At 34.6% G+C, this 72,089-nt stretch overlaps 5 protein-coding genes across 5 annotated transcripts in view; 1 reads left to right on the top strand and 4 right to left on the bottom strand.

The window, feature by feature from the left end:
• Window positions 1-3,445, bottom strand: part of LOC122581670 (transcription factor VOZ1-like) — a 7,838-nt gene extending 4,393 nt beyond the window's left edge. The window contains exons 1-3 of the mRNA XM_043753917.1: window positions 3,349-3,445; window positions 2,677-2,932; window positions 2,273-2,410 (exon numbers count right to left, since the gene is read on the bottom strand). Of these exons, the coding sequence (XP_043609852.1) occupies window positions 2,273-2,410; window positions 2,677-2,892 (354 nt within the window). The 5' untranslated portion in view covers window positions 2,893-2,932; window positions 3,349-3,445. The remainder of the gene's footprint in view (window positions 1-2,272; window positions 2,411-2,676; window positions 2,933-3,348) is intronic.
• Window positions 3,446-8,896: 5,451 nt separating this feature from the next.
• LOC122580988 (prohibitin-1, mitochondrial-like) lies at window positions 8,897-12,887 on the bottom strand. The gene is made up of 6 exons (XM_043753132.1): window positions 12,779-12,887; window positions 12,380-12,542; window positions 11,600-11,716; window positions 11,061-11,231; window positions 9,934-10,146; window positions 8,897-9,216 (listed from the first exon to the last, which is right to left on the bottom strand). The coding sequence occupies exons 2-6, from the start codon at window positions 12,536-12,538 to the stop codon at window positions 9,031-9,033; spliced, it is 846 nt and encodes a 281-aa protein (XP_043609067.1). The 5' UTR covers window positions 12,539-12,542; window positions 12,779-12,887; the 3' UTR covers window positions 8,897-9,030.
• Window positions 12,888-46,305: 33,418 nt separating this feature from the next.
• Window positions 46,306-47,537, top strand: LOC122581659 (squamosa promoter-binding protein 1). The gene is made up of 2 exons (XM_043753905.1): window positions 46,306-46,613; window positions 47,080-47,537. Exons 1-2 carry the CDS (start codon window positions 46,321-46,323, stop codon window positions 47,195-47,197), a joined length of 411 nt encoding a protein of 136 aa, XP_043609840.1. The 5' UTR covers window positions 46,306-46,320; the 3' UTR covers window positions 47,198-47,537.
• A 1,379-nt stretch (window positions 47,538-48,916) lies between these two features.
• LOC122582458 (mitochondrial arginine transporter BAC1) lies at window positions 48,917-52,685 on the bottom strand. Its single transcript, XM_043754849.1, has 8 exons — window positions 52,460-52,685; window positions 52,265-52,354; window positions 51,796-51,897; window positions 51,610-51,714; window positions 51,443-51,541; window positions 50,821-51,009; window positions 50,613-50,711; window positions 48,917-49,388 (listed from the first exon to the last, which is right to left on the bottom strand). The coding sequence occupies exons 1-8, from the start codon at window positions 52,547-52,549 to the stop codon at window positions 49,254-49,256; spliced, it is 909 nt and encodes a 302-aa protein (XP_043610784.1). The 5' UTR covers window positions 52,550-52,685; the 3' UTR covers window positions 48,917-49,253.
• Window positions 52,686-54,743: 2,058 nt separating this feature from the next.
• LOC122583245 lies at window positions 54,744-68,544 on the bottom strand. The gene is made up of 3 exons (XM_043755669.1): window positions 68,416-68,544; window positions 67,906-68,103; window positions 54,744-55,067 (listed from the first exon to the last, which is right to left on the bottom strand). The coding sequence occupies exons 1-3, from the start codon at window positions 68,542-68,544 to the stop codon at window positions 54,744-54,746; spliced, it is 651 nt and encodes a 216-aa protein (XP_043611604.1).
• Window positions 68,545-72,089: the final 3,545 nt, after the last annotated feature.

The raw sequence follows: 72,089 nt of genomic DNA, 5'->3' as shown, positions 1-72,089 counted from the left end.
AGTTGGCGAGATGTGGAGCAACTAGATTTGCAACCACTTTTCTCACCTTAAAAGTCTTCATACTCATAAAAATGCTGTGAGAATGATGTTTGGTGATGAGAGATGGACCAAAAGTAAATGGTGTAAAGATCGTAAGGGGAAACGAGAAAATGAAATTGTTTTCACCCCTTCCTTTTGGTCGAATATCATTTTACTATCAAAGTGATGAGTCCTCTGGTCAAAGTTCTTCGCCTGGTTGATAATGAGAAAAAATCCGCAATGGGTTATATATACAGTAAAACCTCTATAAATTAATAATGTCGGGACTAGGATATTTAATCAAGTTATCGAGATATTATTATATCGATAAATTAATATTTTATTAACTTAAAGAGGTTTTACGATGTAAGTTGTGGAGAATACATTTGTGAGCCTAAGAATTTGTACGAGTATGCATTATAAACACAAAATGGTTGTGAATGACTTGTTAATTTATCATGATGTAACCAATGAAGGTTATGAGGTAAAAAGTATTACAAAATATATGGCGAAATCATTCAAAATCTAGTTGATGACAAAGTTGAGGATGTCCAATAGCTTTAAAAAGAAGCATTGTAAAGAGCAACAACTCTTCTCAACTTTTTGTTTCAATACGAAAAAAACAATGTTGCAACTCTTGAGTAAAATGAGAAGATTTAAAGATAAACTCAATATAGATTTGAAGTTCAAACAAAAAAACAAGCGGCTTTTCACTATGCAATCTTAAAATTTGGAAGTTCTTAATAGTTATTAATTTATAGTTTCGTTGGGACCATTAAAAATACACTGGGATTTCAAAAGAATTATTATCTTATTATTTTATTGATTGGGATTCAATTTTGTACTGGTCCCAAGTTGGGACCGGACAAATTATTAGTTTTATCGAGGTTATTAATTTATCGAGTATCAATTTATAGAGGTTCGATTGTATGAAGCAATGGACAGGGCTAAGGATGCAATAAAAAGGGCTTTGGGCAACGAGAAAGATGAGTATAAGATCGTATCTGATATAATAGACAACCGGTGGAACTCCCAGCTGCACCATCCTTTACATGCGGCTGGTTAAAACCCGGAGTTCTATTGTTACAATCCAAACATTGAAAATGACAGAGAAGTATCAGAAGGTTTACATGAGTGCATCAAGAGGCTGGTCCCGGATAAAGACATGCAAGATTTGATCATGACAGAGATGATTCAGTGGGTCAACCAAAAAGGGTTTTTCCGATTAGAAGTACATGGCACACAGGAAAGTAGCTCCCGGTAAAGCAACTTATTTGTCATTTTCTGTATTATGTTAATATATGATACTATTCTACCTTCATGTTCTGTACCAGCTGAGTGGTGGAAGCTATATGGGAAAGGTACACCAAATCTTCAGCAATTTGCAGTTAAGGTGTTAAGTTAAACATGTAGTGCATCAGGCTGTGAAAGAAACTGGAACACCTTTGAGCACGTAAGTCATTGAACTTTTACAGTTTCAATTTTAGTGATATATTATGAACTTGGTTTACTATATAATACTTGTATAATTTTGAACAGATTCATTCTAAAAAAAGAAACAGGCTTAAGCATCAGAAGTTGCAAGAATTGGTGTATGTTAAGTACAACAAAATGCTTCAGAATCGTCATGACAAAAATGTTGAATATGATCTAATATCACTAGATGATATTGATGATAGCAATGAGTGGCTAACAGGAATAATGGGGGAAGATCATGTTCATGATGGCGAGGATTTAACATGGACAATGGTTGGAGAGGCGAGTGGGGCAGGAGAGCCCTATATAAGAACCAGGTCTTCTCAACCGTCAACTTCAAGACCGTCAACTTCAAGACCATCAACTTCAAGACCTTCGGCATTTGGAAATTTACTTGATGAGGATTTCATGGAAGAAGATAATACCCCAATTGATGTTGACAGTATCCTAGATGATTCCGATTAGTTTACATTCTTATGTTTTGAACTATTTGGTTTAAATTTTTGTGTTTTCAATCTATGAACACTTTGATTTTGAGCTTTTGGTTGAATTGAATATTGGTTTGTGAAGGTAAAGTTCAATTTGAATGGCATTTTCTTTGTTTTACTTAAAGTGCGTTTTTTTTTCTCAGTCCCACGCTTTTTTTGCACATCTCGCCTAGGCCACATTTAGTACCTTTGCGCATTGAGTGCGCCTCGCACCCTTGACAACTATGCTAGAAACCAGTTCTACCACAATCATAACCGAAGTATATCAAACGGAAAAAAACAACGTTTACCTGAAAATAAGCTACATTTTCAGTAGTTTCATGGCCAACGGGGTCAAGTTTTGTAGGAGTTAGCCCACTGGTTGCATCATCTTCTTCATCACATATTTGTAACAGCTTACTTAAGTCAAACGACCCGCAACCAGCACTCTGCATATAAGTGAACAAAACAAAAAAAAATCATCACCCACACCCACCACCTACATCGATATATACAAGTGATATTCTAAACGAAACTTCCCCCACCATCTACAAATACTACAACGTATACCAAATTCGTAACTTTGAAATAGTTCATAAACTCAGCTTGGCAAATACATATATGAATATATATATGTGTGTGTGTGTGGGTGTGTGTCTAATCTTGTACACGGTTCTTTAAGCAAATATAGGTGGATTTTGACAATATATGACACCTGCTGCAAAGAAGACGCAGGGGAAGGCTCGTTAAGTTCAGCATTCATATCTTCCAGCATCTGAAAAAACTGTGCTTCAAGTTCTGCCACTTCTATACCACGACTTGCTTTTCGTGCGTATTGGAGATTCTTATACATGCTAAGAAGATCTTCCGACCGGTTCTTAGCCCTATCTTTAAACATCTGGTGAAACTCGGACTTGCTAACTTTTGCCATCACAAAAAACTACGAAAAAACCAATCTATCTCCCTTCTTTCTGCCAAAAATCATAACCAAAAACTCGTTTAATCCTCAAAATAAAACGTCATAGAATCACATACAAATCGAGCTTTAAACATATAGTCACGACTACGAACATTAAATATAACAACAATTTATTAACTAATACTCAGTTCAAGCCATCTGTGTCACCGGGTCAAACCGGTTCAACCAGAAACCTGACCGGTTCAACCACCCATGTTTATCAAACATTGATGGTAACCATTGTTATATAATCATCCAAACAAAAGATCACTAACATTATATTAATTGAAAGCAAAAACACAGTAAAGTTCATAGAAATATCTGAATATATAATGACTATATAAAACAATAATAAATAGTCGAATAACTAATAGATATGAAATTAATTAATGAATGAATAATCAAAAGGGGAAATTGAACGAGAATTACCGCTTGTTGGTAATGATCAGCTTAGGGTTTGGATTTTTTTTTTTAAGAGAAAAGGCAAAATAGTAAATAAGAAAAAACCTCTTCTCTATTTAATTTTGGTCTGATCGTGGTATTCTTGATTTTATACCTTTTGATATTTTTATTTTTTTTAAATAACGAAAACAATGCCGACTTGCCGAAAACACATACATAGGCATCAAGCCCCTTATCCATAGTTGTCAAACTCGTACGAGTCACGAGTCGATTCGTACGAGACGAGTCAAAACAAGGTGAAAACGAGGTGAATTGGTGGGTGCCTCGTGTTTACTCCAGACTCATAACATGAATCGTGTTTTGTTGTGCGAATCGGTCCGAGTCATACTCCGAGTCACGAGTCACAAATTTTAACCTTTTCTTTCAAACTTTTTTTTTTTCTAATAAATTAACTCTTTTATTTGCTATTAAATTGACATTATTTTAATAGTGTTTTCTATTTTTAACTGAATATATCAATATAATACTATATTTTACAATAAATATTTATATATAATTATAAAATTGTAAGATATCAAATATTCAGACTCTTACGATTCGAGTCACGTATCGAGTCACGATTCAAAAAATCAGATTTCGGGTCGAGTCGATAACTATGCTCGTACCGCTCATATCTCGGAAAAAAATATACATTCGAGCCTAAAGCCCATTAGACAAAACTAGTTTGGGCTACAATTCTTTTTTTTTTAAGGTGTGGATCATTTACCCGTAACAGGGGATCTAGCTTACGTTGTCTTAACCGGATCCGCACTAGAGAGCCTCCTCACCCTCAATACCTAGTAGGAGGAGATACTCCCAACTAAACCGCCCGAAGGCACGACATTTAATTGGGATAAAACTCAGCCCCCTCTGCAGGACTCAAACCTGCTTCACTGGAGGACTTTATTGTGAAATTCCCTCAAATGTCCTTCCCAGATCTCGAACTCGAGACTTCAAGCATGTAAAACTGGTGCTCAACCACTAAGCTATAATGGGAAGTACGGCTACAGTTCCTCTAAATCGTTAATCGATAAGTTTTTTTTTCTTTTTATCAATGATGTATTTTCATGGGAAACAAATATCGGTAATACTAGCTTTAATACTCGTAGGATATAAAGATTGTCTGTGTGTATCAGGTAAATGTTAACTCTCTTTTCTACATAAATATAAGTTATGCAAAACAAAAATAATCGAAAATATATAATTTCATACCAAATTACTTAAACTAATTTATAATTGATCTTACACATATGTATAACAAATAAAAATATTATTATTAACATCCATGCGTGTATATATTGTACATTTAAAAGACTTTGATAGTGATATTTTAATATTTTCATGCGTACACGGATAAGTAATTTAGTAGAATAATAAAATTAAGTAATCTTAATACATAAAATAGGCAATGAAAACTTTTAAAAAGTGACATATATATAAATATTCTCTAATAAATATCTAATCTAAGTTCTTAATATATCAATAAACAAACAAATTAGAAAAAAAAAAAAAGAAAAAAAGAAACAAACAAAGAAAGGGAATTAGCACATAAGAAAAGGTAAAAAGGAAATTACCACTTGAGGTCATGAAAAACTACTATTGCATTCGGTTGAACAAATCATATAAGAACAAACTTACATGCAGTGATTGTGATTATAGGTTGTTAATCCTATGCGAATGAGTTTTTGTCGTTCAAAAAAATTGATACAAAGGAGTTTTTAGTTTCCGACATATAAAGTTTTAGGCAATTAGAATTTGGGTTGTGTAGATATACACGTATTTTAATATTTATAAACTTTAATAATTTTTCTGTATATAATTAGGATTGAGTTCAACAATTATTTTATGTTTTTAATAAAAAGAATGCAAAAAGTTTTAAAAAATTTCAAAGAAAAAAAAATTACAAAGAAGTCGTAAAAAATATGTTAAAAAAACAAAATGTTACAAAAAAAGAGTACAAAAGTTATATGAATAACCAAAAAACAAAATTGGTACAAAGTATTAAAGAAATTGTAAAAGAAAACCCAATATTAAAAATAAATACAAAAACCTAAAACATAAATGGTATAAACAAAAAATAAATTTTAGAAATTCAAAAACCCAAAAAAAATTTGGGGTTTAATTAATTTGGGGTTTAATTATATAAAACCAAATTTATATACATAATTTGAGGGGATAGAAAAATTCAAAAAGAAAATAAGAGGGGCTGAAAAAAAAAAAGAGAAGGGGGACAAATTACCAAAAAAGCAAAACTAAAGACAAAAAAAAAAAAAAAAAAAAACCATAAAGGGGGGTGGGGAAAGGTTTCGAACCCAACACCTTTTCTTCCAAAAGGCTACTGTTCACACTCAACTCCTTTATTCTAGAAGGTAATAAGTTTATTTCTTAATAAACTTATTAAAATATATTTTAATAATGATTTTTAATAATAATATTACTTAAAAGTACACGTCGTTTCAATATCGTGCCACATGTCGATTAAAGAACTATTCAATCATATTTTAGTTTATTGGTAGATACCACCAAACATGTTTTATATTGATGTACTACACAACACTGTAAAACATGTTTGATAATGTATTGTCAAAATCTAGTAGTGTACAATCACCAAACATGTTTTATTGATGCTACAGGTCTTTGATCAAATGACCACCTGGAGCCTCTTTGGGGGTTATGGGGGAGAAGATGTTGGCTTGGAGACCAGGGATCGAATCTCAATTCTTTATGGTTTTGGACATTTACCTCTTCGAGCGTGTGTGCCGTGTTATCGCACCCTTGGTCTCCTGGGGTGCCTTCGGGTTCCAACCTCTAGTATACTGCCCGCTTGAATGTCACTGCTAGGGTTCAAGTCACTATCCAACTAAAATGCTGTTCTAAAAAAAAAAAGGTTTGATGTTACTGGTCAAAATAATATGAGATACTGGTCGATGTAACAATTTTTAAACTAATTTCCTAGGACTAAAACTTATAGAAACTTATTTGTATAACTAAATGATAAATGAAAATTACCAAAATAACGAAAAACTCTTGAAAACCATTAAATACTGTATAGTAAAAATAGTTGATGAGTTGGTGGCTCATTGGTGAGGTCTTTGACCTTGGGGAAATCCACCAGGGTTCGAATCTCATTGGCTACATTTGTGAGAGTGGATTATTAGTGGGGTTTCGAGAGTCCTGAGTTTCATCCTAGGCATGCGTGTTTCGAGCTCCGCATATTGCCCAATTGGATGTCAGTATGGTGTCTCGAATGTTAACTGCTAACTATTAATTATTAATTCGCTGTTAAAAAAATAGTAAAAATAAAATCATAAAAATGCTAAAAATCATAACAATATAGTCGTTATCGTTATTTTACACAGATATTAGACAAACGGAGTGAAATATATGCTACCGATAACTTTGAATCTTGGTTCGGTCACTAGCTGATTAGTGATAAAACCTAAGTGGCCTTGATCCAATCAGTGGCCGAGACCCCATCGATCTTCGTTTTGTTTTGATGTATTCTTTATGTTTACAACAAATTACAAAAGGGTCCTTATATTCTTTATTTTCATATAAATTATCCCTTTTAACCGATAATAACAACAACAATAGCAATAGGCATCTTTGAAATGACTATCATTGTCCCGAAATCCGTTAGCGGTGTTGAATTTGTTTGTTAAGCAACGTCATGTGCAAGTGGGGGATGATATTTTAGTTGATTAATATTTTCGTGTTTTATTTGGACTTTTATTAGTACGTGATAAATTAGTTGAAATTTTATATAGTTTCACATTGACATTTGATAGAATTGGCTATTAGCGTCCCAAAATCATCTTTTCCCTAGCGTTTGTTGAAATTTGTTTGTTAACCAATGTCACATGCAAGTCACGGAAGAATATTTTTGCTGATTAATTGTCCATGTATTGTTTTTCGATCTTTTAATCAAGACGTGACACTTAATTAGTTGAATGTCACAAATTTTCAATTTTGATAGAAATGGCTATTATCGTCCCAAAATCATCTTTTCGTTAGCGGTGTTGATTTTTGTTTGTTAACCCATGTTACATGCAAGTCACGGGAGAATATTTTAGTTTGATTAATTTTCTTTGTTTTATTTTTCGATTTGCTATTACCACGTGACAAATTAGTTGAATTTTACATATTTTCACTTTTGATCAACTAAATGTAACTAAGTAAGATGGCATCAAAAACCTACCCATGGACAATGGAATTGTGATTTCGTTATTAATATTTGAACACTTTAGTTTAAATATATTAAAAGATGTTTTGTTATTTTTGAAGAAATGGAGTTGGAATTATATGTTTGTGATCGAAAAAGGTTGTGAGAAAGTAAATTTAGAGCAATAAGCCAATAACTTAAATTCCATTGATTCATGAAATCTGAAAAAGATTTTTAAAGTACGAAAGATTTGACTAACAATGTAAAGTAGATAATGTTGTTGGGAAAATTAAATTCCGAACAAGCTCAAAAACTTGCCAACTGTTTCTATCTTCTTCCAAAAAATCGGAACAAATTAAATGAAACCTTTCAAGCTCGTTAATGGTGGCTTTGGTTCATATTTTTCACGATTTTCACCCCTAATTATTCAAATTCACCCCATTCAAGTGTATGAAATTTATTTCTATTAACTCAGCATCTAATAAGCCTAAATGTACTCAAATTGGTCCATGAGAATATGAGATCAGACTAAAATATTTACGAAATAGAAACAACTTGTCTCTTCATGAATTCATTTTAGAAAAACAATGCATTTTGAAAATTGCAGTCGTCTGTTGTAAGATACTCTATGTTGGACTCTAATACCAAAATGCAAAGATCTAATTTCGAGAATAGAATTAGTAGAGCTTTTAGTTTGATTAGCATTGAAGTTTATAAAGTGAGAAAGTGAAAAAGAATTGGAGCGAATAGATGATAAGTTACATGAGATGATAGGTTACATGTACAGTAGAACTAAGGGTAATGTCAATAGATGATCCACCTATTAAAAGAGAATTACATTTTATATTAATATATGATTGTAAGTTTAGGCCATATATACTAGTACGTTACCCGCGCAATGCGACGGTGGTCGTGGTGGAGACGGTGTGGTGGTGGGAGCGACTGTTGGTGGTGGGGCGGCGTTGAGTGATGTAGATAATTGATGTAAAGAGTTAATGTAAATATTTAAAAACATACAGGATTGATAATATAATTTAATTATTAAGGGTATATTAAATAATTATCTCATGTAACTTTTAAAGAGGGGGTTGTTCACTTGTTTGTAATCAAAAAGTTAGATTAAGAGATAAGAGTATTTTGAGTATAAAAAAGTGTTGAATTTTCTAAAATATGATAGGTCAGTGTGCTTTATAAGAGGTTATTAGATAGATACTGTTTTAGGATGACCCAACCTCACTCGTTACGTTCCACATATAGAAAGTACCTGACCCATATCTTTTACATGACCGTCCATTTATTCACCTCTCTACAGAACTGAAAAAGCAGGAAATCTATATCGATATCTAAAAATTTGAATTAATTCACAAGTTCTACTTGAAAAGTGTTTCTATTATTTAAGATAAATCCAGTCAAATTCTAGGAATGAAAGATCATTTCCAACTACATTATCTAACAGACATAGTAGATTGGTGGCATTATGTAGTAGTAGCAAAATCAGACAGCCTACATTACTTGTTCTCAAGGTTAAATGATTGGAGATTCAGCAGAAGTTCATCAGAGTTCAATAGCACACGGTTTTGAGATTTGCCTATTGTTTGAGCTATATCCCTTGCAGCTTCAATTTTTCTAAGTGCCACAAACGACTTGTTGTTAGCAATCGCCTCACCGATCAGCTGAGCACTTTTAGCTTCACCCTAGTGTTGAATAACGAATGTAAACACACAGTCAGTCTAGGCGCACCAACAAATCATAATGATAACATGTGCCATTTTGATATAATAATTTCTTGCAAAATGTCTAATGGTAGCAAAATAGACAGATAGGGTAATGGGTCAAACCGAGCTAGGTTGGATAATGTCTGCATTTTTGTTTTGACATTGATAAATTAGTTAAATATACTACAAGTTGTAGAAAGTGATTTAGGACGTTGTAGTCATACAAGAAACACTACAAGTGGTAGAAAATCAAGTACTCGGATGTCTTTGTAATGATAAATACATGTGAGTATCTATAACTTTTGTACAAACATTGCAGATGATATAGTTGAAATTTTCATGAGGCATTTCAAAGTGAATATCAGGAAAAAAAATCTAGTACGTTGAACTATTAACTCTTGACAAGTTTTTAGTAAATAAAATGCTTCGTTGAAAACACAACACATGAAAATTGGCCCAGACTCTAGTATTAATGGATATATCCCGATTTCTAATAAACTAAGATTAGCGGATTATGTAATCAACCTGGCCTGTTTTCTATGCAAAAAAATTACCCATTTTGGCGCTGCCATTTTACCATCTCTGAGATTTGAACTCTCTTGTGATGCACGTACGAATTTGTTCCTTTTTCTTAAAAAAGATATGAAGTATTTTGTAAAGGATGGAAGTGAAGAGAAATTGAGGATAAGTTTTGACCTGTGCTCTTATAATTGCACTTCGTTTTTCTTGCTCAGCTTTCTCAACTATAAACTTAGCTCTCTCAGCTTCTTGTGCTGCAACTTGCTTAGCTTCAATTGCATGTGTGAACTCTTTTCCAAAGGTTAGAGCTGTGATTGAGACGTCATCGAGGTTAATGTTAAACGAGGCAGCTCTGGAGATCAAAAGTCTCCGTATTTCACGGCTAACAGCCTGAGATTATAATCAAATTTAGTAACCCATATACAAATATAATTCAATTAAGATATGTGCATCATTGCCCATTGGATACCCAGATTTGAAAATTCTACATATACAAATATAATACGAGAGTGTGTTTGCGTATATTTATGAGTGTATTAGTCCAAACTAGAGGCAGAAACTTCAACCAAATTATAAATGAGTCAGTTCACATCATGGACTTATTGTTAATCTATAAAAGATCAAACTCAAACTAGTGAACTTGTTCCATTAGTTTTAGATGAAACCTGTCCAATGGGTCATTTGGGTCGAACGTCTCCAATACATTAAATCTCTTACATCAATATACTCCACAAATTACATTATTATAGAAATAGTAATAACTTTTAATCTTAATTTTAAAATTTATGACAAAAAGTGATCATGTAGACCCAAACAACCGCTTGAACCCAGTACACAGCTCGCCCAACCCACCCATTTTGCTACTTTTAGTCCAAACTATTAAAGACAAACTAGTCCTCTCTATCAATTACATATAGCAAGTTTTACATCACACACTGCCCTGTTTTAATAAACCATCACCATTCATTGTTAACTATTTAGCGATACAGTCAATGTTGCATGGGGTGGGCCGCTGGGAATCCTGCAACCAACCACGTATTTGAGTATGGGATATAGCAAGGATTAGAGCATAGAACCACCCCTGCTTCGAAGATTATGTCTTCCTTTTCAACAAAAAAATTTCATCAGACCTTTTTTGGTGACGAAAAAGTGTAAACACAATAAAATATCATGTCATTATGCTACAAAACAAGACTCTTATTACCAAAAAGTGAGAAAGGAATATTGATATTATCTGTTAAGACGAATAAAGAAGTAAATCAAAACTATAACAAATAACCAAAAGGAAGGTGAAATTTAGGAACCTCTCTCTGAGTGAGGAGCTGGCTAGCATTGTATTGCGCAACAACAGCCTTGAGAGTTTCATGGATAATTGAAGGCAGAACTCTCTCATTATAGTCTTGTCCAAGAGTACGATATATTGTAGGAAGCCGATCTGGCTCAGGCCTTACGAGGACTCGAAGACCAATTTTCACCTGAATACCAAACGAGAATTGGTTGTCAAAACTATAACAAACCAGTAAATACCAAACGAGAATTGGCTGTCAAAAATACAAGGACTTTGGGTCATGTTTTATTCAATTGGAACTAAATATTGAATACAACCTCATGATATACCAAAAAGTAAAAAATGAGAGGGCAACATGTGTGCAGCATATATTATTTCCCTTACTCTTATTGAAATTGATTTTACTCTTTGTCTTACTTCAATTAAGCCTAACATTCAAAGACTAATTTCTCTATAAAAATGTATCCACAATCATATCTCCCCCACCACATAAATAGCAGTATAGCACTATAAAATAATAATGCTAGAAAAAGGAAAATGATCAAACTAGCTTACCATTTGGAGGTCACGACTCCCTGAAGTACTCTCGACAAGATGTGGGCGAGCACGGACATCATAAATAATAGGCCTCTCCAGCCACGGAATAAGGACATGTGTTCCTTCAGGGTAAACCTGGCCATAAAATCAATATAATTGGATCCAATCTTTCATGCTTGCTCACATGATATCCACTTCGTCACATCGAAGATGAAACTATGCAGCTACAGTTTAGCACGCCCATATTCAGATTTGCGTTTATATCGAGAAGAAATAAAGATAAACAATAGATTATCATGATAGCTTTTGTCAATAAGACTAGTCTCTGGCTATGAAAAGAACACTTGGTGCAAGTATAGGATGCTGAAAGAGTGAACTTAGAAGTGAATGGAAGCACATGATTCATGATTTTATTTATAAACTATTTCGCTATAATATATAGGTCGATTCTAAATATTACTGGCCAAAAATGATACCGTGATAATGCAAACTAGGGGCAATAAGTACACGACCATTTCTTGTAAACAAGAAACATGACAAGTCTAAGAACAAACTAAGATAACAAAAATACAAATGAAACAAGAGGAACACCATGTAGCATGTTCAAGGCTAAATCTTTGAAACTTTAAACGAAACATATCGTCTATGTATTATATATGAAGGGTGAAAACCTTGTTCAATCAACATTTTTACCGAATACGATCCAAAATTTCCTCTACAGGCATGAACAATACAATATACAAGGCAAAACTCAAAACTAGATAATCAGGAACACCAAGAAACAGGGACTTTTTATACCTTGTCTTTCACACCAACTAAGCGATTAAAAACGATAGCCCTGTGACCTCCTTCAACGTTGTAAAGGACGTTAGAAGCAGTATAGAGGCCAGCGCCTCCAAGAAGTCCTGCTGTTATAAGAGCTTTAGCTCCTTTGTCCAATTTAGGAAATCTGTGCATCTTTCTATACAATTTGCAAAATATAGAAAGATCAAATTAATCATAATCAGACAAAATATGTATCAAAACACAAAAACATACGCTGATTGTAGGTATGAGCTTAAACGGACGAGTGATCATTTCAAATACAGAAATATATAATTACTATACATAAAAACGACATATCATTGCGCATTGCATCATAAGTAATGATTATTGAATCTAAATCTAAATATTAAATATATTATGAATATACAAAACCTTAAAATTTGTTCCGGCGTTGTCCTTTTTTGTCGGAGATGGTGAACAGAGTTTGAAGAAAAGGGGGGGTTTTGAGGTTTTAAATACGTGATCAAGTTTTTCTTTTCTTTCCTCAACTTTCGGAGTACACCTATTTTTCTTTCGTTTATTATTTATTTATTTTTTTAAGTTATCTGCAGTTGTTTTTTTTTTTTTTAGAAATTATCACAAATCGTCTTTGTGGTTTGCTTAATTCGCCCTTGACTTTTTTTGTATCACTAAGTGTCCCTGAGCTTTTTTATTTCATTATCAGACGTCCCTGCTACAAACATCCATCCATTTTTAGCCATTAAGCCCCTCAAGTGCTTGCTACATGAGGGTAAAATCGTCCATCCACACTTAAAACAAACCACAGGGACCTTTTTTGTATATATATATTTCTAAGAAAACCCTTTTTTTTCGTACGTTTGTTTCAACCCTTCCCTGTATGAATATCTATAACAAAGATCTAACCACCAAGAACCCAATCATTATATTTGAACCCATATCTAATAATCAAATTATATATCTCATCTTTATCCATAAATTCACAATGAAAACATAAACTCAATCCTACAAAAACACATGGCAAAGGAAAAGAGATCTATATATACACAGGCTGCATTCATAATCGAAGCAAAGCCAGATAGATGTATCTAATCTTCCTAAATACCTTTCAAAAATTATTAAAGTTAATTATATATATAATAGTAGTAGATAATAATAATAATAATAAAACAAATCCACCGCCGCCACCGCTAAGTCAATTGTTGGTGACCAAACAACGACTGTCGTCGCCACCGCGAAGTACAATTGCAGGTGAGCAAACAACCACCGCTGTCGCTAAGTACAGTTGCCGGAAATCGGTTTCCATGGCATCTGAAACCATTATCTACGTCGGAATCATTGGATTAAAAAACCCTCCTCATCTTCACACAAATCCATTATTATCAACATCTTTTTTTATATTAACACACGAGGTGAAACGTCATCCTTTCCTTTTTTAGCCAGGACTTTCCGATCGTATTTTTCTTTTAAAAAATATATATGAAGTGAAAGTTGTGTTGCGAAGAGACAAAAGTGACTTAATATTTGATTTATAGCTGTAATCTCGATATCTTTATTATTATTATAATAATTATTATTGTTATTATTATTTTATTATTATTATACATTTCTTTTTCAAAATTTTAGTTCTCTATTTAGATTGGGTTTTATCAAGATTGTTATAAATTTAATAATTTATGGTTTAGGATTTATGAAGATGATGAAAGAAGAAGAAGAAGCAGCAAAGGGAAGTTAGGGTAAAGGACGGTTGGCAATAAAAAATGATACCCTAGGGACACTTAGTGATAAAAAAAAGTCGAGGGACGAAAATGCGAATAGAGCAACCACATGGACGATTTATGATAATTTCTCTTGTTTTTTTTTTCTTAGTGAAAACTAGTTATCTGCAGTTTATCTATAGTCCCGACTAATAACTTTCCTATAATTGTTGGATATTATTTGATAATAGTAATTATTAATAGTAATAATAATTGATTAAATCTTTGTTTACACAAGCATTAATTTTTACTAGCATTAGGTCGGTCATAGCAAGGCATCGATGAGTCCGTCGACATATCTTCCTCGTCGACATTAATGCTAGCGAGACCGTCGATGGCCTTTTTGTCCTCCCATTTTCTAGAATCGAAGAGCGTCTACAACAAATGTGGGGCCAGTCATTCAAAATTTAAAACCAAACGGCTACTTCCGTTTTGTATTTTTTTTTCCTTTTATACATATATATATACCAATACCATTTTATACTAAAAACATGTCAGTCAAACCACATTATATATATATAACAAAACACCTGGTCGGTTATGTGAGGGGCGGTATTGTAGCAAAGTACGTAGCTACCAAATATTATTTTATTAGGGCTCTTACCGACTTTGATGATACTATACACCCTCTTTTCCCTGCCTTCCTTCTTTTCTCTAAATCTTTCTTTAGTCTGTCTTCTTCTTAATCTTCTTTTCATGTTTCCACCATGTAATTAGGGTTTTGAGTATTATACTATACCTATAACAGACACCAGCATTGGGATGCGGTTTCTTCATCCTAATTCCGACTGGGTTCAAGACCTTTGATATTGTGTGAAAATTAAGGTTTTTCTATTTTAGGGGCAATTTGAAGTGATAGTGCCCTAAAGGCTTGCAATATTCTGATTGAAACAAAGTATGTTCTTTCCTATTTTTTCTTCTGTTGTTTTGATAATTTGCCTTTGTGTTGGTTTACGTGTGGCTGCTGAGGTGTTTGACAAATTGCCTAAGAGAAAGTTATACTCCAAAAAGTCGACAATTATTATTCATCGATATAGAATATTGTATGTGTCATTATTGCCAAGATTATAATTTCCCATATTCACTTGTGATACTTTACTTGTAGCAAATACTTTCTTTCTCAAGTAACTCACAATATTAATTTTTTGTTGACATCTTAAGTACTAAGGCTATAAATAGATGGCCACTACCTTGGATACGAGGAGTGTTGAAAAGCAGGAGATGGTTAAGAGTATATTTACTGAGATTTTGCAAACGAGTATTGTGTACTGTGGGAGAGAAGAATGCTTTAAATTAAAAGAGAGAGATAGTTTTAAGTAATGAGCTTATAATGTCATAATTTGTATAAGGTGAATGTCGGCTTTGATACAATCAAGATTGACTTTCACTGATGTTATATATTTGCAGCAAAACTTAAGTTTGTATATGTATCGAATGATAAAGTTGATGAACATATGATTTCATTTGGTATGCAGTTTGTTTCATTCTTCATTTATAATACTAAAATATTCTTTTATTTCCAGTCTTAAGGTCAAATCTGATGTGATATAGCTATATCAGGCGGTGCAGAAAAATAGTTCAGAACCATCTGATTGAGTTACGCATGTCTTAGACCGTCTGCATAATATTCTACGTATATATTCTATACCAAACTTTCTTCGTGTCGTTTTTGCTCTTGAAACAAATAATATTTATTCTCTGAGCTTACAGGAACTTACTATTGTCTGATTTAGTCTTTGGCCATAGTGAATCTTAGAAGTTGGTTTGGTTGATGTAGGATTGTAGGTTGTTATCAAATAAGGCAGCGTGTTTGGTCTGTAGCATTTTATGTAGTTCATATTAGTTTCCTTGTGTGAAACATTAATCGTTTAATCATTTTAAGAGAGGCCACAGGGGCATATGCTGGTGATAAGGCCTATTGTAACTGCTTTGGTGGCATTTGTAGCACCACCAATGTATTTTGATGGTTTGCCAAAAGTCATACTGACAATATTGAGCTTAGCAACAGATTAGCACATCGACCATCATGACTCAATGTTGCCATTTATTATATATGTTTAAATTTCTTATTTTGTTTCTTGCTATCTTAGTAATTTTATTATGAGATAATGATCCGTACTGTAGTAGTACTGTACTGCTCCTCACATCATCTTCTTCATTTTCTCACATGATTAAATAAATAATCACCCCCTGAATTTAAGGGCTTGCAAATTGGAACAGCAACAGTACAGATACTATCCCCTTTTATTATAGGAAGGTCAATTAATTGGTCTTCCATTATGGAACATCATTAAATGTGCTATAGATATGGCTTCCACATTGTTTTACGGACTGCGAAAATCTTAATGCGTTGCCATCCCTGGTTGACGTATATGTGGTCACATATGGTCAGGTAGTTAATTTAGCAAGTATTTTTTTTAATTTGTTACTTAATCGTTATTATACCTTATCGTTGATCGTTTATGGATGCAGTTCTTTGATATTAGTTATCATTATGTAGATTGCCTAATTATCACAAGAGCATTGATGGATATAAGACCCGAAGAACTATCTAAAATGGTTTCTTTTTGTGTTTGGGCACCATCAACACGGTTAATGCAAGTTAAAATCTGCTGTGTGTAGGAGCAACAATCTATACTTGGCCACTTTTATTGAGTTAACTTATAATTTTATCAACAACTTAATATATTTATTGTTACTATTATAATTGCCTTTTGTATAGAAGTGTATGACCAATAGACAAATGTAAACACTTTCTAAATCTATGAAAATATTGACCTTTAAGATGTTGGAAGATCAATGCTACTTTTATTAACAAAAGAACGCTTATCTTTATCAATAGCATCTTCTCAATATTTTCCTTAGAGTAGCCAATGCATGTTTTAATGTCACTCATGTCTTACTGCATTTTCAGTAAACATGGATCCTCAAATTTGTTGATTGCTATGTTTAAGGCGCTGTACATGCGTATGCCGTAACGTGCGGGAGTAATCTTCTAGTTTCACACAAAACACTTTATTTTCTCCATCTCACTATCCAAAAATGGATTCATTGTATCCTCTACGAACACACAGAGACTAGAGATGACGCTTGACGAGGCGAACAATCACATGCAGTTACAGGAGATCGATGCATTACGGCCCGAGTGACACAATACCAACCTCGAGATACTTTACGTGACCTATCTACAAGACAAAATTCGAAAATGAACACCATAATCGAAAACGTGTATGAGGCCCATTCCGACTTGCAAAACGTAGTTTACCATGCCAAAATATGGCAAAAACATATCAACCCATACGATTCGATGTCCAAAGTTGTTTCATGAGATTTTAAGATTGTTTGCTTTACGTTTTGTTTTTAGTATTGTAATCTTTTATTTTAGGAGTTTAATGTTCTTATGTTAACTATTCTAATGTTTTTATTTTTGTAATGTATTGTTTTTCTTCATGTAGTAAAAACTAGTTGCTAAAATTCAGGTTAAAAAAATCCAAATAAAAATTTTTAAGAAAGATTTAGGGAAGAGACCTTAACGTGAGTGATAGTTTTTTGGTATATTTAGGAAAGTGAAAAAACTAATTTCGTAGTGAAAAAGTGGTTAGGAAGTGATTCCTTGCTAACAGAGGCCCTGTACACAACTTTTAGGCAATTTATTCATTTGTATGATGTTACTATAAGTCCCTATATTTATTATATATGTATGGAAAGATAGAAATAAAATGACCACTGTCTTTTTATGTTAGAACTTAGCCTTTTAAAATTAGTTAAAAAAAAGTAAATTATATATAAGGCCCCTCTCTAAGGGCTCGTCGACAGCTTCTTCGACCAGCCGTCGACGACGAAGACATTGAGAGCGGGTCGTCGACATGGGGTGTCGTCCGGTGGCATCGTTCCATCGATGGGGCTTGACGAAGAGAGTGAGGGGAGAGGTGGGTCAGGCTTCAACTATTTTATTGTTTTTTGTTTTGTTTATTTATAGGTATATATATATATATATATATATATGGTGTATCGATATACTGTATATGTATATATATACATAGTTGCAAGGATTATTCAATGAAGAAGACAATGACAAATAAAATATTTAATATAATTTTCATTTTAGCCCCTGGACTTGTAGTGGTTGATAGAAAAGAATTATTCTTTAAATTTATATACTTTTTGTTTAAAATTCATATGATGTTTTGAATTTATAAGGGTTTTTTCCCAAAAACTTCTATGTACTTTTCAGTTTATCCCTTCCAAACCATCATATTTTTTTATTCCCTTTTAGGTCATTAAAAGTTATCTATTTGTCACATCTATGTCATTCACTTCTTAAACCTTGTTGATTAGATGACATAGCCGATGACATGGCAAATGACATTGCTTTATGGCATTTAATATTACACATGGATTTCTTTAAAAAAATCAAAACCAAAATAAATTAAAAACTAATGACGATCGGCTCTTAAAAATTATTGTAGAATATGTAACTTCTTTTTGATGACAATGCATATTTTGGTCTATTACACATTGGAAGATACTTTGTCTTTTATCTTTGTTGGTTTAATCGTAATGCACATATATGAATGGTTGAATTTATGCTTTGCTCTTTATATATACATAATAGCATTAAATATATAATATACTCCTACAAGACTACTAATTGCAAAAAAAATAAAAAAATAATAAAATTAAGTTCATATCATTTGTCATGTCATCAGCCATGTCATCTGGTCAACAAAGTTTAAGAAGTGAATGACTTAAATGGGACAAATAGACAATTTTTAATGACTCAAAAGGGAATAAATAAAATAAGATGACGTGGAAGGGACACACTGAAAAGTACATAAGGGTTTTAGAGAGAGAGTGTGGAAGAGGAGTTACATAAAAGTTGTGGAAAATAGTTTTGGATATTACATAAAAAATAAGATGACTCAAAAGGTTTACTTAATTTTGGAAAATAGTTTTGGATATATAAAATAAAATAAATAAAAGTTGTGGAAGAGGGGTTATAGAGAGTGAATGTGGAAGAGGTGGATGAAGAGAGGGAAAAACTGATGTGGCAGTGTGGAAGAGGTGTGGAAGATGGGTGGATGAGCTCTAGGAATGACAATGGGTCGGGTTCGGGGCAGGTAGTACTAAACCTGAACCCGAACCCGATAAGGAATATACGACCCGAACCCAACCCGATACCTATCGGAGACCTTATCAGTGACCCCATCGAGGATAAAATCATGCCCAAAACCCGAAATCCGAAACCCGACCCGATAAGGATATTTATTTTTCAAAAATATTTACTAAAACTTATATAATTTGAGAAAGGTATTACTTATTCTTGATGTTTTGAGAAATGAATGTGTAAGTTATTGAACATAGATACAAATTTTGTTAATATTAGTGTGGAATATAGATTCAAAACTAATTATTTATAAATATATAGATATATGTATTAATATCGGGTCGGGTCAGGGTAGATATGCCCCAGTCCCTGCCCCGAACAGGTTCATGTATCGGATTTTCTCATCGGGTTTCAGGTTTCACCACCAGGTCGGACTTTTTTGTCATCCCTAATGAGCTCTCTTGAGGGAGAGGCCTAATACTAAAATGCAACTTGTGTTTGTGAGAGGGATTGTACGGTAACTAAAAGTACAACCTTTCAAGCATGAAGTATAACCCCTTATACCATGGGTACTATAGCGCACTGTAACGTATTGTAACATACTAATTACTGTAGCGTTTTTCTTTTATTTTTTAAAATGGCTTTGAACTTGGTTTTCTCCTAAAACTTTTAATGACTTTAGCTTTCAAGATCATTGTATATTGTTTAGTCATTTGTTCATTGTGTTTTATTTGTAACTATTGTTTCTTTTCCGTTCACTTTTTATGGTTTTAGTTGTCAAAATTAAGATATATTGTTTAGCCAATTGTTAAAGTTCCTAACCCTGATCGTAACTTATACATATTATTTAATAAGGTACTTTAGATAAATAGGTAAGTGAAGATATATTTGTACTTTATTTTGACATTTTTTTTTATAGGTTTCTATTTTTCCAATCTTATTTTCGACAAGTTATTTTTATTCCTACCTTAATAGTAGTAAATATGATAATTAGTTTTTCTCGTAAAATTGCTAGTTACTAAAAATAAAAAAACATATATAATTTAAAATAAATTTATAATTAATTTAATTTACTTTTTAAAGGTAAAAAAAGTGTTAGAATTCAACATTAACATACCTAAAAAAGTAAATCTTACTTTTTTCTTATCATCAAAACTTTAAGTTATTAGAAAGTGTTATATCTACTAATCGAATTTTTAACTTATCTTAAAATAAAATTAGAAGGTACTCGCACGATGCAGCGGTGATGGCGGTGACAGATGGTGGTGGCGTGCAGCGGTTGTAATACCCGTCATTTTAAAAACCTGGATTTCAAAAAACTTTACCAAACGGCGTTTAAAAGGTAGCGGAAAAAGATCACTTTAAAACTGCCTCATCCGTAACCGGATGGTACTTTTCATAAAATAGTGTTACTAAAGTGCATCATCAAAACAATATAAATGAAATCCAAGTCATGGCACCAACATAAATGCCATTCATTATTACATGCATCAAAAACGTAAATATTGTAGCCGAAGCATAGGCTATGGAAAGTCTAAGCATTCAACAATCTATGCTAGTCTTCTTTATTGCATCTACCCATCTCACAGAGCTAATCCTTTCTTAGCTCTTACCTGCTTATCCTGAAGGACACATCATTTTCATAAAAGCAAGTGTTAGCTAATAAATTAGCTAAGTAAAATACACACATTTTGATAAAACGCTCTTCATTTTACTTTCATAAAACTTCTTCATATTTTACTTATCAAAACATAACCACATTACATATCATCTACAACAATCATAGATAATCCCCTCTTTACTTATTCACACATCCCAACACATCATATCATATCAACATATATATACAACTTAATCAACATCTCATATCTTGGCATAACACACATAAACATATCCCACGTATACATATTAGCACATGTAGAGTATATACTCCTAATTGTACCTATCAACGATACATCATACTTATCACACGTCTCAACACATCTTATTAAATCCCACGTCACATTGTAATCTCACATCTTAAATTACATGTACATCTTTCTCACATATTCATCTTAATCAACTTATTCTCACGTCTTACATCTTTACATATTACGTACTAGCTTTACAACTAGCACGATTTCCCACGTCTTACGCACCAGCATTACAACTAGCACGATTTCCCACGTCTTAACTTTTAGAAAAAGCAATGCCATTTCCATAGTATCCCGTCATGCTTTTAACATTGGTGGTTAGTCACTCCAACCGGAAATACTAGTCCCACATAACTATGCCGCAAGGAGCCACTCAAGCGACCACGTACGCACTAGCTTTTCAACTAGCACGGGTTGAGCTTAACACTTCCCACATTAATCTCACATATTTAGCTATAGCATCTCCCACGTATCTATATCTTTCTTAGTTTTTACGCACTAACACTAAGGCTAGAACGGTTTCTCACATCTCACATTTTACTCTAACATTAGGTACAATCATTACCTAATTAGTCTCACATCTACTTTAGCATTTAATCCCACTAACTTGCACAACTCATAACAATTTCCACGTGTATCTAGTGAACTAGACATATCATACTTAAGTCTCACATATAAGCCATCACATATTAACATCAAGGCATATCAACGACATTATCATCAACAAATATCTTAAACATTTCATAGCAACGTCATTATAAGCATCATACTTCATATGCACATATATATATACTTCTACTATAAACGTCATCATATCAACATAAATCATTTCAACATGCATATATTCCCACATAACCTCCCGCATAACCCGGAAAACCCAACACACATAAGATAATCCGATTAAGAGGTTAATTATAGAAAACCACATTTTGTTGTGCCTCCAGCGTGAGAAAAGTCATGTATCTTACTTTACACGGGCTCACAACAACTTAAAGTAAGCTTACGGTGCTTGATACGTACTCCCGGAAACCTAGAACGAATGATTAGCGATCTAAGCATTAAACAATGATTTTCAACATAAATAGACTAGGTGTGTCGCACCCCTAACCATGGTGCGCCGCACCAACTGAAAGAAAGTTAGGACGAACATAAAGGTGTGTCGCGCCCTACAACGCACCCTCTATCGCACCCTTTCTTGGTATCAATGAGTGTGCCGCACCTATGGAGAGGTGTGTCGCACCTACTGATGACACACTACCAAACCTCCCTTCAAAACACTAGGTGTGTCACACCCTCTTTAGAGGTGCGTCGCACCTACTGGACGAACCAACACTCTTGTTTCGCTTCTCCTTAATCTCCTTCCAAACGGATTCCAAACCTCCACCACGACTTATACCCATTAAATTAACATTAATTAGGTCACAATTAAGCCTTTGAAAACATCAATTGATCTTTGAATCAATTGCAAATATGAATCCCCTTTTGATCATCAAAACGACTTGAAACCGTTTTGTACCAATACATAATTGAACACACATGGATCTAATTAAACACCTGGGATTCACTTATATATATAAAACATAATAAAACATTAAATTTTGCATCTTTGCATAGTTAATCAACTCTATTAATGATTTTACTCACTAAAACGTCGTTTTTTAACCGAAAACATCACCTTTCAACAACCCCAGCCCTTAAGGTTGAATATACATGGACAAAACCTACTTTAAAACTTAATCAACAATCAATTGATGATATAATACATGTAGGGTTGATCAACGTATCTAAAACCAAGCAAAAACCCTTTCCGAAATCCCCCAAAATCGACTATAACTTGAAGAATTGACCTAGGATTTTGTGTGAAAGACTTTTCTAGGGTTTTAATCTGATTTCCCAGCCTTTGGGTCGTGCATAAGGTCCTATATATAGTGGGACAACTTTAAAAACTTTACATCTAGGCCCTCGAATTTCGTTACAACTCGTTTCGGCCCTTAACGACCTTTTTAACGCCTACGGGAACTCTTATCGACCCTTATTACTTATCGGGAACATTAATTAACTTCATTAATCATTATCAACTTTAGTTTCATCACTTTAATCACTTTAACACATATCCCACATAAATCATTTAATTCACGTGAGCACATATAAAACACATAGTAATTAACGATTGCTAACAACAAGTTAACGGTCAACGTCAAAAAAGTTTTTGGGATGTTACAGCGGTAGCGACAATGGTGGAGGTGACAGTCGTGATGGCGGCGTCGGTGACAATAACGAATGTTGGCGTGTGAATGTAGCGTCGATGGTGGCGGTGATTGATAGTGATGGTGGCGGCAAAAAGTAGTGTAAATTATTGATTTAATGTGGTTTTCATGAACGGTGGAATATTGAAACTTAAAATTCAACAAAATAAGATTTGTCGTTTAATATAATATACATGTAGATAGATAATTAGATTAGGGTTTAATCGTAGATTTGTGTGAGTTGAAATTGTTAGGGGTATTTTGGATACATTAATTGGATGAATGAGAAAAATGTTAAATTTGTGGGGGTAATTTAAGTATTTTTCAAAATCGTAATTAAGTAAAGAGAGAGGTTGAGTTTATTTTATAAGGTACGAGATGGATACCCGCGCAATGCGTCGGCGGTGGCGGCAAAGGGTGGTGATGGTGGCAGTGGTGGTAACGATGTGGTTATTAATATAAAAGTAATTGATGTAAATGGTAGTGTAGTTATTTTATGGTTAAGAGATTTATCTTTTGTAAATAATTTTCTAAAGAGTATTATTAAGATATTAGGTGGAAATATTTAAATTAATGAATAGAAGATAGATAGTTTGAAAAGTATGGGTGGAAAATATTTTAGATATATATTGGGTAAATTTAGTGTGTGAGTTACGAAATGTGTTTAAAAGTAAGAATATTTTAGGTATTTTAAAGGTAGAAAGTTAAAAAAAAAATAGGTATAATTTGTTTTATAATAAAGTATAATATAAATATAGATATAGATTATTGTTTTATTTTGATAATATATTTCAAGCCAGTAACAAAGTGTAGTTAAATGTGTTCATATAAACATTAAATGGCATTCATAAAAGTTTTTTTTAAGGAAAAAAAAAGAATCTCACAACAACCAACGGACGTAACATTCTCGCTCTCGTTTTCAATATTAGACACTACACAATATAGGGGAACACTTTGAGTCAAAGTAGAACCAAGTAGCGGATCCAATGTAGAATTGGGGTGGTACTCAACCTCAACTTAATCCAACATGTCCTAATTTTTTCGGCCCCTATAGTAAACCCCTAGCCCAAAAAACATTTATGTTATTATGTTTCATTTTCTTCACTATATCATTACACATGCTTTAGAACCAAAATTTGATTTTATTTGTTATTTGAATAACTCATATTCTATTCTTAGTAAACTCATATTATTTGTTATTTGAGTAACTCATATTCTTTTCTTTAATCACAAATCAACAAGATTGTATAAGTAGTTAAACTTTTGCCTTTAAAGATAGAGGTTAAGAGTTCCATCTTCATGTCTTACAAGATTGTAAGTCTTTTTCTATCTTATAGATAAAACCTGAAAAGAATCTCTCGGTCTACATTTAGCTCCTCATATACCGTCGAGATATCGAGACCTAAACCGTATAGAAAACGACATTAGGTACTTACTTATTTGCTACATTCTATTCTTCTATCTAACTAAGTTGTATAATTAATATCAATGAATATACGTATATATATGGAGGTTACGCGTGCGAAGTGCCACCACCACATGCCCACATCACCTTTGGCACCACCGCCATTATAATGCGCGAGTATCTGTTTAATTCAGTATTAATATGTTGAAGTGTGATGGATTTTGCAAACAGTACAAAATATATACATATGAAAATATGAAACTAACTTTTTACTCTACGAGAGAAAGATACCCGTGTGTTACGACAGTGATGGGAGGGTGGTGATGTAATGGCGGTGGCGGTGGCAGTGATCAGGTGATCTACCTTACGAACTCCGCCCTTAACCGTACGGGCTACGCCATCGGATTTAAAAATTCGTCAAAAGTATATCGAATGACCTCTTGAATGAAAGAACATTAAATTTTAAGAACACCCATATAATTTTTATAACTTATCGATGTATGGTTTTTGAAATAAATAACTATGAATGAATTAGGTGAATAAAATGATTTATAGAAGAGAGAAAAAAATGAATGGTTGGGATGCATATATATGTATTGTACATTATGCATTAGTAGGTGTATATTGTTGAAAAGTTAAAAATTTTTGAAAGGAACAAATACTTTATAATATAATAGAGATAATATAGATAGAGATATAGATATGTAAACAAAATATCCATTAGTAGTTATTAGACAATTGATCGATTTTCAAATCATTATCAAATAGATTGAGCCCGTATAGTCATATGTGTCTAGGACTACTTCTTTATAATAAACTTGAAAAATGTTAAACAAAACTCTTAGGTTTCACTTAACGTGCATAAAAAGATTATACATTTCCATATTAAAAGTTTACCCTGAATTTTATGGTAAGTGTGAGGTGCTAAAAACTGATACTTTGACATAAGTATGGCATCTTCCATCTATCAGCACATTCACATAATTATTTTTGCTGTTTTTAGATATGTAGTTATATGTATATAATACGTAACTGTTGTTAGTTGACTTAATTAGATGATATCTTGTTGGATACTCTTATCATGAATATGTTTATATCTTTTGCTTAATAAGAGTGCATGTTTTTATTTCTATAAAGAGTAGAACAATTATACATGGCTATTAATAAAAGTCGAACCAAAATGTCATTTTCTTGCAGAGATATTACAAACATGGTATCAAGTTCAAATTAATAAAGTTAAGACCAAGAAATGCCCTCAACAACAATTGCCACCCGTTCATTATAGAGCACGAATCGCCACAAACCTAAGCTGGATCCAACAGTGTTTTTGTCTCTTGTGTCAAAATCACTTTGGGTTGGAATGTGAACAAATATATATCATGGCTCAACATCACGAATTGAAGGAGAATATATGCTCACCACATTATATAGGCATGTCGATTCAAAGCAGTATATATGTCGTAAACACTCTTCACTCGTAACATCAAAGGTTTAGTAAAGATATCTTTAGTTTACGACCGTGTTCTTGGATATAGATGCAGTAGATTCTAGTTCTATACAATGGTAAACGTATATGTACGAGATAATAAAATGTAACAAGGCTAAAGTTTCATTTTGATTTTTGAAGTAGTATTGTTATAAATTTGTGCCAAAGAATTCGATTAGGGTGCACGGTATGCTTCATGAGTCATGTGCCCACTATTTTTCGCCTTTTCTATTCCTCCTCATTTCCTCGTCACTTGCAACGAACGTTCCATTTTATCCCCACTTAAAAAATTATACAAAAAACAATAATAAAAAAAAAAAACTAAAGAAGTAAGTGGGGAGCCACCTGCTATCCAGACACGAGAGTTCCTAAGTATGGATAAGCAAAAACCGAACCGAAAAACCGAAAACCGAAAAAAACCGATAAAACCGAATCGAGAAAACTGAAAATCGAACAAAACGGATTGGTTTGGTTTTGCTTTTTGAAAAACCGAAAAGATTGGTTCGGGTTTCGGTTTCTTACGTAAAAACCGATTGAAAAAGTGAACCGAACCGAGAAACCATATATATTAACTTTGTTTTATATATAATCATTTTATATTTAACAGTTAGAAAGTATATTTGTTAATAATAAATATACTTGAACACATATATTTCATTTTTTTTAAATATATACCAAAAGATTACAACATAACCAGTTTGTAGTCTGCATAAAAAAATTTGGTGGAAATTTCATTTAATCTATTAAGTATATATGTTATACTTTATTTATGTGATATCTTTGTTATGGAAATGAATTGATACATAACAATTAAGAAAAACGATGTATCACTAAACAATATGAATCATCCTAGATAAATGTTAGAAAAGAACATCAGATAGTTGGCTAAGAGGTATTAACAATTTATCTTATTACTTGTAATTATAATTATTAAATATGCTAATATATTGAAAATTTAGATGAAAATGTTAATTAGCAAAATTGAGTTATAACTTAATAATCTAAAACATAAAAAAAAAATTAAAAAACCGAAAGAAAACCGAAAACCGATCTAAACCGATCCAGAAACCGACAAACCGAACCGAGCCAAAAATCGAATCCAACGGATTTAATTTTCTAAAAACCGAACGGATCGGTTCGGGTTTCGATTATAGGTAAAAACCAACCCAAACCGATCCAATCTCACCCCTATTCCCAAGTCACTCACCACCCAACAGGCACCTAAGGTGGGAGCATGGACGGTGTTCTAGTATACATCGATCCGGCACCACTTTCTTCATCGGGGCACTCCGTGTGGCCTTATATATCTATAAACAAACCAAACTTGAATAGCCCGACCCAAATAACAAAAATGACAAACCAAACGCAAATAACCAAAACTTCGTATATGTGCAAACAGTACGCTTCTTTTATCAAACATCTTGACTTTATAATGGATGTCTACCTTATTTCAATCTTTGGGTTTCCCCACTCTCGTTGACATATATGCTGCCCCCCTGCATTCAAGAGCATTGATGAATTATGCATTTTTAAACACGTCCCGTATCGCGACCACCGTTTTTAGTATTTTGACCACTTACTTTTTGCAGCGACCCTCGCTGCAAAAAGTACGCCATGTCAACTTTCCACTAACCACGGCTTTAAATGGTTGACCGCCTTTAATCTATTTATTGCAGCGAGGGTCGCTGCAATAAGTCTGTCGGACCCATTTTCGAAATAAAACCGATCCACCCATCCATTCCATCATTTTCATCCGATACAATTTCAACCAAATCCATCCACCAAAACACCTCCGGCTACTAACAATCCGACCACCACGATACCACCAAAACACCTCATATTTTAACAATCCAGTCCCCTTGTTGTAACAATCCGACTACCATGAAGTTTCGGGATCATCACCCCCGCCAGCCACCACCGCCAGCCACTACCGCCAGCCAACGCCAGCCATCACCGTCGGTCTTACAGGGAAGTAGTATTAGCAGCGACATCTGGACTTTTAGGAGCCCGCTATTTCCCAGTCGCCGTTTGATTTTCCAGCTATCCTCCCCCAAATTCCGGCCGGTCGTTCTCCTCGTCGTCCTCCCTCAAATTTTCCGGCCATCTCAAATTCTGGTATGTATTTTATGCTTTTTGATTTTCATTATATGTGTTTTTGATAGTTAATTGATTATATTGGTATGTTAGTATAGTTTTTGTATACATATTAGTTTTGTTAGGGTTATTAGTTTAATTTAGGATTTTGATAGGTTTGTTAGTATAGTTAGTTTTGTTTTGTTGATAATTTAGTGATTTGTATTACAATGTTTAGTGATTTGTTATGAGCCCACTAATTTGTTAGGATTATTAGTTGTTTATAGGATTTTAATAGGTTTGTTAATATAGTTAGTTTTGATTTGTTGATAATTTAGTGATTTGTTAGGAGCCCACTAATTTGTTTTGTTAGTGATTTGTTAGAATATTTAGTCATTAGTGTTAGGTGTTTTAGTGTTTGGTTAGAATATATTGTTAGATGAAAAATTACGTAGATTAAAATTTGTTAAAAAATTGATTAAAATAAATAGCCAAGATCATGTTAAAAATATATGTATCGAACTAAATACCCAAAATTATGTAAAAAAGTTGATTAAAAAAAACTACTTAAAACGTATAAAAAATTAGTTTAACAAAAATATAGATAAAACTATATATAAAAATTAAGTTAAAAAATATGACGTGTAAAAAATTTAGTTAAAAAGTTAAAAATATATTATAGAGCTAAATTGTCAAGATTATGTAAAAATATTGATTAAATAAACTACTTAAAACGTATAAAAAATTAGTTCAACAAAAATATAGATAAAACTATATATAAAAATTAAGTTAAAAAATATGACGTGTAAAAAATTTAGTTAAAAAGTTAATATAAAAACATAGATGTAAGTAAACTATATTAGTATACAACAAAAGTAAATGTATAAGTAAAAAGAATAAAATTAAAATTAAAAGTATAAAAGTAAATATATATTGTATAAACGGAGTTCTAAAAATTATTATAAAGTTAAAAAGATATATATAAAATTAATAAAAAAATAAGTTATAAAGTTAACTAAACGTTTGCATAAAAAGTATATGCAAAAAATATAATTGAAAAGATATATATAAAAGTAATAAAAAAAAGTTACAATGAATAAAATATTTGATAATTTTGGATCTTTCTTAACCTTGATCATTTTGTTATATGTATATGTAATAATTTTGTTATATGTGATAATTTTTTATCTTTTCTTAAACCTTCATTTTATTTTGTTACGCGTTGAATAAAATTTGTGATAATTTTGTTATATGATTTGTATTTTGCAAAAAACGTATAATATGATTTGTATTTTGCATTATAGATGGCTACTTACCATGGCGGTGATGGTGGTAATGAAGACCCGCGTAAACCATGGTGGAACAATATGGCGTACGTATATCGTTTCAGATACTCTATCATAGTAAATAAATAAAAAGATATGTAAATTTGATATAATAAACCTGCATTGGAGTGTTCCCATGTTTTTCGGCCGCCTTCTTCCGCATAGCTTTTTGGAAATTGTAAATGTCTTCGCTGCGGGTCAAGTTTCCTGGAAATCTTTCTTTCAATAGCTTTAACATCTTACGGGGCGTAGTACCTCAATGATATTCATCTTCCAGAAATGATCTCTCATCTTCAGTCAACCTTCTTGCGTACGCGTAACCCTCCAGATTCTCAGCTGGATAGCGATTATGTGTGTCGTCTATAGCAGTTACCCTCCAACCATCATCAGTCAAACGACCGATTAATCTAAAGGGGCACTGACATTTAAGTGTCTTTTTAACGAGCCCGCTTATCCTATCATCCATTTTCCCAGAAAGATTACAGACTGTCGTCACTTTATTTTTTACACCAGCTAAGTTGGAATATGTTCGTCGTTTGATTAACACATAACCAAGCTGCAATGCTGTACTTTTGGCCCAGTTGAACAATTCTTCGTGTGAATCGAACACCTAAATTAGTTTTTTTTTTAAAAATTATCATTAAATTGTATACTTATAAATATCTAACATTTTAAATATGCAATAAATTTAACAACGAAACACAAATTAAATAGTACTAAAATATAAATTGTTTAATGATATTTGGTATAAAAAGTAAAGTGATTTCTTTTAATGCAAGTATTCTTTATATTAAGTGGGAAAGTAAGTGATTATAAAAGTTAACAAGGATACCTGATCGGTGTGGAAAACCCTAGCGTCGTAGTCAAAATGAGGGGCCGCCTCTGGTATCTCAAATTCTTCTTCAGGTTCTTCTAAGTGAAGCTCAAAACCTTCCGCACCCATTTCGCCCCATATACTTTCAAAATCCATCTGAAATATATATACATATACGTAAATAGTATGAAAAATTCAATGCTTAAATTTTTTTAAAGATTACAAACGAACCTTTATAACTAGTATATATATATATACTTACTATATTTAAACATATATATATATATATATATATATATAGGGTAACTATCTGGTGAGAACAAGATTAAAATAAGAACGGTAAGAACAGGGGCCAAATAATTTAGGATACACAAATCTACAAAAACAAGAGGATGTATAAATGGCACAGATACAAAAACTTAAGAGAGGGTGTCATGTGTCCCTGTGCATCAATCGACTTTGACAGAAATTAATAAATGATAAACTATAATAATAATATTAAAGATCTACAATTTATAGTATAGAGTCTGCCATTTTCAACTATGCCCTTTTTGAAAAAATTTTAAAAATAAAAATCCATTAAATTTGGTAACCGTAGGATCTAAAATTAGAAGGCCTAGGTTTGTTCTCATTTTAATTTGATTCTTATTTGAATGCCACTCTATATATATATATATATATATATACTTGAAAAACATACATATATACACCTATATATATTGAAAATCTAATGTGTATCTATATATCTATATCTATATATATAAAGGAAAACAAGAACATATACACACATATATATATATATATATTGAAAGCTTTAGAGCACATACCTGAAACTCGTATCGAAACGAAAACGATTGTGGTTTGAAAATGACGCTACGAGTTTACATATATAGAACTGTCCGTACACTGTGGACTTGATGGTCCACAGTGTACGGGTATGTACGATGGACTTTTTGCAGTGACCCTCGCTGCAAAAAGTGTGGTCATTTTACTAAAATACCGGTTGGGTCACCAGGCGCCTTTTTAAATATTTTCATTGGTCTCCAAAAGAGTAAAAGTAGAGAGTGCTTGACTATGAGAACAGTCATTTGGCATTTTGACTCATTCGGTGTACTCGAATAGTTTGCTGACACTTTGTTTGGGATTTTGTATAGAGATTATTAACTTTGATTGTAAATAGTTATTACTATGTAAAGATCTTGTAAAATTTTATGTGGTGTAAATAATCATTCCAATAATCGAGATTTAGACCGTCTTTAACGGGCAACGTATTACCAGCGTTTACAGACGAATACGCCAAGCTTCCGGCGTGTTGGGTTAAGGGAGTCGGCGTATTCGTCAGCGTATGGGTCCAATGTGGTGGCCACCGCACCGGGGAAGAATGGCGTATTGGGTTTTAAGGATTTCTTATTTTTCCATTGTTTCTTGACAGCGAGCAAAAGTAACGCAGAAAAGAAAACTTTTTCTTTTGTTTTTTTTTGTTTGTTGACTGTTTGTATAGAAAATTAGATGGGTTTAACCCAGTGGCCAGGGGTGTTTCACTAAACTTGCTATGCGGGCCCCGGGGGAGTTTACTCCAAGGTCTCGAGTTCGAGCCTTTGTAGGTTCTCCTCGATGGTATTTTCCAATAAAGAAGGTGGTATGGTGAGAAAGGCTATTTAAGATCCGCTTAGTGCGGGACCCTTTCGTTGTGCGATTAGCACACATCATACGCGTCTGAGGTAAAATTTACTTGTAAAAAAATAAAATCTATTTTTGCAGGTCGAAGAAGACGATAGATATAAAAGTTATATATAAATCAATTTTAGCCCCTCAAGTTTTGATATAGTAAATTAATTTCCATTTTACTCCCTGTATTTTTGAGTTATTTATAAAGATGATTGTAAAGTGTTATAACTAGTTTTGAACTATGTACTCACATTATTATTATTAGCTACTACTATTTTATTTTTAAGAGAACGTGTCTTTAAACTCAATATAATGTGTTTTTATTTAATATTAAGTGGTTTTTAATAGTAACTAGAAGATTCAGCGCTCGCGTTGCGGGCTGCAATAATCGTGGATACATGATAAAATTAGAAGAAGATAAAAAAAATACTGGTCATTGCACAGTCTTTGGGCGTTGCCCCGGAAAAGATAACAACATGTAAAATTTACAACTCATGGTAATTAAGGAATTTATGTGATAAAAAAAGACTGAAACTTCTGTGACAAAAGTTAGAAAAATGAAATTTTAAAAACTAAATAAAACAAAACTTTCGTGCGAAAAGTAAAAGAAATAAAGTTATGCGACAAAAAATAAAAAGGTTAAAAGTTTCGTGGCAGGAATGCAATAAGTTTGACGAAAAGTAAAAAATCAAAAGTTATATAATAATGAAACTTTCGTGGAAAAATTAGAAAATATAAAACTATAAAAAGTAAAATAAAACAAATTTTTTTGCAAAAAATAAAAGAAGCGAAAGTGATGTGGCAAAAGTAAAACGGCGAAAACTTTCGTGGTAATTAAGGAATTTATGTGATAAAAAGTACAAAGAATGAAACTTTCGTGTCAAAACTTACAAAAATGAAAGTCTAAAAACAAAATAAAATAAAAAGGTTGAAAGGTTATGCGACAAAAAATAAAAAAGTTAAAAGTTTCGTGGCAGGAATGCAAAAAGTTTGACGAAAAGTAAAAAAACAAAAGTTATATAATAATGAAACTTTCTTGGCAAAATTAGAAAAAATAAAAATATAAAAAGTAAAATAAAACAAGTTTTTTTTGCAAAAAATAAAAGAAGCGAAAGTGATGTGGCAAAAGTAAAACGGCGAAAACTTTCGTGGTAATTAAAAAATTTATGTGATAAAAAGTACAAAGAATGAAACTCTCGTATCAAAACTTACAAAGATGAAAGTTTAAAAACAAAATAAAACAAAACTTTCGTGCCAAAAGTAAAAGAATTAAAGTTAAGTGACAAAAAGTAAAAAGAGAAATTCTTTAAAAAAAGAAAAGAAAAAGCAGGCTGGCAGACTGCTGTGCAGCTACCTGCTAGGCAGGTTCACTGTTCATAAGCATGCTCTTTAAAGAAAAAATTAAATATTGTGTAAAAGTTTCCAATATATTAATTCAGAACACAAAAGCCAAAAAACTATGATGAACACCAAGAGAAAACCCCAAACGGGATCCAAAATGACAAAATCTAAATAGTGATGGGGGGTATACGATGAACCAATAGAAAGAAAATACAAATGCAAAAAAACTATGTAATAAACCAACAAAAACCGAAAGAAAAATAACCTTAACGGGATCCGATATAGCAAAATCCGAAGAAACGCGGGGTATAGGTGGACCAATAGAAAGAAAACACAAAAGTAAAAAAAAACTATGTAGGAAACCAAGAAAAACCAAACAAAAAATAACATTAACGGAATCCGATATGGCAAAATCTGGGAAAAACGCGGGATACTGGCGAGACCAATAGAACAGCGCCACGTGGCACTGTTCATAAGCCTCGCCATTAATGATATAGTAATATAAATAATGATGTTACATCAATAAATTGATATTTCAGTGTGAAGGTTAATAATGAAAATGATTCAGTGTGTTATGTTAATGTATTACTGACGTGACACCAATAAACTGAACAGTGTGATGGTTAAAGATGGTCTTAAAATTCCATTAAATGACATATACATTTTACGAATTATATCCGCGTTATCATGGAACATTTCATCTAACTTACTTTCAATAAACAAATTCTAGAAAAAGAAATGAGCTAAAGCTTTGTAGGGACCAACTGAGATATGCCTACCATGTACTATCTAGGGCCCATGATAAGTCCAATATTGATCAACTATCTGCACTAAACATGGGGAACTTGGGCCTAATAATTCTCCGGTCGGTAATGAACTGAAAAACCATTTAATCAGTTAGTAATATCGCAAAGAGGATATATTTTTTTTAGAAATGATAAACATAAACCATGAGCTATGTTTAACAAGTTATTACATGCATCAAAGGTAGTATAATAGATATCAATCCGTAAATATAGGAGGTGGTTATGTTCAATGTGTAAGTCATTTATGCATGTAATAACCTGTTAAATATAGCCCCACGGCTTTTAAATTGTTATATTTATGTTGTCATGTATGACTTTAATCATCAATTCTAATCCTAATTATGAAAATTTATTATTTTTCTATATGAGTACAAAGATTTTGTATATATTATACTATATTTTTTTATTAAATCAATAAAAACTATCTTTTTCAAATAAGATTATTTTTTATTTTATGTTTATTTTTCTTTGAAAAATTTTATATTATATTTAACGAATATTTATTATCAGAAAGGTTTTAATGATTTATAAATATTTATGTTTCGTTAGTCATATTTGAACATATTTTACATATATCATATATTCATAATATAAAATTTACAGTTTTTTATATTATCATAAATGATGAATAATAATGTAATTATTTGTTATTGTATTTTATTTATTTTCTCAATCAACCTCGCACAACGTGCGAATTTAATCTAGTCTACCAATAAACTGAGACAAGATTGCAGTATCTGTTGACCGACACGTGGAGCGCTATTAAAACGACATGTGTCTTTTTAGCCTACATAAATTGATAAAAAATTCTATACTTTAGATATCATTTAAAATTAGATTTCTAATAACAAACAAATCTCTAAATATATATAAAAGAGAAACTTTAATTTAAAAATGGAGAAGTTTGGAACCTTGGATAAAGTTCAACTTTTAATTAGAGTCATTAGATCTAAAATGATGTCATATTCCTTTTATAACCTTTTTAGATTTTATTTTAATTTAATTAGTTCATATATGGTCATTAAATGTGGAAAATAGTTGTCTACATTTTATGTAACACCCGTGATATTTGACTATGTTGACTTTATTTGAATTTTGTATGATTATGTGATTAATTGTGAATCTAGTTGGAATATCGATACTTGAGAACTTATGTGATTAATGAAAGTCGAGTTGCTCTTGTGATCTTTAGTGTAATTGACGATATTTTAGCATTTATGTGTTTGGACGGGGTATCTTGTGGTAACTAGCTAATGTTGTTGGTGCAAGAGATTTGGGTGGGGGTGTAAACCCTATCCCACCTCTCATTTTCCTTCTCTAATTCTTACACCCACGCGCTCACTCTTTCTCTCAAAACTCCAAGAACAGACACCAAACACACACAAAATCATCTATCATCATTTAGTTTTGGATCCAAGGCATTTAATACCATCAAATTGTTAGAAATTAGTCAAATACCATTTCCTTATCTTTAAACTTCAAGAATTTTTGGTAAAATCAAGTGTTCATCATCTCTAAAGCCCCAATTTCAGATTTGAAGCTTCGGGTGGTTTTGGTAAGTGTTTCTTAGCTCAAAATCATCATTATATGTTTCTTATTATGTTTCTTGGTCGAATCTAAACATCCTTTGTCTCTTTGTTTGTCAAAATCGATTTTGAGTAAATTAGAGTTCTGGTTTGAGTTTTAGGGTTTGATTTTTGATCAAATTGTGTTATGGAAAGGTTTTAGTGATGGGTTTTGTCAAAATTATGTTTGTAACAAGTTTCCTAGCTTCAAAATGGTCTTTGGATGTTCAGAAACGAGTTTGGTCGAATTTGGGTCGTGTTTGGCTCAAGAACAATGTGTAGGTGGGTGTTGTGCAGCACCTAGCGTCCCAAACGCTGGTTCTGGCGTCCCAAACGGTGCTCTCCATTTTCCAGACGCTAAAAACTTTTGTTTTAAGCTAGGAAATGCTACACGAGACGCTGAAAGTGGCATTTCCGGGCCACCATCTCAGATGGTGGGTTCTAGTGTCCCAAATGCTGGGCTAAAATGGTCCTGACATCTGAGATGGTGACCAGGGACTTCCCAGACGCTGGTCTCCTTGATCCTTGGGTCGTACCATACTTCTTTGTGAACATTCTTTTGGTCTAAATGATGTCAATTCAAGCTTCTAGAGTTGACCAAGGTTTGGGAGTCATGTCTAGAGCAATGCAAGGACGTTAACGTGTATAATCATGCGATCGTTGGACGTTTGTAGCTCAATTATTACTTGTTTGTGCTTAAGCCAAGGTGAGTTTTGTAGCCCATCTCTTTGTGAAACTTTCAGGTGGAAAGTGTTTGCGTTTTGGGTTGATTAACAATGTAATACATGATATAAGAATTAATTAATCGCTTGAAAGGTAACATGATACTACTTATGATTATTGGGTTGCATTAATGATACTTGAACTATTCACGCAATTTGGTGTCCCATGGGGGCTTGTGAGCTTAAGTATGTGTACACTTCGCCAAATTGTGTGTCCCGCGGGATTTGTGAGCTTGATGAACATTCACTATGGTGATTATGGATTGTGATCTTGTTGTTTAACTTGGTTGTGTGTGTTAGCATGATGTTATAGCAATTTTTTGTGCCTTATGAAAAGATTGTATGGTATGTGCTTTGTTTGGTTATGTATTATCGTATTTACTTGTAATCGACACTTTTGGAACTTGATACTTGTTTGATGCTTAAACCTACGAACTCACCAACCATGTGTTGACTCGATTTAATACACTTTTCAGATGAACTGGTAGATCAAAGGCATGCCGGTTGATTGCATGATAAGCTAGGATTGGACTTGGACTATTTTGGATCCGTGATCTTTTGATCCTGTGTATGGGTTAGGCTTAGGATCGTTAGCCGTCTTTTGAACTATATTTTTATAAACTCTTGATGGTGTTGTGATCCTTACGCTTATTTTGATCCAGAACTTGTGTTTGACTAGATTTTATGAATGGATAGTCCAATCCTTTGTTGCATATACTTTGTCTCTACATAATCTCCATGTCATGTTATGCTTTTCTCGACAACCCATGTTTTCCGCCTTATTCAGGTATTACATTTTATAGTTATAAAAACTAATACCTAAACTTTATATTATCTTTTTTAAAATCACTTTTTTGAAATTTTTTTTGTTGTTGTTACTTCAAATTATGACTTTATATATCTTTTATTATATAAAGTAATAAATATTAGTAATGGTTATAAAGTAATAAATATTAGTAATGGTTATAACTCTTATAAGTATTTAGTTTTACATCGTCAATATCTTATGATACTTAAATAAAAATATACTTCTGATATGTATATGGTGTCTAGGATAATCAAAATTTTAAAAGCTATAAAAATGACAACATCATCATTTTTTAACATCTTTTATATGTTTGTTAAATTAATAAAATGGTACATATATAAAATAAAGTAAGCAATATATATTTTTTTCAGTTTTGTTGGTTCGGTTTTTCATATGAATCTAAAACTGAATCATAAATTTGAGTTTTCAGAAAATTAAAACAAAAAACCATTGGTTTTTTTTATATTTTTTGTTTTTGCGTTTCGAATTATTCAGTTTTATGGTTTTTTGGCTTTTGGTTCGGTTTTTTCTCAACCATACTACTTAGTTTCCATATATGATTTTAAATAAATCAATAGTAGTTGTTATTAATTTTTTGTTTCATGGAAACTTTTAGATGCAAATAAAGCTATTAATAGACAAGTTAATATAAATACAAGTTTAAAAAACTTACGATCCCTTATCTTTCATCATGTTCATAACGATGTATCAAACTTGAAGCCCCTATGTACGTTACATATGAAGATTAGGTATATGGAGAATTGATCACTAAAATCTGTTTTTTTTTAATCTACGTCGTGACAGTTTTTTTTTGTATATACTTAAAATCATTTCTGTATATGTAAGCAAATATAACATCATTTTTTTCCAACACCTTTTAATTACAATTTGTCAATTTATAATATCACAAAACATTGGTATTTTATTAGTTATATATGTCTATCCGCGTATTACATGGGATATAATCTAGTTCTATATATACTAATTAATCATTATCTACAAATCATAAAATATATACATAAAGAAGCAAAAACCGTTAGATGAGTTTAAACTTCTAGATGAGTTTAAACTTTTAAAATCCCTATCCTTATCCCTATCTATAACAAGGTATTAAATTCACTTATAAAGAACCAAGAACCGTTAGATTAATTTAAACTTTTAATTACAATCCTTAGATCAAAACAATGATGTTATTTTCAAATTTATTATTGAGAAAACATATCATTAGTCCTTTTCTTTTATCTAAAAATAACTTTTATTTAATAATTATACTTGGTCAAATTTAACTAAAAATAATATATTTATTTCATCATATCATGGTCTGTAAAATATTCATTTGAAAACTAAAATTTAGGTGAAAATTAGAAAACTGACTAAAACACATTGTGATCTGAATTTAACACAATGTGTTTTTATTGTGTAATCCAAAAACATTGTGTTAAGTTTTAAATCACATTGTGTTTTTCATAACGCGTGAAAGTTAGAAATTGTTTAAACATACTGTGATATGAACTTAACACAATGAGTTTTGTAAACAAAATTATTAAAAACACATTGTGTTAAATTCAGATCACAGAGTGTTTTGTCTAGTTTATCAGTTTTCATAAAAATTTTAGTTTTCAAATAATCACAACTCGTATGTTACCGTAATTTTGGGATATCATTTTATCTATATCTGTACTTGTATATATATATAAAACAAATAGTTTTAAAAAAATTAATTTTCTAACATTTCATTAAAACCAAATTACATCAACAACCTATACTACTCGTCGCCGCCACCATCACCACCACTAATCTCCGCCGCCACCGGCACGCACCACCAAAGGCGGTGCTAGTAAAAAATCCTAGAGGGGACAAATTAAAAAACTCACTAAAAAATAAATATAAAAAAGGACAAAATGTTAAAAACTATAAGAAAATTTTTAAAATTCACAAAATTTAAAAATACATGAAATCTAAAATTTGATGGGGGCATTGGACCCTTTGCCCCCCATGTGGTACGGCCCTTGCACACCACCAACAACCGTCACCGTCATTACATCGCCACCACCACCGCTATCGTCGCACACCACCAACACCACCGCCGTCATTACACCACCGTATCGTGCGAGTACCGTCTATTATTATATAAATCAAATCCCATTTTCAATTTTTAACTCTCAACTTTTAATTTTAAGTTTCAACAATACATAAAAACCACATTACACCGATAACCTACACTACTTTCCGCCACCACCACCAACAATCTCCGCCACTACCACCGTCACTACCACTGCCGTGCGCCGCCACTACCCGTTAACACCTCCACGTCCGCCGTCATTACATCGCCACCACCCATGAATGCCGCCGCTATTTATACCTTCGCATCGTGCGGGCACTATGAATTTAAAATGAGCTAAGAGGGGCTAAGAGGTACAACATGTCCAGAATTTATTGGGTTTAGGATGGCCAAATTTGCCTTTGAATGGTGAAACACTTTTGCAATAAAGTATTTGGAGACCCTATATGTTGCCCTAGGGTGTATGAAATCTTTAATTGGGATAAGACAACGGTTTCAGTAATCCATGTTAATTTAATGTTTGTAATTATGCGATAGATAATAACCAAATGGTAGTAGATATTTGATAATAAGCAATTTAATTTGAAAGGTTGTGATTTTTAGAATAGTCATGTTGGTTAGCAAAGGTCGTGACTGTTCCAACAATGGATGATTTTATGTTCTATATTAACGTGTATTGTAAATTGCAACAAAATTCTTATATACACAAGTACGAGTTTGTGTATCGCGAGTTTTGTTTATTGAACATGTTTCATTCGAGTACGAGATGATCCGAAAAGCTATATAAACAACGGATTTGATAGCCAATTTGAATATGGAAGGTCCGGTTTTAATCACCACAAAGAGTATGTCTCTTAGGGTGGACGGAGTGCATATGTAGCCAACCAGTACCTGTCCAGTATCGGAGGGAACACTGCCCCATGGTACCGGTTGGGCAGTGGACGAAATCGAGAGTGTGGTCACGGAGTTCGTCTCGCAAAATATGACTGTTTAACATAAAAAAAAATTAAAAACAAAAATGGGGTCCAACATCTAACGTTCGAATCTTTCTCTCCTCTCCCCCCGTTTCTTCTTCTTTCTTCTTTTTTTTTCTTTTCTTCTTTTTCTACCATTTTTTTCTTTCTTTTCTTTGTTTCAAATTAAACAATCAAACAACAAAATTACATAAATCACAAAAATGAATCGAGGAAGGGGTAATCAAAAAAGAAAAGATCTAGTGTTCTCTTAACTAGCCGCAAAAACCCACCGCCCCCAAACAATCGCGATTCAATGCCACCTCTTCCTCCACCACAAAACACCACCGAAAATGTTTACAGACCGCAGCCTGCTGATGATTTCTTAAGTAAGATGGATCCTGCATTTTTTGAAACTACCGGGTTTTCGCAATATGCGAATGAAAGTCTATCCGGGTTTTCGCAATTTGTGGGTGGTTCTTCATCACAACAATACGATGATGTCGAAGAAGATGTAGAAGAAGAAGAAGAGGCCGAAGAGGAAGAAGAAGAAGCAATACCGGAAACCCAAGTCCCGGTTAAAGGAAAAAGAGAGTGTCGAAATTGGGGGAAAGATGAGAAGACATGTTTGACAAAAGCTTGGTTAAATGTTTTCGAGGATCCGTACACCGGAAACGCCTAAATGGGCAACTCGTTTTGGAGGAAGGTGAAGCATGAGATGGAAAAACACTTGAAGCGTGATTCAAACCGTAGCCCTGAAATGATTCGATTGAAATGGAAGGATTTGAAGCATAAGGTTTCGGGTTTTTGTGGTATTTATATTGTTAAGAAGGGTAAGATGTTGAGTGGCCAAAATGACGAGTAAGTATTTAAGGCGGCCGTGGCGGTGTACGTGCGGAAATATAATAACAGGTCCGGGTTTCCACATGTAAAGGCATGGCAAGTTTTGAGAAACACGCCCAAATGGGCACGAACGGAAGGGTCAAATGTGAATGTTCGTTCATCCGGGGAAGCGTTGATCCATATTGACTTGAACGAGGAACAAGGTGATCAAGAAGATGAAGGTGGAAACGACGTTGATGTACCACCACAGCCTGCTAGATCTGTGTCGCCTCCCCGACGTAGACCTAGAGGTAAGCAGGCTGCTACATCCGCCTCCACCACATCTGCAGAATTCTTGAAGAGGGTCGCCGGGTTGAAATGCGACAATGAGGATAAAAAACGAGCTCGGGAGGAGAAGCTTTAGATTCACAAGGCGATGATGGATAGTTATATGGTGGCAGAGGAGGTTAGGAAAGTACGGGAGGAAGAGATGACACGTATGGTCCAAAGTCAATAGCTGCAGAACGATATGGAATTCGTCATCAGGTCCAACGATCACCTCACCGAGCTGATGTTGGAGATGGTGTTGGCTTAGAAACGCACCATTTGTCAGAAATACGGATGGCCGATGCCCTAGTTTATATGTTTAAGTTGTATGTTTTAGTTATTTTGTGTGTTTGGATAAAGATTGTGTTTTAGTTGTTTTTTAATATATTAAGTAAAAGTTTTAATTTATTTAGTTGATTAAAATAAATAGAAAATAAATTAAATATAAAAGGGTGGGGAGAGGCGGAGAAGCAATCCGTGTCATTAGGGAGCAGGCGGAAAGCCTGTGCTAATTGGTGACTTCACTGCTTAACGATATCTGATAAGTTACAACCCGAATCAGTGACCACGCTCATTAGTTAATAAATAACGACCTTGACTTTCTAGCCCATGGTGACTAGGTCATGTAACAACCTGACTAGTGGGGAGGATCATTACCGGGCATTTTATGCTCCAACTAATGCTCATAACTTCCCATCATTATTCGGTGTTTGTGTAAAAAAACATATAAATGAAATTAGACAACGTACATAATTAAAAGTACTATCGGTCAAACGGGTCATTGCTGAATTCTGACAAGATTAAGAACAATGCTCTCAGTATTATTCCAAAACAAAGTTCGTGTAACCTGGTCATATATGGTTGAATTGTTGTTTCTCGAAAGTCATATAGAGATGCTAAGAGAAATTTGGTAAATGAAATCTATACCCTATATATACAGAAAGCATGTATAAGTTTTCAACTTATTGGTGTAAACTACCAATAATCTAGAGCATTGCACCACTTCCACTGCTAGCATTTCTCAAATAAAACAACATTTCAATCTACAGATCACATATCTATAATCTAATATCATTTTATTACTCTAATTCATTCAAAATCTTTAATCTCAAAAATTGTATATCGATAAATTATAATAATTGTATGGGGTTCTTAAAATTTCATGCTCTTTCATTAGAGATGTCATTTGATATATTTTCGACGATTTTTTAAATCCGAGGGCGGAGCCCGTACGGCTATAGCATTTGGCTATTACACTCTATGACTTATCACCCACCGTCTCACCGTCGTAACGCGTGAACACTTTCTCTCGTTTGGTTAATTGATCTTCTCAAATGAAATCAACATAATTCATATTGACCAATTAAAACACTTTAAAGAGAAAATTAAGATGGACTATTTATCAACTAAAATAAAGGGTCTTCGGTTTGTTACTAAAAAAAGGGTAAATGCTCATGAACCCCTTAATTTCGTAGAAGAATTTTTTCTCCCAAGCTAGCGACCCTGCAATGCTACACGGTGAGACTCCAAAAACTTGGCTGGTTGAATATGCTTTTGTAGGGATTCTACTCACAACATTTTCTGATTTATATGTCATGTTGGTTTGAACTTGTGAAAATCTCAGCCCCTTGTCATCGTGCCGTTTTGATCGAAGATGGAGAGAGAACCCGATCGATCGGAGGAAGGATTAGGTATGTAGGTTACTTCATGAAAATACCCCCCTCTCCCAATAAAAATATTTTAATATCCAATTTTAATCATTGATTTAAAATGATCTAATGGCTAAGATGGGTTCCTTAGTTGTCGACTGAAAAGTTGTTTCCAAATGAACACTCCACTGTATACACACACACATATGATCGAATTATCCAACCCACTTACTTTACATGCAGAGAAAGTCATGCACTAGATTTGGTAATATTTTCAAAGGAGAATATGGCCAGAAATGACAAAAGAACCCATCCCCACACCCGAAATCTACATGGAATAAGTTGATGATAAAAACAAAGCTCTTAGCTATGACCCGTAGCTAGTAGGAATCCTCATCATGGAATAGGATTATAGGACTCCTATCATGAAGTACTAAAGTAGCTAGACAATGCACATTGTAATATTTTCGGTGAAGAAGTGATAAAATGAAATTTTGTCCTATCAGCATATATAGATAGAGTGTGATGCGTCTCACAATTTCATTTTCTGCCATGCTTTTAGTCTTCAAAATTGTGTTGTTCCCAAAATGATATATACTAGTTCATATATCATAGTTGTAAAAGCAACATGGTGAACGATCGCCCTCCTCTTCTCTAAAGAAATGTGTTTAAACTTTAACCATTGAACACACGATAAGGATTAGTGGCGCAGTTAGTTGCCTGTTAGTCTTCTGTTATCTGTTGATGTTAAGGAGCCAACGATATTTGAACTTCTATAAATATGCATAGAATAGGTATCAAACTCTTTCATGTCGAAGTTTAAATTACCCTACCAACAAGGAGTTAGCCTAGTGGTAAAGAAAATACTTGATGACCTTAAGGTCTCAGGTTCGATCCCCGTATGGCACAAAAACTAATTCCTTTAAGGTATCCGTTACCAACGAAGCCTAGACCCACATGTGAAGTTTAAATACGCGGGTTCGATCCTTCGGGGTGCCCAGATCATGTGGGATTGGGATGGAGGTATTGAACCGGCATCATATGGCTCATACGGGGTGAGTCGATTGGTATCTAATTTTGGTACTGGGGCTAGAGTTCCCTCTATTACCTTAAGTTTAAATTATCTTGAAACAGTAAAAATAATCGTATTAACAAAAGCTGCAACCACTGTAATGGTGACAAACAGCATATTGCAAATTCGAATGTGCAATCACTTGAAAATGTGCACCTTTGTTGAATGCCATAGGTTAGTGGGTGCTAGGACTGTATAATCTTAATTCAGTTGGCGAAATGAGGATAAATATATGACCACTGGTGAAATTCAGCCAATGGATGCCTCATGTTCCACTCAAATTTTTACCATTAATGACATTATTTTCTTAATGAGCTTAACTAAACTAATCAGGTAACTTCTGTATTCTGTAGTGGCCAGAAAGAGATTGAAACAAATATGCAATGGGCAGAAGAATAATGAAAATATTCTCTTTATATTACATGACAAAACCTATATACTTTCCACAGTCACGACAAAATTAAACTAAAGATGTAATTTGAAACCACTTTCTTAAATTGATTTACTTTTGTTATGCTCAATACTGGTCAAATGGTCCATTGATGTAGAGGTCACAAGTTCTTGCTTTTTAATAAACCCTCCATTCCCTTGGAATTAATTTGCTCGCAGAACGCACGAGATCACTCAAGCTTGTAAAAGGCCAAAAAGAACAGGCAAAACAGAAATAATTAAGTAGTAAAAAAGGAAACGGGTTAAGATCGAATATATTAAAATGTACTAAAAATAATTGGACAAAACTGGATAGGATGCACTTGCAACCCAAGTTTGTCTCTAACTCCATCATGTAATATTTCTGTAGTATCTAAGTTAATGATATCTTGGGATAAGCCTTAACAAAGGCAAAACCTATTCAATATATATGTGAAATAAAATCTTACTTACTAATGTCCATGGTTCATAAAGGAAAAGGAATATTTGCATCTTAAAATGGTCCATTTCGACTACAGTAGAAATTTAAGGTTTTGACCCGCTCCAACCTGCCCATTTTGCTATATTTGAGGAAGAGCGTTACATGTACTCGCCTTTATCACTTCCCATTAAAGAGCTCCCACCAGCTGAATACGACCAGTATAGATTCCTATCCTGCAAATGAATAAAGCTATGTCCAAAAAAATTTAGGATATAACTAGATGTGTAGAACACAAGATATCTTAATTACCAAAATAGTAGGAATATGTTGTTTCACAAAAAGTTAAAAAATGCATATATTTATTCCAAGAAAAATCGAGTGTGATACCTATCATCAACTATCCCACATTATCGAATCAATAGACCTCACACTACATCAATGATATGATCTGCAAACTTATATCGACATACTTATAGAACTGTACATTTTCTGCATCACATTTAGGAGGTGCTTGGGATTGCTTATTTTTCGGCTTATTGCATCTTATTTTTAAGCGGATAATCAATTACAAACATTATTATAAACTGCTTATCTGTTTTATTTTGTCAGGAATAAGCATGCTTATATTTTGAAGTGAAAAGAACTTCCATATAAGCAATCCCGAATAACCCCTTACATCTGAAGTGCTAAATATAAAAGGTCGAAACAATTATCATCTTTATAATCCTAGAAAAAAATATCTGCACTTGTAAGAATTAATGAAAAAACATGTATCCACAGATACAAATTGGTTTCCTTGCATTTCTATAAACTATATGTTGTGTGGGAGACTAAGTGTAAAAGATTTCCCCCCTATATGTAAGTTAAATAATGGTTCTACATGCTTAAAAGTGCATACCATTTTTTTTTTTTTTTTTTTTTTTTTTTTGAGATTTATACGAATAAAATTGTTCTGTGAGTTTTTATTTCGCTACGCCTAGTATACAACTTTTGCGTGTTTAAAAGGGTACATGGAAAAAAAAAATTACACATTTTCTGAAATGATGTATAAAAGAATGTGCACAAAATGCCTCTTGGTAGTGAGAGCATGTGGTTCTGTACTTTGGCAAAGTATCACTTCCTTTTTGTTGATTCTTTTCTTTTCGTGTATATATAAAGAGAGTCTTGAGCCCCTTCTTTAAAAGAATGGGAACAAGAAAATTTGGACGAGTAATTAGAAGTATGGACAATAGGTTTAGTAATGAGATAATGGGAGACTGGGAACAGGAGGACGATGATAGTAGGAAGAAGGCGGCCATGGGGAAGAGGGGTTCTGGAAGTGGACAAACACTACCATTCTGCCAGGTGGAAGGGTGCACGACCGATATGACTAGGTCCAAACCATATCACCGACGACATAAAGTGTGTGAGGTTCATGCTAAGGCTCCAATTGTGGTTATTGGTGGACGCCAACAGCGTTTCTGTCAGCAATGCAGCAGGTAAACAAAATCTTGTTTTCTGTCTAGATGATAATATAAGTATGCCCATTGACATAATACTAGTATGGGTATTAGTCTCAAGTCTCAACCCTCTTACATAAAACTGGCCGCACAAAGTGCACGCCTAATATATATGACCACCTAGATCATTTTATTCAAGATTAAAAAAAAATAACCAGGCTGAACCTTTTACCACAAAAAAAAAAAAATTACTATGCAAGCACTAATTAAAGGTGGTGATTTTGACTAATTTCTTATGAATGTGTTCATACAAAGCCATCTAAGTGTATTTTTAGTGCAGAAATTTTTTTGTTATAATGAATTAAAAGCTCCGAATAGAAATACTTCAGGTCAATGCATTATCTGACCTGCCCATTTTGAGTCATGACCCATCACCTGACATGCCTATTTTGGCCATCTGATTAGCACATAATCAATCTAGTGAATATTCTGGTATATTGTGCAGGTTTCATGACCTGTCAGAATTTGATGATGTGAAAAGGAGTTGTCGTAGGCGTTTGGCTGGGCATAATGAACGACGGCGCAAAAGCTCCTATGAATCTTACGGAGAAACTTCTGGATGAGAATCTTCAAATTATGAAAGAAGATTCTTGTAATGAAATAAGACATAAATAACAACACTATTATATCGACTAGGCACGCTCCCTCTCTTCTGTCAGTCTATGGACTATAGAGTTTTACTCTACTGTCTTAACTTATATGTAATAATACTAAAGCGTTATCTATTTCGGCGCATGGCCCACAGGTGTACTTAATAAGTTCACACCGTTGCTAATAAAGGAAACCATACACCCTCCGAATACTTAATCGCTTCATTACGCAACCCATTTGGTAAGCAGTTTTCGGATTCCTGTATTACTGTTGTATAAATGAAGTATACAAGTGCACCAGTGTTTTGTTTTATCTTGGATTGCTGGTTTCATCTGTGATGTTTAGCTTTATTTTTTGGATTAAAGAACCAACTTTAGTTCTTTTATACCATAACAGAAAAATCTTAATAGTAAAAGAATATACTATCTATGATTTAATATATAGTGATGATCAAAAGTAAATAGAACAAATCTATAGACTTGTGGAAGTTTATAGGAAATATGGGTAAGTTCATAGAAATTACTGATTTTTCAAAAAGCTGATATGGCAATGTTATATACTTATAAACTATGCAGAAATCATCTTTCAACATTTATTCTGAAGTTGAACCGAAAGGGGGTTAGTGCATAAAAATCTATTGAATTCTGCTTCTTTTGCTATTGTGTGTATCCAACTTTAGATCTCTATGTGTGTGCCAAACTATATTGTTCGTTTCGCTATTGTGTATAACTTTGACCATATTGTTATCGTATGTATCCAACTTTATCATATTTTGTTACACTGTGTATCCAATTTTGATTTTGTTAATACACATATCCTTTTCTAACTTATATGACTTGATACATCAACCTTGAAAAAAATAAGAGTTGACTATATACTACAGAGGTTTTTAAAGTTGGACACACACAATTACAAAAGTAGCAAAGTTTATAATACGTCTGTGCACTAATCCCTAACCAAAATCATAACGGCTCAACATAGCATTTCATTGAAAACTGTAATATTTACTTTAATTAAGGATATACTGTTCAGGATTATATAACTTATCGACATGAGAATCAACTTTGTCTTGCATTTCTAAAAGACTGAGAAGATAATATGTACTACTTGTAAGTTGATTTTCCAACATCCATATATATACCTGATTTTAACGATCCGACAAGCAGCACAAAATTGTGAAACACTAAACTTAAAGGTGACGAGATGGGTCACTTGGAGAACATGTCAATTCAGGTGGTTTAGTACTAGTTGAAACAAACCTACCCATATTGGATTGAGTTGAACTACAAACATTTATTTGTTCATTTGTTTAAAAATATACATGAATGTGTTATAGTGTGATAACAATTTATACAAGAATATCAATATCATCACAATAATAATCTAAGTCTTTAAATGGTGGTTCATTTGTATTACAATAAAAGTATACTTTGTGTTACAATTTTAAACCAGCACGTTCCATCTTTAGCTAACACTTATTCATGAGATCCATTTGAGATAGAACACAACCCAATATATTCATAAAATGCTCTATCATAATTGTCACCACCAATGACCTGACATACTGCTGAAGTATTCGGTATCATGAAAGTAAAACTGCAGACAAATGTACATTTTCTTTATACTCTCCTATGAGCAGTGTTTTACTCTACGTCTTGATTCACAAGTATGAATTCTTAGAGAAGTATATAAACATTAAATTATGCAAATTAACAACTTTTTGAATGAGGGGTGACCAATTTCTTTCATTTGAAAATCTACACCCGAAAAGCATCCTGGCCAACATAAACATCTAAAATAACAAAAATAAGTAGAAAATGGGACTCCAAGGAAGACATGTCAAAAACCTAGGGTAGAAATGTTAGATACATCAACCGCAAAATTATTGGTGACACCCTCTAGAATCATTGTTCTTGCAAGAATCGCGTATATTACTCTCCCCTCAAATTAGTAGGGCTGGTTTCAGCTTGTTACAAAAGAATCGCTAACTCACCAGTATACGTTTGATGTTTGAAACAGCAATGCATGTCAGTCACGTACGATCCCCATGACTTTTGCAGCTGCTTCATATGTAACTATTGCGGCGGCATTAGCAGGAAATGCTCTTAGAACTGTAGGACCTAAACCTGCATAACATCCTCTAAACCCAGACCTCCTGTATATCTATATCATGAAAAAATCTAGAGTCAATCCCAACAGAAATCTATTTATGTTTTCTTCAGTAAACTATCAATCATTTAGAGGCTAAAAACACTGATCTTCATGTTACCCGACTTTTTCTCAATTTATCAATGATGTTAATAAAAGAAGTGGCAATTTCAAGTTTTCAACCCAATTAACTATGCATAGGCTGAACGGCTTACGATTCATGTGTAACTGGTTAGATCCGTAAAATAGTAAAATAACTTGAAAGCCTACGGTTGACAGGAGATCTCAACTGTATTTATAAAGCAAAAGATGAAAAGAACACTGTATAAATCATCTTAAACCAAAAGATTAGATCATTACTATAATGATATAACTTTTGTTATAATGTTTGTCTAACTATTTAGGTATAAAAAGTTTTTGAAACTGAATCTCCTAAAAGTAAAAGACGGGCTAAATGCTCTATAGTATTAGTATAGAGAATTTTTTGGTCAAATTATTTGGTGTCAGCATAGCTCAACCAGACAAACCTACATCATGTTCAGGCCAGCTCAAACCCGACTCAATATATGTCCCATATAACAAAGACTCACCTGTTATGACATGTTGCCCATCCTACCCTACCAGCCCATTTGCCACCTCTGATTTGATATAAATTTACTCAACCACGTAAAACTTCTACAGAATTCTCCCTTTATAAATCATACTTATTTGTTATTTGCGTGCAGATATTGAGATATTGAGTCCAAAAATTGCATCCATATTTCCATTCAAAAAGTTACAGAACCCAACCATTGGAGTGTCTTGTCATACAAGTATGTTTATATCCTCAAGTATTTTGAAATTTTGAATATAAAAAAAGATATCCTTGAGTGCAACACATAGGGGGCAAAAATGGAAGGCTTAGTAATTGGTCAAAATGTTTTCAGATTAAACTGGTTCATAAAACCTATTGTGTCTATCTTTTCTTTCACAAACAATTAAAATACAAATCATAAAGATGATTTACTTTCTCTGAATAACACAATTCAAAGGTTGTTACTGCTTGAGTATCTAAATTTTCTTTTAGTTTCCTTTTTAGCTAATGTATATGACACGTTAGCAATAGATATGAGCCAAAGTGAACAATTTGCACATAAGTTGTTGATATTTTCCCCTCTATTTCAACATTATGAGCATAGGGCTCAATTATCTCATGAGAGAAAACGGAATTTAATTATAAAACGAATAGAGAATACATACCGATGTAAGCAACTTGAGAGGATTTTTACTTGAGTTACTATCTGGGGTCGTTTGAATTATAGTTTTTGCAACATCCAGGGGAAGGACAGCTGTCCAAAACTGGAATTGAACATTTGAGAGAAGACACCTATTAGAGGTCAGGTGGTAAAAAAAAGTTTTAAACCTATATAATTTTGGTTCATGACTGCATTTTAATTGTGACACGTACCGCAATACCACCAAGACCTCCACTCACGATTCCGATTCCGACATCAACCAAATTTGTGTGATTATAGGAAGAATCTTTGAGTTGTAGATGCAAAGTATGTCTCAAATACTCATATGTACTAAAGAAGACAGCATTTCCAATAGATTCTCGTAATAAAGTTGTCACACCTCCTCTAAAAAGGCCCTTAACCTGAAACAACTAGGGCCCATAAGGTCACAAGTTCAAAAGACAAGACAAGTGGTGGTAATTTAAACCAGTTGACTTATGAATGGGTTAGGTTTTATCTCATCCAGGTCAGACAAGAAAATCCGCTAAAAGGATAACGAGTAAAAAGAGTCATACAGATCAAACAGGTTGATAGTCGCCCATAGTCTATATTCAGTGCATACAAGCTCCTAAATCATTTTAATCATATATAACTAATGAAGTCGTATTGTCTCTGTAACTAAATTAATTTATGCCTAAATAAAATAAGATAAGGAGACCAAAAGTATTTGTGGGTCAAGCCAACCGACCCACATTAAAAATTAACTGTTTCAACCTAAACCTGTTTGACCACCTAACCAGTCTAAACCAACAATCCTACCACCTCTAAATATAAGGATTAACATATATCTCTTACCCCTTCAGTTTTTACTGTTTCAATTGCACAATTAAGAGGGCCGCTGAATTTGCGATAGGTTGGAACCACAGAATCAGTACCTTGAATTTGCATCCTACACTGAAGAGATTCTGTTATACAATAGTTTATAAATCACACAGCATAAGTTCAACTTTCTAGATTTTTACCTTCACGAGCTCTGATGGACACAATACAAAGCTGATAATGGATCCAGCAAAAGCAGCTGAAGGAACTATTACATGGGGCTCGGGCTTCCTATTAAGATCTCCTCCCTTCAATAGAAAAACTAAGTTTCACAATAATATATAGCAGACGACAAAGATAACAAATTAAGAAATCTATTGATTTGGAACCTGCAGTGCTTGCTTTGTTTGTGAGTAAATTCCAAAAACAAGTGAACTTTCAACAGTCATCCCCAAAAAAGATGGAGTTGCACCTCGGTAAAGTCCTCTTAACTGTTAAACACATTCGATATTCAATGAATTAAACTCAAAACTAAGAACCCCACACTCCTATAAATTATGTAGCTAATAGATGTGTGCAAAACCATAAGATCATAAACTTAACCCTGGATTATATATTATTGATAACTGGTGAACAACAATACAATCCTGTCAAAGGCAGGGTATGGGATTACTGATAACTAATCAGAATAGTAAAAGTAAACAATATATTATATCTGAAATAAAAACACGTTGAAAGGTCTGCAAGTCCCCTAAAGTACACTAATCTTCTAAACTACACTAATGAATATTATGCAACTAAACGATATCAAAAATAATTTCATAGAAATATGATCACACAAGAAGTTCAGGGACATACTCCTTCAGTCTTCAATATCCTGGCAGTGCAATGAAATCCATTTTTGTACTTGAATCCTTTAGCTTCAGTATTGTGTTTTTGTAGCTTTACCTGACAAATGAAGATATCAAACATGAGTATAACGTATACACGCCTGTGAGAACATAAAATGACTATAGTTAGCACTAAAAAAAAAAAAAAAGTAAGGAAGTAAACCTTGACAGTATCAAAAGGATGACCAACAATGACTATAGATACACCTGACACCAATCCAGCTATATAATGTTTATATGAATTCTCTCCCATTTCTCTCTCTCTCACATACACACACAATATACCTTCCTTTTATATCTATATATCTATATGTACATAAAATAATAATATTCAGTGATGGAAAACCCTAATCAAAATCAAATCGGTGTTAGAGTGCACATAGCTTGACCGGGATCGAACCAGAATTCATACATAAATTAACAAAAAAAAGAAAAGTATAATGTATAAGAATAATAAGAGAAAATGTCACAAATGGTCCCTGTGGTTATTCATATTATCATTTCGCCCCCTGTATTTTTTTTCTTGGCAAATCGTCCCTTGGTTTTTAATTTTCATTGCTAGAAGTCCCTGACACTAACATCCGTTAGTTTAAGGTCTATTTACACCCTTCTTCCTCTTTCTTCTCCCTTCTTTCTCCATCCACCAACACCAAAAAATTCTGATCAAACACAAAACTCTATATCCAGATTCATGTTTCTCTTTCTCTCTACAGATCTTTCATCTCCATCTTCTTTAATTTTAACATAAAACATTTTTAATTAGATTAAACCATAAATAAAAATCCTAACATCTTACACACCACATCGATTGAGTAAAGACCTTTATCTGCTACTCTGCCTTCGGTCGCCGTGAAAATACCACCGACGCCGCCGTCTTCCGTAGCAGCAGTACCGTCGTCGTCGGTTAACTTTCCCCCTTTTACTCTTTCGTATGCATCGGACATATTGATTCAAGAAACAAACAATAAAACTCCAATATTGTTACCGGTGATCTATTTATATATCTTTATTATTGCTATAATTATTGAGTGAACTTTCATGATTTTGGTTCTTAAAGAGATGGGTATTGAATAATTGATTGAATTTGAGTGTTGGTTAGATTTGAAACTTGATTGAATTTGAGTATTGATTAAATTTTGTTACTGACAAAGTTATGGTGGTTGAAGTTGGATAGAAAATGTGTTTGTGTATATATAAGCATATAAAGTGTATATATATAGTCCCTTGGTTGTTAAAAGGACGATTATACCCTCACGTGGTATGCACGTGAGGAGTTTTAACGGGTAAAACTAACAGAAGTTAGTGCTAGGGACTGTTGGTAATAAAAATGAAAAGCCAAAGGACGGTTTGCAACGAAAAAAAAGCACAGGGGGCGAAATGATAATATGAACAACTACAGGGACTATCTGTGACATTTTCTCGAATAATAATAACGAGAGGGTCTATAAAGATGGGTCGGGTCTTGTTTCCGTTATTCAATGGATCCAAACAAATGAACCGTTATCAAGTTTGATGGGTCTCTAACCCTTTTGGTCAAAGTAAATGATCTTTGAAAAAATCTACTTTAATAGTAACTCAAACTTGCAAAAAGAAAAAAAAGTGATTAACTTTTTTTTTTTTTTAATTCTGAATCTAATAAAAGTAGTGATATTGGAAGAAATATTGAGTTAATTGAGATTTACAACATTATCTCATTATAATTGTTGTTGCAAGTAGTAATACCATATGTTTTCAAAGAATGATGTTATCGAACATAGGAAGATGCCATCACTCATCAGTAACTAAATTTTTTTTTTTTTTTTTGACAAATACTGCGGAGAAATCAACACGAAGATCCGATCCATTATTCTAATTAATATGTATTTTGATTATGGGGCTCTTTTTAAAAGTACAATAGCAAAAAGAAAAACCAATAGTAAGAATAGGTTTTGTTAGGTTACTAAACGTCTCTCCTTATAAGTAACTACTTCTACTCACTTTTAACATTATTCATCAGTTTCTCTCTCTTCTAGACACACTAAGACACACTCATCCTTATAACCTCCACTTTTAACACTATTCATCCATTATTATATTATTTCATTTTTATTTTTTTTATAAAATTAAACTAACACATTTTATTATAATTAAAACACATTTTATTATTAAAAAACACACTACAACACTTAAAAAAAAAACATAAAACACATTACATTTATTTTAAAACTTAAAAATTAAACTAGAAAACATAAATTGTGAAAAATCACATTATTAGGAAATAAAGAACTACGCATCAACATTGACGACTGCGTTCCGGAAGGTTCCAAACATGTTCAATCAGAGCATTGTAGAGTTTATGATGAGTCCTTCTATCATGCAACTCCCTCGTACATACAAAGCTGTTTTGAACACCTTTCAGACCACGTGCGAGTTGGGAGGCCAATATCAGCTATCAACTCTTCTTCAAACTATGTGAATGTGCGCTCGTTCTCTTCAACGATCATGTTGTGCAGAATCACACAACATAACATGATACGTTTTATCTTGTTCACACTGTAGGCCCGGGCTTGTTGCTCAACAATTTGCCAACGACCTTGAAGAACCTCGAATGCTCGCTCGACATCCTTCCTTGCAGCTTCTTGGTATCCCTTGAACTTGGTGGTTTTCGGGTCCATTGTGCACTTGAAAGACTTCACAAGAGTGGCCCATTCAGGATAAATACCATCTTCTAGGTAATATCCCTTTCCAAACCGGTGGCCATTCACCGAAAACTCTACTTTAGGAGCCCTGTCCTGAAGCAAATCGTCGAACAAATCTGATTTGTTGAGGACGTTGATGTCGTTGTTCGAACCAGCAGGGCCAAAGTAAGCATGCCAGCTCCACAAATCATATGAAGCAACCGCTTCAAGCATGATTGTGGGATGCCCCTTGTCGCCTCGCGTGTACTGCCCTTGCCATGTGTGAAGTCCCTCACTCAATGGTTTAACCCACAAGTGTAGAATAACAAGTCAAGTAATTACTAGATAGGACTAGTATGAAACTTCAAGTAAGCACTAGAAAGGACTAGTATTAAGATAAATATAAATGCAAGAATATATATAGCGTAATACGTACTTAAGCAATATAAAGATAAGCAAGTAAGTAAATGGTGAGACACAATGTAATTTTCAAGTGTATTCTATTTATTGATGTTAAATAAAATACAAGGTTGTTGCGGAACAAGATATTACAAAGTAAGTATCTAAACAACCTATGAATTACAAGTGATCTAATATTTGCTAAATAAACTCTTTGATCGAAATACTTAAAGTTGTGAAGTATGACTGTTTAGATCGAGAGTATTTGAGCAAAGGCACCAAATTGCAAAAGTATGTAATTTGGACGAGGAAGTGACTTGGTATTTATAGGCAAAAAGAATAAATATAATATTTTTTTTCCGTACAAATATGGTTACATGCATTTAAGGAAATTACTTTAATTCCTTAAAAGCATTGAATAAAGTACAAGAATAAAGTCACATGATAGTGACTTGTCTTCTAATTAACCAACGACCTTTACATGCGTGTAAGGCTTTTAACAAAAGACAAATGGATTGTCCAGTTAAAGGCATGTAAAGGCATAAAGTCAATTCCTCGAAATCAATGTTCAGACTTGTAAGGTCTAGAACACTGACAAGGACTCCAATCAGGAGATCTGGTAAGTCTTCCAGTGAGCTCCGCTATTTGTTAGACTTCTTTCTTCAGACTTCAGTCTTCGACTTCAGTGAGAATGTTCTTCAGTGGAAAGATCTTGACTGGAGTGAAGTCCAGTGAACAAATCTGGTGGAATCCAGATTTCTATACAAGTAAGTTGTTCACTGGTCTTCACATAATTTCTGGACAAATCTTCAGAGGGCTCCAGTAATCACGTCTGGAGCGAGTCCAGTAAATTTGGACCTAACAAATTCCCCCTATTTGTTTAGAAATTATGCAAGGATTTTCAAGCTTTTATCTATACAAGTTTGTGCTTGAAGAATCCGTGAAAAATTTGACTAAGTCTAATTTGAATTTCTGGAGAGCCACTTTATAGATCATTAGTGTTCCCAATATGTACATTTTAATTTCTAGACTTAATCTGGATAAGTACTTGTAAAAAAAATAAGAATTGCAACTTATATTTACAGACATCAACTGGAGGAAAGTTATAATTTTATCAACATGAAATAAATACAAGTACATTATTAGAGTCAGGCCTTCTTCTTTTCAGCATGCCCAGATGGCTCTTCAGTGGCTTCCTCTTTACACCTGGAGATGAAGACGAAGTAAGAGAAGTCCTTAGGCCCAGCTCCATCTCCATCAATTCCTTTCTCATCCACTCCTTGCCAATTCTCTTCATAAAGTATTTAACATCCTGGGAGACATCTTTACCCTTGAATGAAAGACCAATCTCTCTTAATTCTGACCACCCAAAAGCCCTGATTGAAGTGTCTTTTCTTTCATCAGTAAAGTTCCCTTCTTTGAAGAGTTTGACATGAAACTTAGAGAAGTTGTCATGATTTTCTGCCAGATGGATCTCAGCACCCAGTATTGATCGGACATCAGCTCTAAATTGTGACAAATGTTCATACTTTTCTTTTGTCTAAGCCCTTTTTACCATTTCATCCACTTCCCTGGACACTTTTCTCTGTTCAGCAACCTTTTGAAATTTATGTTTGTTTATCCTTTCAGTTGTGTTCAAGGGAATGAAGGTGCTAAGATCTGCATTTCTGTCATCTTTGGATTTTCTGGCTGGTGCCTTGGGCAAGCCCTTAACCTTCTTCCTATATTCATGCTCCAGAGCAGTTACATTACTCCTTACTTGTTGCTGGAGATTTTTTAATTCTTCTATTCTCTGGGCAATAAGATCCAGTATGCTCACACCATAAATTTCAGAATCATATACTTGTTCATCCTGAGCATACATGGATCGAATATAGACGTCATCCAAGGCATCCAAACACTTTTTTAGCCTGGGATCATCCTTCATCTTTTTGTAAACTTCAATTTGTACGCCCAACCTGCCAGCGTTGTAAGAATCCAGAGTCCCATGCCTGGCCATATCTAACTGGTGAGCGAGCAAGTCATCTTTTAGATTCTTCTTGAAAATTTCAATCAAGATGCACTCTTGCTCCAGTCTCTTTGCCTTGGCCTCATCAGCGGACACATATTCCTTTTCTGCTTCATCTGTTTGTTCCCCAGACACCACTTTCTTTCTTTTGAGACTTTTCATTGTGGTTGGGATGTCTGGGAACTCTTCAAATACTGGCTCACTGGCATCAGTACCAGCAGCATCTTCATCAGCTTGTCCACTGGCTTCAGTACCAGTGACATCTTCTCCAATAACCTTCTTCCAGACTTCGATCTTCTTCTTAAGATCAACAACCTTCTCTGTACCAGAACCAGAACCTTCCCCCTTGGAAGCATCTCTAGATTGAAGATGATTCCACACCTGATCCAGTGTATGTCTGTCAGCAGAGTCAAATGTTCGACCAGACACTGGAGCAATGTTGTTCACAGTTTTCCTCAACTGCATCACTTCCTTTTTAATTATTTCAAGATCTTGAGGAAAGTGGCGAGGCAACTGGGCGTCGATCATCTTCATTACTTCAAGCAGCAACCCATCATGGAGATTTCTAAGGAGAGTTTCAGACACCTCCTTAGTGATTTCTTTCAACATATGTCCCATGAACTTTCTAACAACTTCATCACTGAGGGTGCTGACCACTGAGTTTTTCTCCAGGGTTGGCCTGCTCTCCAGAGAACTTATTCTGGTGGTCAAATTCTGAACATCACCAGTCAGACTTGCCAGAGGTTGAGCAACTTCAGTTTGAATGGCAGTCTGAACACTTCTCACCACATCCTCCTTGATTCCCTGGACTGCAACTTGTATTGATTCAGAATTTCTATTTGTTGCCACAACAAGTTCATCCAACTTCTCAAAGACTATCTTCTCATTCCCAGCAAATATGTTCATTTCTGACTTAAGATTATTGGAAATTAGAGTTTTGAAGTCAGAAATGACCTGAGAAGAAGCCTGAAGTGATCTCTCCAGGTCCGCCACCTTATCAAGAAGGCCTTGGACCTCGGTTAAAGAAGAAGAGGAGAGACCACTGGAAGGATTGGTTATTCTGGTGATTGATGATACTGGCAACACCCTTGTGATATTTTCAGATGGTTGGGTGACTGCCAGTGGTTCAGAATGTTGAATTTCTGGTGCAGAAGGTGATTCAAGAGTTGTTGTTGTTTGTTCTGGAAGAGGTGTTGGTGTATTTTCTGGGGGTAGAGGAGGCATATCAGATAGAATTGACTGGGAGACAGAGTGGATTGTGCGATCAATTTCTTCTTCTCCCAGAAAACTCATATTCACATCAAAATCATTATCCTCAGACAGTGGAGAATCAACCATATCCCAATCTGGACCGGTTCCACCTGTCTGGTCCTCTACTTGTACATTCTCCACCCCAACATTTAAATCAATCTGAGCCACCTGCTCCAGATTATCTCCTTCAACCTGCCTAACTTGTTCCCCCTCAACCTCTTCAACAATTAGGGACCCATCAGCAGCCATGATGTCCCCACTTTCAGCAGTTGCTACTGGAATGACAAGAGGTGATCCAGACCCTCTTTCTTCTTCACCACTTCTATCTACTTGTACTAGGGAAGTGGTTGCTGGGGCAGTTTCCTGACCAATTTCTCCAGAATCTTGATGAGTTGATTCTGGAAGGGAGGATACCAGAACTCCGTCTCTCCTAAGACGATGAGTTCTATTCCTTGGTCTGGTGGGATTAGGTGGAATTTCAACAATATTCACACTAGGCTGCTGAAGATCTGGGGCGATCTGGGAAATAGGTTGCACCCTTTCAGTAGTAACATCATCAGCAATTTCCTCATTGTAATGAGGCTCACCAGCAACCTCCTCATCAGGTGATGATGCAATTGCATCTTCTTGAATTCTGAATTGATAAAGCATCACCGATGGAATGTCGACCTCAGTAGGAGATGAGGTCAACTGGTTGAGGTCCCTCAGATATTCACACATTGAAAAATGAGTTGTATTTACAGAGTACTCATTCTTCAAGGCCCTTCTGAATATGATGGACAAAAATCGAATGTATGGAATGAAGGTCTTCCTGCTCTTGACCTTCAATCTGTCCACCAGATCATTAAAGAAGATCTGGGCATAGTCCACCCTATACCCATTCCATAAGCAGTAAGCAATCTGGAGTTGTGTCTGGTTTATCTGATCTAAACCTCCAGAACTGCCACCCAAACACTCAACAAGATGAGTGAAGAAATATCTCCATGAATCTGTCAGCCTGCTCATATATACAGTGCCCATCCTGAGCAGCTGACCATTCTCATCCACTATTTCTGTGTGCCCCATTAACCTGCACACCTCCCTGGTATTGATTCCAGATGGAATCTCAATGGGCATTTCATTCTCATCGAAGTAATTCATCCTCAGGTCATCTCTGAGGGAATCAACAGTTATGGTGAAGTGTTTGGTGCCTTGTTTTAATGTGTAGTAGATGGATTTATCACTTTCCATGTACACAGCAGTATACCAGAATTCACAAAGATAGTCATGATACATTTTGCCCGGATTTAGGGTTAGGGCACCATAGAGTGGACTACTCAAAAAGAAGGTGTTCAACCTTCCAATGATTGAAGTTGCAAAGTGATTTGTTGAGAGTTTGGCCATCTAGTTATTCATGTTTATGCGGATGGCATCAGCAGAAAGAGATATATGATTTGCCTTCTTGACATTATCAGCAGGAGTATAATTTACGGCTAGAAGATTTTTAGGAGATGGTTTAGGAGCCATTTTAGATATATGAAAATGAAAGTGAAGGAGTTTAAGATTGAAGACAAAAATTTAATAAGAGAGATGATGATGATTGGAGAGTAAATGAAGAAGGAAATAAATGAAGGAATTTGAAGATATGGGAGTAAATGATTTTCGAGATGAAACTGAAAGTGAAGGTAAATGAGGGTATTTATAGAAGAAAGAGAAAATGGAATTCAAAACGGTAATTTTGAAAAATTTCAAAACAATTTTGATCGGTTTTGACATCCGCATTTAATGTTTCCCATCACACATAAATGTATGACGGTTGACAGCCCACAAAAATTACCGACTTGCACTTTTGGTCTTCCCAAGGTAACAAAACCATCATTTAAGTTGAAAAAGTCATGCCACGTAAGGTGAACAGTAACTGTCCAGATGAAAAATTTGTAAGGTTGGCATGCACTATCCTTAAGTATTAAAAAGAAATGATTTGACACATAAAGACTCATTTTAATGCATCTGGAGGTTGACTGGACACTCCAGTTTTACTGGTGGATTAGGCTAGTAAAATATGCATTAATGGTACACTGGAGGAACACTCCAGTAAGTACCCAGATTTGACCATTCTGGTAATCCTCAAACACGCACATCAATTAATATAAACAAATGAGAGGGACACATTTACAAAGCAACTGAAGTCACTTCAAACATGCACATCAACTTATCCAGTATTAATGAGAGGGACACATTTACAAGGTACTAGAAACATTTTTCAGAAAAATTTGTCCAGTGAGAAAATAAATTAATAAATTCCCCTTGAAACTTAGATATATAAAAAAAATGTGGTCTGAGTCTTTCCCCCTGGAATGGTGATCCATAAATCTATCAGTGCAAAGATAGTATCACAAAGGCGTTCGATAGCTTTACTGGTATAGATTTATAAATCTGGAATCAAAGAACCCTGCCAGTGTCACAAAGGCGTTCATAACAAGGTTCCAGATTAAGGGTTCAACATTCCCAACTCACTGACAAGATTTTGAAAAGTTTTCTCATCCAAAGGTTTTGTAAATATGTCAGCAAGTTGTTTATCAGTGAGAATAAAGTGGATTTCAACATCATTTTTTATTACATGATCGCGAATAAAATGATACCTGACATCAATGTGTTTCGTCTTGGAATGCATGACTGGATTGTTTGAGATAGCAATGGCACTGGTATTGTCACAAAAGATAGGAGTCTTTGAATACTTAATACCATAATCAAGCAACTGGTGCTTCATCCAGAGTATCTGAGCACAACAACTGGCTGCAGACATATTCTGCTTCAGCAGTGGATAAAGAAACTGAAGTTTGCTTCTTACTGGTCCAGCTCACCAGTTTGCCACCAAGGAAATGACATCCACCAGTAGTGGATTTCCTGTCTATCTTACAACCTGCATGATCTGAATCTGAATAACCCATTAGATCTAAGCCTGAGCCTTTGGGATACCAAAGACCCAAACTGGGAGTACCCTTAAGGTACTTCAAAATGCGCTTTACAGCCGCCAGATGAGATTCTTTTGGGTTAGACTGATATCTGGCACAAAGACATGTTGCAAACATTATATCTGGTCTACTGGCAGTTAAATACATTAGTGAACCAATCATGCCTCTATAGGCAGTGGTGTTCACTGGCTTCCCATCAGGGTCTGAATCTATTGTTAAAGGTGCAGAAATTGGAGTTGATTTTGAAGGTGAAGAATTCATATCGAATTTTCTTAAAATATCTCTAACATATTTTTCTTGATTAATAAAAATACCATCACTGGTTTGTTTAATCTGGAGTCCAAGAAAAAATGTTAATTCACCCATTAAACTCATTTCAAATTTTGAAGACATGATTTTTGAAAATTTCTTGCACAAAGATTCATCAGTAGAACCAAAAATAATATCATCAACATAAACTTGTACCAACAGAAGATTACCTCTTTCACGAAGAATAAATAAGGTATTGTCAATTGCACCTCTTTTGAAACCGTTTTCTGATAAGTGTTTGGTCAGAGTATCATACCAGGCTCGAGGGGCTTGTCTGAGGCCATACAGTGCCTTGTCCAGACGATATACCCAATGTGGATGCTTTTCATCAATGAAGCCTGGAGGTTGCTTGACATAAACTTCTTCTTCTAATTCTCCATTCAAAAATGCACTTTTTACGTTCATCTGGTAGACCTTGAACTTATGATGAGCAGCAAAGGCTAAAAACATTCTGATGGCTTCTAATCTTGCTACTGGTGCAAATGATTCTTCAAAGTCAAGATCTGTCTGTACGTACCCTTGTGCCACCAATCTGGCCTTATTTCTGATCACATGACCATCTTCATCAACCTTATTCCTGAAGACCCATCTGGTTCCAATTGGCTCTTTCTTGCCAACAGGAGGAGGAACCAGATTCCAAACTTTATTTCGTTCGAACTGGTGAAGCTCTTCTTGCATAGCTATCACCCAGCTTGGGTCATTCATTGCCTCGTCAATCTTCTTCGGTTTAATCAGTGATAAGAAGCTGACGTATAAACATTGTTCACTGGAGGCACTTCTGGTCTGAACCCCTCTACTGGAGTCACCGATAATCTGGTTGATTGGGTGAGCTTTTGTCCACTTAGAGTATTGACCAGGATTGTTTCTTACAACAATATCAGTGCAAGAGTTCAATTGATTTTCTGGAGTAGAATCTTGCCAGACAACTTCGGTATCTTCATCAGAATCTGTAAGATTACGATTTGCATCATGAAATTCTTCATTTAAAGGCACTTCTTGGATGACTGGCTCAAAATCAATTGAATCTGATACTGGAGGAGTAGTACGAACATCTGATCCAATAACAAGTTCAGAGGGTAGTTTGAAACTTATTGAAGGATAGAATGAAGTATTACTGGAAGGTTTTTCAAATTGCACTGGTTCCAAGTCAGGATGACTGGAAACATCTTCAGATGAATCTTTATTGTAGTTGATAGGATCAGATTCACCAAAGATAATTGGACTTTCTGGGGGAGAATTAAGGGTTGGCTTTTATTGATTGCTTCATTTGACTCATCAAATGTGACATGAATTGACTCCTGGACCTTTTCCAGTCTTTTGTTGTAGACTCTGAAGGCTTTGCGAATGGTTGAATATCCTAAGAAATATCCTTCATCAGCTTTGGCATCAAATTTGCCTAACTGACTGGAGTCGTTCAGGATGTATACAGGACATCCAAAAACGTGAAAATAACCAATATTTGGTTTTCTATTTCTCAATATTTCATAGGATGTCTTCTTGTGTCTCTTCACATATACTGAGCGATTTTGAGTGTGACAAGCAGTTGCAATTGCTTCAGGCCAGTACATTTTAGGAAGACCAGATTCAGCAAGCATACTCCTAGCAGCTTCTTCTTTCTACAACTCCATTCTGCTCTGGAGTGTGTGCCGATGAGAAATTCTGGGAGATGCCAATGTCAGTGCAGAATTTCTCCAGAGTTGCATTCTGGAATTCTGTTCCATTATCACTTCTTAACTGATACACTTTTCGCTTGTATTTGAGTTCAATTTGCTTGATAAGAGCGATGATTTCAGCAGCAGTTTCATTCTTTGTCCTAAGAAATATTACCCAACAATATCTGGAGTATTCATCAACAACTACCAGGGTATATTTCTTACCAGCACGAGTCTGAACATTCACTGGACCAAAGAGGTCCATATGAAGCATATGAAGAGGTTCAGATATGCTAAAATTCTGTTTTGTCTTGAAACTGGTGCGTTTCTGCTTCCCCATCTCACATCCTGGACATGGCCTTTCCTTTTGAAGGAGACAGAAGGTATCCCATCTGCAAGTTGTTTTCTGGACAACTTGTTGATATTTTGAAATTTAAATGGGACAACCTTTTATGCCATAGCCAGTTTGTGTCTTCATCAGCCTTGGTATAGAAACACTGCTCTGAAGGAGAGCTTTCCATATCCATCACGTACACATTCCCTTTTCTGGGAGCAATCAATACTACCTTCCAATCCTTATTAAATACGATGCCTTGAGAGATGTTAAATAACACCTGGTAGCCATCATCACACAACTGGCTCACACTTATGAGATTATATTTCAACCCATTTACATAAGCCACTCGTCTGAATTTGACTTGACCATTATTCAGAACACCGTATCCCTCAGTCTTTCCAGAACCATCATTTCCAAAAGTAATGGAGGGTCTGTCTGAAACTTCGAACTCCTCCAGCAGGGTCTTACATCCGGTCATTGTCCTGCCAGCAACGCTGTCAAGATACCAAATATGTTTCTTTCGATTGCCCTGCACATCCACCAGATTATTAGTTTAAAGGTTTGTGAACCCATCGACTGATGGGTTCTCTGGGCCCACAAGGATGGATCCCAGCTGGTATCTGGTTGATTTCACTTTCAAAAATAGTGGGTTTCTCAGTAAACACCACTGGAACTGACAGTTTTGAAACCTTTTTCTTTTTCTTGTCAATAGGTGTGCTCGATTTTTCTTTCTTAGAAAAAGGTTTTGTATTTTGTTTAGGGCCAGATGAAGTACCCTCAAAATTGTTAATTCTTGCATTACAACTTTGAACTTGACGAGCTAGTAGTTGAAACTGACTCTCCAGCTTTAACAAAATATTTTCTTCAGATGACACCATAGCCTTTCCAGTTGACTGTACTTTTGGCTTAGGTGGAGGAACAACATTCTTCTTTTTCTGAACTTGGGGTTCTTTAGAAGATGATTGAGGCAAAGGTTTATTCTGCTTAACCTTCTTGACTGGAGCATTCATTTGTGGAGCTCCAGTCTTAACCTCAGACAATTGAACAGGAGGAATAATACAAGTTTTGGGTGTTGTTGGTTCATCATAGATAGTGCTAGGTTTTAACACTTCAGGCAGTCGGTCAACAACAGATATTAATGCAGCAGCATTAACATCACCCCCCCAGATATGCACGCTTTTGGGATGGGTACTGGTTACGTGCAGCATCATATGGTTTCTTGGTCTCAAGCCATGACTGGATAACATGTTTTTCTTTTGATAAAAGATTTTCCAGTCCTTCTTTTTCTTGGACCAGTTGTTCAGTAACCAAAACTTGTGCTTTGAAAGCAAGTTCAATATCTTGCAATTCTTTTAACTTAGATTGTAAGTTTGTCATTTCAGAAAAATCTGTTTCAAAATTATTTGACATTTTTGAACGAACAGTTTCCACAAACATTAAATCAGAGTTTAAAGCTTCAGCAATGTCCAATTTTAATTCAGGATCAGTTTCTTTGTCATAATCTATTACCTCTTAATGACAATGTCCACCCATCTTCCAGATGTGACATCTTCTTTCACCAGATGCTCTTCATCAGCTAGAGCCATATAACAACAATCTCTTTCCTCTTCATCATCAACTGATGATTCATCAGAGGGAACCCATTCTTCTTTTGCCACCATGCATTTATTATTATCTTTTTCTGCCGACATGAGAGCAATTTGAGCCTTAAGCGTTTTGTATTTTAATCTGTAGCTACCATCAGGCTTGTTATACGAAGTTGATGGACCAGATTGTGAGACAAACTGATTGGACTTGCACTCTTTCATGAAATGACCTTTTTTAGCCACACTTAAAGCATGTCAGATTGGTCTTGTCAGTGGAAGAACTGGGTGCATTGTGTCCAGTGGGTCTGTTAGCTCTGGCTTTAAAACGGTTAAACGTTTTAGCCATCATAGCTATCAGATCATCACTATCAGTTTCATCATAATCTGGAGATATATTATTCATGACTCCAGAATCCATTAATTCATACATCATCTTCTTCATCGAAAATACATTCTCGGAAGACATTAATGCTGTACATGGTGGTTCAGTATGACTAACCACAGGGGAACTACTGGAAGCATGATTAATAGCATCTTTTTCTGCCTCAATTCTCTAGGCTTGATTCTCTTCAGTGAATCTGAAGGCTCCATACAAAGATGACAGAGTATGGGAATGCAAGGTTTTACCTTGTCTCAAGACCACAATCATATGAGACCATTTTGAAGGAAGAATATCACAAATTTTTCAAGAAGTATGTCCTTGTCCTTTTCTACCCCAAGCCCTCTCAATTGGTTTATGATGGACATAAATCTGGTCTAGGTACCAGTTAATGATTCATTGGGTAGGGCAAAAAATGACTCGTACTTCTTATTCAAAGCCACTTTCCTGGTAACAATAGTATCATCACCACCTTCATACTGGTTCACTAGTTCATCCCACATGCTTTTGGCACTGAGATAAAGCACTAGTGTGGGAATAAGAGCTTCAGGAACGGCCCCGAGGATCATGACTTTTAAGGTAGTGTCAATATTGACCAATCTCCTTTCCTCTTCAGACCAGTGTTCCTCTCTCTTTTCCCTCCCAGATCTTGCTCTAGTTGGATCAAGAAGTGGATTGAGAGGACTTCTAGGAATATAGGGTCCTTCATTTAAAATTTTAAGCATATTCCTCTCAATACCAGTAACATGTAATAACATCCTAGCTTTCCACGTGCCAAATTCATCACCATTCCCACTGAATTTGGGAACAGGAGTGTTTGAGTAGTGCACATGCACGTGTGGAAAAGCAGGAATAGGAGGTGGTGGTGGTGGATTATTGTTAGTATGGTCATTGGTTTGTTCAAATCCATTTATGGGTGGAGGTCCACTGTTTAAAGGGTTTCCTTGTGTATTCTCTGGGTTGGCCATCGAGAGAAAGTAGATCTAGGCAAGTATGTTAGCCTTCTGCTCTGATACCAATTGTGAAGTCCCTCACTCGATGGTTTAACCCACAAGTGTAGAATAACAAGTCAAATAATTACTAGATAGGACTAGTATGAAACTTCAAGTAAGCACTAGAAAGGACTAGTATTACGATAAATATAAATGCAAGAATATATATAGCGTAATACGTACTTAAGCAATATAAAGATAAGCAAGTAAGTAAATGGTGAGACACAATGTAATTTTCAAGTGTATTCTATTTATTGATGTTAAATAAAATACAAGGTTGTTGCGGAACAAGATATTACAAAGTAAGTATCTAAACAACCTATGAATTACAAGTGATCTAATCTTTGCTAAATAAACTCTTTGATCGAAATACTTAAAGTTGTGAAGTATGACTGTTTAGATCGAGAGTATTTGAGCAAAGGCACCAAATTGCAAAAGTATGTAATTTGGACGAGGAAGTGACTTGGTATTTATAGGCAAAAAGAATAAATATAATATTCTTTTTGCCGTACAAATATGGTTACATGCATTTAAGGAAATTACTTTAATTCCTTAAAAGCATTGATTAAAGTACAAGAATAAAGTCACATGATAGTGACTTGTCTTCTAATTAACCAACGACCTTTACATGCATGTAAGGCTTTTAACAAAAGACAAATGGATTGTCCGGTTAAAGGCATGTAAAGTCATAAAGTCAATTCCTCGAAATCAGTGTTCAGAGTTGTAAGGTCTAGAACACTGACAAGGATTCCAGTCAGGAGATCTGGTAAGTCTTCCAGTGAGCTCCGCTATTTGTTAGACTTCTTTCTTCAGACTTCAGTCTTCGACTTCAGTGAGAATGTTCTTCAGTGGAAAGATCTTGACTGGAGTGAAGTCCAGTGAACAAATCTGGTGGAATCCAGATTCCTATACAAGTAAGTTGTTCACTGGTCTTCACATAATTTCTGGACAAATCTTCAGAGGGCTCCAGTAATCACGTCTGGAGCGAGTCCAGTAAATCGGGACCTAACACCATGCCACCGATAGTTCCTCCACCCCTAATGCATGCAATCTATGCTACCAAGCATACCCGGAAAACCATGAACCTGCTCATGTTTAGAAGTTAACCGCTCGATATCTGCTTCTGTTGCCCTTCTCAAGTACTCGTCACGATATAGGTGTATCACACACTTGCAGAAAGCGTCTAAACACTGGTACCCCGTATCTTGCACCATTTTCAAGTACTCTTCCAAAGCATCAGCCTTATAGCTATACGATAACTGGCGTATTGCAGAAGTGCATTTCTGGAAAATGTTAAAACCGGGACGACCAGAAGCATCTGTCGCCCCTTTGTGGAATTACTGAAAGTGCTTTGGTAGCGGTTGAACGTTGTTAGAGGAGTGTATATCTCGCGCTATGTGGATAAACATTTCCTTTCGCATTCTAAACCTTCTACGAAACATGTCGGGTGGGTAAGTGCAGTTAGGCGCAAAGTAATGATCGTATAAAAGTTTTGCGGCACCAAGGTGATCTCGATGGATCACCCTTCTAGTCAACTTGGGTGCTGAATAACTTTAAGCTGCTTGGCTCTGGTTTTCTTCTTCGTCAAAGATAACGCTAAGACAAGTGCCTATGGCCTCGGGATTGAAAACTGCATTCATCTGGGAAACAACCCGATTGATTGATTCGTATTCGGTTGATTCGTAATCAGAGCTAGAGGAAGAGGATGCTGATGAATTAGACATTTTTTTGTGATTGAAATGATTTGAAAATGAGTGAAGTATGTATGTTTGATAGTGTGATTTGAAATGATAGTGTGGAAGTGGTTTAAATAGGAGTAGGAAAAAAAAAAAAGAAGCCAACTAGCCGTTGGATTTGAAAAAAATGTTTTTTTAAAAATATTAACGGTATACTCGATAGAGACCCACCACCACCACACGAAGTTGCGTTCAAAAACGGAAGCAACCACCGGACGCCGGCCTAGACGCAGGCTGTGCTACGAACGTCCAGGCACGGCCCGACGTCGGACGCATAGGAGACGCACACCAAAAGTGCTATAAGCACGGGCCTAAATACTAACGTTACTTTACATTTGAGTGGGGTTTAAGTGTATGACCTAAAAAATGGAAAGCAAGCCACTGATTTATATTAGTGAAAATTTGAAATAGGTGTTGCGTGAGAGAGAGATATGGCCAAGATCATCAATTGTGTAACAAATTCTTGTTTCCTGTCTGATATCGCCTATTTTATAAATATTAATTCAATGCGATATATTTTTCTTGTTTAACTAATGCTTATTATGATCGACTTTTAACGATTAATATATAATCTATTGGATTGTAGGTCCAAACAATCAATGATGAGACAAATGAGTTAAAAGATCACTTAAAAGAGAGTGATTAGTTGTTTGCAGTAACTATACATCGAATATAAATGGGTCGAAATTTCCAAGGAGCTAAATGCATGTCCAACATTCTGACTATCATGTGGGCTGTAGACAAATAATTAGCCACATTCATAAATGGGTTATAAATTTGTGATTTTGGAGCACGTGGGCTAGAGTTGGAGAGAAAAAAAAGCCATAAATGATTTTTTTTGTCCATTTAGGTGTGAGCCGGCAAGCCGCCAAGCCGTCAAAGCGGTGCTAAAATAGGATTGTAACATCCTTTAAGCGATACATAACGTCATATTTAAATGACATGGGTCCCTTTTGATCTATATTTAAAATTTTAGTTTCCTAATACTAATCAAATTTTTTATCTTATATCCCATCACGTATTCACAAACAAGCCATTGGAAATTTGGATGATTATCTTGAATCTTTCATTAGCTAAATATTGGTAGATTCCTTACAGAATACTTTAGAAAATGGGACAAGTGCCCCGGAATACAACTTACTAATACCGGAAAGTTATTGTGGGTTCGAACTCAAGTCCAGCTTTATTTTATACAAGAAACCCGGATAAAATGGTTAAAATGTAGCATGTAACAGGCTAATGACTTGTGTGAAGTAGGTTAATGTCACATTGACTACCAAGTATAAAATATTCATCATCACCATCCTTTTTAAATGTTTGAACTGCATCACCATTTCTTTGAGTCATACAACAAACCAAACCATACATATCAATTCTCAAAACAAACCATAACATTATCACGCCCTCTAAAACTTAAATGTTAATCATTTTTCACAATAACCATTGCTTACCTACCCCAGCCCTGCACATATACGGAAGTATATATGTAACAAATTCGGAGTGTCGAGTTCTAATGGTGGTGGTAACATGAAATGGGTGTCATCAATTTCTTCTTTCTACGAAGTCGTCGAATCTACTTACTATGTAATAAGATCTTGTTTTATGGGTCACCAATTTTCCGACATCATTAGTTTTCCGGCTTTTTCAGTTTTCCGACATTACCACCACCACCTCCATAGCCATCGGCATCACCATTGCCACCATTTCCAAGCTATATATACGCACCCCATCACGCTTCCATAGCCGCCGCCATCACCCACCACCACCATTTTCGGCAACAAACATGAATCCTTAAATCGCAGACCTCTGAAAGTTCAAAATCAGTCGATTTGTATATATTTACAGTGTTAGATTATACATCTCTTTTTTGAAGTTAGATCCATCGTTTTTTCCGGCCATCATTAGCTCGGTATATATGTGTTTGTTTTTCCGGCCATCATTAACAATTGGTATGTGTTTGTTTTTCGTTCAATTCGACATCATCAAGATACGTGTGGGTGGAAGATACGGTATATATGGTTTTTTATTTGGGACAAGTCTTACTGACCCTATCTTTGTGTCCCTACATTGTATGCTTGCAATCATCCTCGGATTTCCACAGCTTAATCGAACGATCAGCCGATGCAGAAACAATCCATCAATCATCTTTTGAAATAGCAACGGACAAAACATCAGCTGTGTGACCCTCAAATGTACGAACGGTTGTTCCGGATATGAGGTTCCAGAAACGAATTTGGCCATAAAGTGATCGTGATAAAGTGAAATTGCCGGTTGCAGATATCACTACGTCATGTAAGCAGTCGTTGTGGCTGGTAAGTCGGTGTTTTGCAACACCGTCAATTTTGCAGCCTTTAGATTTAATAATCTGCCAAACAATAATTGAATTATCACGGGAAAGATGTAACATTCGTGTCCGAATTGCCTTGGACACCAGAACATGCGATTGCGGTGAAGTAGTCGCTTTGGGCTTTATTTGTGCCGAGAAGGATTACCGCCATGATTAACGATTAAGGAGGTTTCGAGAGGTTTTTGGGGGAAATATGAGGGGTGAAATCCAACATAATGTGCATCCCGTCTCGGAATGCCTTTCTTTTTGAGATGGAACAAAGAGACACATCCCAACACAACCATGAGAGAAATGTGAAGGTTAAGGATACGATAGGTACACTTCACAAGTAGTCTAGTTTTATAGACTTGTTCCTTCTAGCCTTTCAAACCCTGGTGTAACATATGTTACAATAACCGATCCTTAAGTTTCTCCTTCTTTACAAGTCGAACAATAATAAAGAATGTCTTTGAATACTTTGGTCGCAAGGTTAGGTTCACCGATCACTAGAGATTCATCCACACTTAATGAAGCCTACTTGTGAAGTTTACCTATCTTATCCTTAGCCTTTACATTTCCCTTATGGTTGTGTTAGGATGCGTCTGTTTGTTCTATTTCAAAAAGAAGGCCATTTCGAGACGGGATGCACACTATGTTGGCGTTTTCCCCTCATATTTCCCCAAAAACCTCTCAAAACCCTATTAATCGATAATGATGGCGGTAATCCTTCTCGGCACAATTAAAGCCCATAGCGACTATGTCACCGCAATCGCATGTTCTGGTCCAATCAGCCAATTCGGACATGATTGTTACATCTTCTCATAATAATTCAATTATTGTTAGGCACTTTATTAAATCTAAAGGCGGCAAAAATGACGGTGTCGCAAAACACCGACTAACCGGCCACACCGACTGCATACACGACGTTGTGATATCTGCAACCGGCAATTTCGCTTTATCTGGATGATTAAACATCCAAATTTGTTTCTAGAACCTCATATCTGGAACCACCGTTCGTACATTTGAGCACCAGACAGCTGATGTTTAGTCCGTTGCTATTTCAAAAGATGATCGGCAGATTGTTTTTGCATCGGCTGACCATTCGATTAAGTTGTGGAATTTCGAGGGTGATTACAAGCATACAATGCAGGGACACAAAGATAGAGTCAGCTCTGTAAAATTTGTCCCAATTATTATGGAGCATCCC

This window comes from Erigeron canadensis, chromosome 9 (genome assembly GCF_010389155.1).
Source record: "Erigeron canadensis isolate Cc75 chromosome 9, C_canadensis_v1, whole genome shotgun sequence".
Lineage (NCBI taxonomy): Eukaryota > Viridiplantae > Streptophyta > Magnoliopsida > Asterales > Asteraceae > Erigeron > Erigeron canadensis.
Note: the sequence above shows the minus strand (reverse complement) of the source record. Positions and strands in the feature narration are given on the sequence as shown.

Coding starts and splice junctions, on each gene's coding strand:
- LOC122583245 (XM_043755669.1), bottom strand. CDS start 68,544: ATGTCTAATTCATCAGCATCCTCTTCCTCTAGCTCTGATTACGAATCA. Junction 68,104..68,415: donor CCATAGGCACTTGTCTTAGC/GTTATCTTTGAC, acceptor AACATTTTCCAG/AAATGCACTTCTGCAATACG. Junction 55,068..67,905: donor TAACTTCTAAACATGAGCAG/GTTCATGGTTTT, acceptor GATTTGCTTCAG/GACAGGGCTCCTAAAGTAGA.
- LOC122581659 (XM_043753905.1), top strand. CDS start 46,321: ATGGGAACAAGAAAATTTGGACGAGTAATTAGAAGTATGGACAATAGG. Junction 46,614..47,079: donor TTCTGTCAGCAATGCAGCAG/GTAAACAAAATC, acceptor TATATTGTGCAG/GTTTCATGACCTGTCAGAAT.
- LOC122582458 (XM_043754849.1), bottom strand. CDS start 52,549: ATGGGAGAGAATTCATATAAACATTATATAGCTGGATTGGTGTCAGGT. Junction 51,898..52,264: donor GGATATTGAAGACTGAAGGA/GTATGTCCCTGA, acceptor TGTGTTTAACAG/TTAAGAGGACTTTACCGAGG. Junction 51,542..51,609: donor GTCCATCAGAGCTCGTGAAG/GTAAAAATCTAG, acceptor GAATCTCTTCAG/TGTAGGATGCAAATTCAAGG.
- LOC122580988 (XM_043753132.1), bottom strand. CDS start 12,538: ATGCACAGATTTCCTAAATTGGACAAAGGAGCTAAAGCTCTTATAACA. Junction 11,232..11,599: donor GGAGTCGTGACCTCCAAATG/GTAAGCTAGTTT, acceptor TTTGGTATTCAG/GTGAAAATTGGTCTTCGAGT. Junction 10,147..11,060: donor AGCTCCTCACTCAGAGAGAG/GTTCCTAAATTT, acceptor TTATAATCTCAG/GCTGTTAGCCGTGAAATACG.